The sequence below is a fragment of the Watersipora subatra genome, chromosome 5 (genome assembly GCF_963576615.1).
Source record: "Watersipora subatra chromosome 5, tzWatSuba1.1, whole genome shotgun sequence".
NCBI lineage: Eukaryota > Metazoa > Bryozoa > Gymnolaemata > Cheilostomatida > Watersiporidae > Watersipora > Watersipora subatra.
The window spans coordinates 57,997,729-58,069,817 of record NC_088712.1 but is presented as its reverse complement, the minus strand read 5'-3'; the positions used below and the strand labels follow the sequence as shown (position 1 = coordinate 58,069,817).

At 34.1% G+C, this 72,089-nt stretch overlaps 3 protein-coding genes across 3 annotated transcripts; 1 reads left to right on the top strand and 2 right to left on the bottom strand.

Moving 5' to 3' along the window:
• The first annotated feature begins 7,653 nt into the window (after nt 1-7,653).
• LOC137397516 (general transcription factor II-I repeat domain-containing protein 2-like) lies at nt 7,654-8,319 on the top strand. Its single transcript, XM_068083808.1, has one exon. It carries the CDS (start codon nt 7,654-7,656, stop codon nt 8,317-8,319), a length of 666 nt encoding a protein of 221 aa, XP_067939909.1.
• Nucleotides 8,320-24,640: 16,321 nt separating this feature from the next.
• LOC137396520 (putative ascorbate peroxidase) lies at nt 24,641-29,435 on the bottom strand. Its single transcript, XM_068082823.1, has 11 exons — nt 29,333-29,435; nt 29,153-29,211; nt 28,892-29,016; nt 28,582-28,664; nt 28,104-28,206; nt 27,668-27,790; nt 26,844-26,935; nt 26,574-26,649; nt 25,954-26,092; nt 25,406-25,547; nt 24,641-25,117 (listed from the first exon to the last, which is right to left on the bottom strand). Exons 1-11 carry the CDS (start codon nt 29,342-29,344, stop codon nt 25,031-25,033), a joined length of 1,041 nt encoding a protein of 346 aa, XP_067938924.1. The 5' UTR covers nt 29,345-29,435; the 3' UTR covers nt 24,641-25,030.
• Nucleotides 29,436-58,650: 29,215 nt separating this feature from the next.
• LOC137396695 (putative ascorbate peroxidase) lies at nt 58,651-64,732 on the bottom strand. The gene is made up of 11 exons (XM_068083012.1): nt 64,631-64,732; nt 64,449-64,507; nt 64,187-64,311; nt 63,875-63,957; nt 63,393-63,495; nt 61,600-61,722; nt 61,209-61,300; nt 60,088-60,163; nt 59,582-59,720; nt 59,225-59,366; nt 58,651-59,046 (listed from the first exon to the last, which is right to left on the bottom strand). Exons 1-11 carry the CDS (start codon nt 64,640-64,642, stop codon nt 58,966-58,968), a joined length of 1,035 nt encoding a protein of 344 aa, XP_067939113.1. The 5' UTR covers nt 64,643-64,732; the 3' UTR covers nt 58,651-58,965.
• Between the last annotated feature and the right edge of the window lie 7,357 nt (nt 64,733-72,089).

Below are 72,089 nucleotides of genomic sequence, written 5' to 3'. Positions count from 1 at the left end.
AACGATTTCAGATAATTTCAGTGTTTCTATGATGACTTCATGATCGCTTATTTGAAAGCTTCAGTGAAACGTGAAAAAATTATTAATAACAGACGTTATAAAACAATATAAAACTTAAAACCCTATTCTATTCAAACAGTTTATAACACAAAAATCATCAAAACTGTAAACAATCATCTTAAAACAAGATTTTTATCACCTAAAATCATTATTAAATATTTGAAAAGTGACAATCATAAGTAACTTATATATCTGCGAGTCAAAATTTTTTTCTGATAAGTAACTTTTTGCAAAAGGTAATGGTAACAAGTATGTTTGTGTGAGGCTGCCACGTAAGCACATAGATGCAGCAGTATTTGGCTACCTATACCGCTTCTATAAGTTTGAGACTAGCTCCACAACTTGTATACTATGATATAATGAGGGTAAAAATAAATTTTCTGCCCATGGGTAAACTTCTGAACTTTTTAAATCAGCTTTGACTGCATCACCCAGTCCTCCACGGCAACTTCAGCAAAATGATGGTTTTCTAAATCACGGTAGTTTATTGGAACTGGAGGTGAACACTTTCTAGCCATGATGAAAACTAATTCAACTAATTCTCTCACATGAGTTTGGCCTGCAGATACATCTCTCTTGCTGCCTTCTTAGTCGAGCCTCTTCCTTGGTTTCATATGGAAACCTCCTGCGAATCTTGCACCGTCTTCTTCTATTCCTATAAACAAAATCTTATATTATATTTTATAGGATGCGCCACAGCTTGTCTAAAATTTAGTTTATGGACTTATTCAACTAGACTATTTTTTTTTCACTTTTAAAGCAAAATATTTAATCTATTAACAATATTGGTATGATTTTTGACCCCAGACTTCTCTTAGACTTGAATATCTTCTTATTGAAACTAAACTAGAATAAGCTGAAGCTAAAACAAGTTTAATGCAGTAAGAAGCTGACTATTATAGTCAGACAAATATTCATTATTTCCCTTTTAAAATGCTCAGCCTTGTAATGATTGCTTGAATTTATTTGTTATGTGCATTGTATATATATTTTTTGAGTTATAAGTCAGTCATTTATGGTTCTCCCATGTTTACTTTTTTAAAACCTACATTTTTCAGTTTATATATAAAATGTTCTAGTTTTGCACACCGTTATTTACTAGTTTTGATGTCAGATTGGGTGGAACCATGTTGGCAGCTAGTGCGAAGTTTACTTTCGGCAATAACTTTGGGCAGCAAGTTTAGCTCAAGGACTTTTCTGTGAGATTGATTAAATTGATTAGCATTGATTGCCGATTAAAGATGATTTTTCACAAAATTTTAGTTGATTTTATCAAAAAGTACCGGTATTTTTTCATTAGATGCAATTGTTTTGGATGTTTGAGGTGATTTGACTGCCAGGATATTTTAAGATGAAAACTAACAAAACTTCCTCATGGCTAAAGAGCACAGAAAAAGTATGTGGCAAAATGATGTCACGAGCTGCTATAGTTGATATCGGCTATTGCATTTGAGTTGCAGCGTTACGCGTCTCCATTCTATTTGTCTCTTTGCAAATATAAACGTCATAATCACATTTTCGCTTGGCTTGAGCGTTTTAAGCACAGTCACGTTTTTCGATTTTGATCTTGAAGCATTCTGACAGTCAAATTGTCTCAAATGTAAAAAACAATCGCAAATGATTGTTTGTGATTGTTCTTGATGATAGTAAAATACTGATACTTTCTGATAAAATCTAGCATTGTGGTAGTTTATCTTTAAGGACCAGAATAGATGGCATGTTTGGTGAACAGCCGGTGATAACAGAAGAACTTTACAACATAGCTAATATAGCTAATATAACGTAACTATGCTGTATCACTCAAACTTGCAAGTTTTCCCAAATAGTGTACAGTTTCTCTTAAAATTCTTCAATCCTAAAAATTATTGATGGATTATTATTAATTATAATATAATATTATATAATAATATAATTATAATAATATATTAATTATAATAATATATTATTATAATTATTAATTATTATAATTATTATTATTAATAATAATAATTATTAATTATTATTATTGATTAACAAGTCCGAGTTATAAATTTTTCTCTCAGCAACAAGTCCTTTTGAGACGTAGGCGATTATGGTTCTCCCTCACCTCATGTAACCATGGCTTTTTTGCTATTGCCTTCTGTTGGGTGTTTTTACTGAGACACCATCTCTAGCTATCTGGCCGTTGGCTCGCAGAGTAGCTCCGCCACCCTTAGTCAGGTTTTGTTTTTAGACCTGCAAGGTTGCTAGCCATGCTCCTCATCTGTGCTGGAGCAAAGATGGAGAGCCGGTTTGGTGGCTGATGATCCGGCTGAATTTGGCGCAGGTGCAATTGTGGTTGTATGCTCTCCTAACACCACCAATGAACCTTCTATGACTCGATCCACTAACCTACTGATCATTAGCCAGAGCCCTAACCACTGACCAACACCTGCTCCCAATTATACCTGCTGTCTGGTTACACCTTGTTTATTGAACTTACTGTGCTTCTCCTAACTGGACCAGTGCTGCGACGAGCAGGAATGCCATTAAAGCCGCCTACAAAATACAATAAATTAAATCAATTTGTCATTTGAGAAGTTCAAAGGGAAACAGAACACATTCTAATGGCTCTAGATTTTTGTGTTTCTTTGATTCATGAATATTGTAACCAAGTGACACATTTGTGGGAAAAAACTGGTACTTTGTTATTAGAAATAATTTGGTCGTAGCACATACTGCAAGCATTCCAAGGAAGTTTATGTTCATTCAAGTGGTTGTAACTTCATCTTTTATACTGTTTTATAGCCTCTGTTAATAGTAATCTTTCCATGTTTTTCTAAAGCTTTCAAATAAGTGATCAAGAAGTCGTCGTAGAAACAGTGAAATTATCTAAAATCTTAACAATAATGGCTGTGCAAGCTGCTCAATTTTAAACCTTTTTTACACTTCAGCTATTGTTATTTCGATTTTAGCAGTTCCAAATGTATCACTATGACCTTTGACATAGAATTCCTTATGTTTTTTAACAAAGCTCCCGTGTTAATCCGCAACATGCAATTTTTCATTGACAAACTATTTGCACGGCACCTCAACAACTTCAAATCCACACCACCTGCACAATGGATACTTGGTAACTAAAGTTGTGTTTACGCACTTTAGTTTTTGAGCTTTAAACAGGCCTCAACTGGGGTAGAAATGTGCTTGGCACTGCCTCTGATGTCACTGGCACTTAGTTTAAAATTCTGGTGTCTGGTTAAAATATTTTGCATTGCGCTCGTCTCATTGGCTAGTTTTGCTAGTGGTGAGTACACTTCTTTTATTTTTAAAGTTCTTGTAAAAGGAAGCGAGCCTTGAATTACTACCCTTGTTGCGACTGGCCAGAATAAGAACTCACAGGAATTTTTTTAGCTTCTTTAGTGAATATGTAGTGAGCTCACATACTGTCAACAATAATGGGAAAGTACATAAGATATAAAGAACACAAATAACATCAATCATGCAGTGCGCAACACTACATCTACTGCTGTATAAAGTTTAAAAAAACAAGCATTCGAAGTTTATTGTACGTCTCATGAGCAAGTTTACATTTATGTGCAACACTTACCTATAAGCTTAACCTTTGTTACATCTATACTTATACTGCAAAGCTACTTTTGCATAAAATCCTTATTATAAATGTTTTGGGAAAAGAAACTTAATTTTGGTAAAGATTTAGACATTCGCGAAGTTTTATGATCAATTTTTATAAAAAAGTATATCGTTTCGCAACAAATATAATTAAACGCTTTAAGATGATTTCAACTGATCTCACATGTAGAATCAACTGCAAACATTTGCATATTGTCTTTCATAATTGCCATGGCTTGCACTAGAGCCTGTTCTAAGTGTGAGTAGTTCAACACTCAGCTATTGATAGTTACAGTTTAGCTAAATTATCTTCTTATCTGGTTGCTATGAGCACATGTCTATATATTCTTGACATCACAAGGTTTATTTCCATGTAAAATATTTACCAGCTGAATATTCATTTATCTTTGTTATTCCAACATAGCTGTATTATCTATAATATTTTTTGTCAGCTGGTCTATATTTAATGACTGTAATATAATTGTAACTGACATAAATTTCCTGATAATGATGTGTATTTCATTGCAAAAATGAATAGTTAGATTTAGTAGATAAGGTGTGCAGATGTGACTAAAAGCAATTTTAAAGCCAAGATACTGATCACAAAGCTGAGATCACTGCGATTCTCTGCATTCTTTGAGCCGTCACATGTATATTTGATAAGAATAATGTAGAAATATTGTTTTCACTTGTTGTGAATTGATATGAATTGTTGGTCTATCTATATATAGATTAGCTGCATTATTCGCCTACAGGAACAGATTCACGCGCAGCATAAGGTTTATTTAGAGTTGTCTTTCATACTGTATAACAACTCCAAATATGCAGTCTACTGAAATTGTTGCCCTGATGTATTATTATGTAAATTGTCTACTGAAATTATTGCCCTGAATATGCATACACATATTACATATCAATAATGTTGGGGAGAACAATGGAAATCTGCAATACGTTTTACAGCTAGTCTACAATGCATCAGTCTCAAACCACTCAATTCGGCGTTGCCCTATTTGTGTACAGAGAAGTGATAATGAAATTGACATTGCTAGGCAAACTGAAGTTCTTCAAACTGGCAGTATTGAAAAGTTTTGCATCTTCTAAAAAATTATACAAAATATTTTGCTATCGCCAGCATTTATTGAGTGGAGACTACATTCTTAAAACACTAGTCATAGCTCACCAGTTTTTGTCTATAGCCTGTGTTTTGACATGATATATACATGTACAAACAGTAATGAGGTTGTGTCGATAAAATTTATATGCATAACAGCACAGACAGTATGATGTCAAGGCAGATACAGCATTAGCACCTTACAATAATAAAACACGACACCAACATGATAGCCTTTTTATGAGATACAATAAGGATAACGAATGCATGAAAATATATATATACTGAAAAATATGTTAGCAAATGCTGCATGTGGTATAGCAGAACATGAAGAACATAGCATGACATAACAATAACACAATGTTAGTTCAACACAACACTTGCGGATAGACAAGATTTTTTGTTTTTGTGTCGGGTGTATGAACAAACAGTTTTCGGCTTGTGCCTACTTTTTAGCAGGCGACGTACAGCTGGTCATGGCTAAAGCAGGGTGACAGTAAATCGATACTGGCTGCTCTCTTTCTTTTCACCCCTGCCAATCGCAACTCTTGGAGTACTCGTGCAAGTTCTGTAGTAATAAGTTACAATAGGCCTACTCGTAGCTGGAAAAAAATTAGTAACTCAGCTGCTGAAGGAAATGAACTTGTCCAACTATCACAAACAGTGGCAAATCCAACGTTATTAAGTAGATGAGGTGTGGCAATTCATAGGCAATACAACATTGAATAAAACGTACTAACCTTTTCGATATAGAAATTTAGTAGGTAAAATGCAGTAGCAGTACCTGTGCAAGTTCTGTAGTAGCTGTAGTTCTGTAGTACTTGTTGCTGGAAAAAAAGCAAAAGTAACTCAGAAGGAAATGAACATGTTTACTATCACAAACAGTGGCAAATCCAACGTTTTCAACCTTTTCACCAAAGTAGACTCATTTATGCGTTTTGTATGGTTGACCGCCATAGACACATTTTTGCGACTTTCCCAGCAATTGCTTGTAACTGAATTTGATTATTCGTTGAAAACATAACCAACGATCTTTAGGACTTTTATGGTAGTGACAGTGTTGTCCTAAGATTTCTCTATAAAATTAGCCTAAAGTTTAATATTTTAATCTTTGTTTGGGGATTTCCAACTTAAAAACGAACATTTTGTGTAAGTTCATCAAAGGCGTTCGAATTAAAAAACAAATAACTACTTATGTTGATGACATTATAGCCGATTCAGAAAGTATAGATACAATGAATTTTTTTCATAGCAGCGCTTGTTGACATGTTGGCAAAATGAAATATATAACCAAAAAAATGTTTTAGATGGAGTTTGAAAATGAAAAAATATTGTATACATATGAAGCAATATCGGCAAAATGGCTGGCAGTAGGTCGATAACTGAATTTGTACATGGACGCAAGTGAAAGAGTTATGTATTGGAAGTGTGGCAATTCATAGACAATACAACATTGAGTAAGATGTACTTACCTTTTTGGTGTGGAAATTTAGTAGGTGAAAACTGTGTTTTTTCCAGTGGCAGCAAGAAACCAACGTTCGCGTGACCTTCTCGGTACACATTGGCAGTAAATATTAATCGCGTGTAAATTACTATTCATTAATTTATTTTATTTAATGATTAGTACATTTGTATAGCTGTATAGGCACCTTTGTATAGGCCGCAGAACTCAGGGCGGTGCTTTTTAACACGGCAGCAACTTTGCTGTTTCAAACGCACCAGTGTCGTTGGGCACCGTAAAGAGACGCACTAACCAGAGATGATGTGATTTTTGTGTAAAAACGATGAATCCTTTGTTTTTTCGTGATGTTATTCTATTGTTGTCTGCCATCTTTATGGACAACTTTTATTGTTAAAAACATGAAGCTTCTGCAATTAATTATTGCAAACAATGCTTTTGTTTGCAAATTTTTTATTTTAGTATCAAAACAACACCGAAAAATACTATTAATCAAGAGAATGACGACCGTTTTCTACAAAGATGGCGGCTTTTTCATGGACGAGTGCATGTGCAAACAGGGTGATGGCGTCAAAAAAATGATGGATAGGTTATGTATAGAGGCGTGTACTAACCGGAGATTCCCGTTAATGCGCCCTAGATACCCAGTAACGAGTAATAGTCCGAAAAGTACAGTACTCTATAAGGCGGACACTCAATCACACAAACACGCACACAGACAGACAACGATTTCCGTTTATATAGTACCCGGGTGCCCAAATGGAGGCCCGCGGGCCTGATCAGGCCCTCCAGCTGTTTTTATCAGGCCTCCCAGTTGTTATCATTTTTTTAAATGTTTTGCAAATTTTAAAGAGTTTGTTTGGCAATGCAATATCGTTATTGTATCAGTAGTAATTGTTACCATACTTTTCGGACTATTAACTGCACCGCTATATAGGCCGCATTTGCTTTATTTTCAAAAACGGTAATAAAACAGAACATAGGCTGCGCCTTTTGTATATGCCGCAGAACTCATGACGGTGCTTTTAACACGGCAGCAACTTTGCTAGTTAAAATGGAACAGTGCCGTTAGGCACTGTTTCGTATTAACCGACGCTTTTTAAACCGGTACCTAATGAAACAGTACCGCAGTAGGCATTGTTTCGTTTTTTATTTCACCGCTAAAGCCGCACTAACCGCAGATTCCAGTTAATGCGCCCTAGCGGTAAGAGGAAATACTGCAAAATAGGCGTAGCCTCTAAATCAGCCGCATGGCTCATGAAACATTGGAAAAAGTAGCGGCTAATAGTCCAAAAGGTACGGTAGTTATCTGAAATCGCCTGACCAGCATTATTGACAATACTAGAGATTAGTTTTGAGTTAGTGTGGGGGATTTCTCAGCATAAATTGTTTTATTGTATGCCTAATGACTTGAAAAAATAATTTGTAAGCAATCATGGCTCAGAGATTGGCAGATGGAGAAAACCGACGCTTTAATCCAGACTGGACTACAAAAATTTTTTGTCATGAAGTAAAAGGGAAACCTATATGTTTGATATGCAATAATTCAGTTGCTATAAACAAGGTGGCAAATGTCAAAAGGCATTACACTTTAAACCATCCTGACTATGACAGAAGATTTCCTCCAGGCATAGCTAGGAGGCAGGAACAGCTTGATAGATTAGCAACCCAGGCTAATGGACAAATGTCTATGATGAGGGGAGCTACAAGCTTGCAACAAAGAGCTGCTACTGCTGATTACGAGGTTTGTTTTAAAATTGCCAAGGCAATGGCTCCATACAGCCACAGTGAACTGTTCAAAAAATGCATGGTTTCAGCCGTTCAAGCGCTCTACCCTGAAAAGCTAAATATTCAGCAAACTTTTCAGTCAGTACTGCTATCTAGGAATACGTGTGCACGACAGATAGAAGCTATTGCCAATCATGTGACTGAAGGTGTCGTATATAACTTGAACAGTTTTGAATTGTTTTCAGTTGCAGTAAATGAAAGTACTGACATAAACGATGTTGCCCAGCTGAGTGTGTTTGTTCGGTATTATCTCAACAAGTTTAGTGAAGACCTTGCAGCAGTTATTCTACTGACAGAACGTACAACTGGATAAAATATATATCAGGCATTCAAGGTTTACATGGAGTCCCATAAAGTGTCAATGCAAAAGATAATTTCTTTATCAACAGATGGCTCCCCAGCTATAGTGGGTGTATATTCTAGTTTGTTAATCGTCTGAAAGATAATAATCCTCAGATGATTCCATTTCTTTGTATCATACACAAAAGCGTTCTCTGTGCACAACTGAAAGATGAATATGGAAGTCTTATGCTGGACATAATGAAACTAATAAATTTTCTCAGATCAAAATCATCTCTACGACACCGCCAGCTTAGAAAATTTCTATCAGAGTCTGATTCTCAGTATGATGAATTGTTAGAACACAACAATGTTAAGTTAGTACCATGTTGCTATCTTTGAATTATATTTGACATACTTATTTTCATTATATTATGAGGTAAAAAAGCACAGCAATGTTGTGAATATTGTCAATTATTTTTAACATACTGAGAAGTATGTTTACTTTAATGTACTTTTGCTGGTGGCTGAGTAAAGGTAGAGCTTTGCAAAGAGTATGGACTGTAAGACAGCATATTGAGCAGTTTCTTAGTGAAATTGGAGGAGATGCAGCAGAACGATTTTAGAGATTCTCAGATCGGAGCATTCACTGAGAGACATGGCTTTTCTGGCAGACATTTTGGCTCATCTGAATGACCTAAATTTGAAATTGCAGGGTGAAGGTCGTCATGTGGTAGAACACAGGCAGGCAGTAATATCTTTTAAACACAAACTCCACTGCTTTTAAGAGGACATAAACAGTGATATGAACCACTTTCCAATCATCAGGGAAATTGTGAATGGTTGTGATGATGTCGTGGACCTTACAGCAGCACGTGCTTTTCTCATTGATGTTTCTTCAGAGATGGAGCGTCGCTTTGCTGCCTTCGATGGTATCAATGGCATTATTGAGCTGGTTGCGTGCCCATTTCAGGTACATCAGCTTTGGAAAGCCCAAGTTGGTAACGTTCCTCATGTTTAAACAGGTGAGGCAGAATTAGAGCTGTATGATTTAAAAGCAGATATACTGGCTAAAGCTCAATTTGCTTAGCAAACTATTGTAGGGTTCTGAACACAACCTGCTGTACAGGAGAAGTATCCTATGCTATGCAATATGACAGTGCACTTACTTACTTTCTTTGGAACAACCTACTTGTGTGAATCAATGTTTTCAAAGCTGACATTTATAAAAAGTAGGTATCAGAGTGTACTGACAGAGGAACATACTCAACAGCTCTTAGCCGTAGCAGTAACCAAATATAAACCAGACATTGCAGCAATAACTGCAAAGCAAACTCGCTTCCATGTGTCTCATTAACATTACAGATACTTTTTCTGCACAGTATAGATGTATTTTGTTGAAAATAAACTTACATATGTTGTTATGTTACACCTTGTTACTTTCATGTTTAGGTTCATGTATGTATGTTTATTTCCACATTATTTAAAAATACACATACATTTACATATATACAGCTGTATTCATGCCTGGCCCTCCTGATAAGGCCTGGTTATCTGTTTGGCCCTCCAGCAAAAGTATTTGGGCACCCCTGATATAGTAGATAGGCGCCAATTGTCCCCAAGAATTGGCACCGATCTGTATATAATTTTGACTGGCTCTTGCCATCATTGCAATATTTCTATTTAAAAAAAATTCATTTCAGGTTGCATTACCTTTACTAAACTGTATGAAATTGAATTTCAGTAACACAGACGCGCTACATTTAAGCAACTACAAACCATATTGCTGATGTCTGGCAATTGAATCATATGAGGAGTAGTCATCTTTACCCAAAGAGAAAAGTTTAGAAAAGTTTTTCTCTAACTAATAATCACCAGTACACTGACAGTACGGTGCAACACGAAAGATCACCATGTGTAATAACTATATGCGTAGTTGTTTCATGATGTTGCGAGGTGGTCCTGTGGCTCAGCTACTAGTGCAAAGCTGGATACGTGAGTTCAAATCCTGTGTGACGTTTTGTTTTTTTAATTCTTTTAGCGTGTTTTCGAACAGACAGACGAACAGATGGACAGGCAGACAGACAAACTGATGCAGCTCATACTCTAGTATAGACTTAATCATAGAAATAATGGTTTCAAGTTTTATAACAATAAACAACAGAGAATATACTATCAGTCAACATAATGACAATGAAAAATCTATTCTGCGGATGACCAGGCTTATGAAGTTTTTAGGGGTAAACAGCGTCAAACATTTATTTTCTCAAATTTACTACAAAATTTAACAAAGACTATTTTATACATTTATCTGATTGAGGTGCTAGGCATAACTTGCAGGTCACACTCATCTTATCAACTGTTTTTATCAGGCTTGGGAATGAATCAGCTGAAATGGTATTCGATCTTAAAACAATGTTATTAACTACGGAGAATATGAGAACACTTCCTAAGATAATGCTGATATATGTGAGCGATTAATTGTGAAAATATGTTTATGTATGGGTGTGTCTACCTGGCAGTTGTCAAGTACAATTTTCTTGATGTTTACACTTTACTGTTTGTTAACCTAGAAAAGATCCACGGTTCATATGCCGTCGTGATCTATGACCAACTACGTTTAATTCCCTAAGCTGATATTTACAATACGATAAATTAAAAAAAGCTTTTTTCAAACTTTTGGTTAGTTTATCTAGAGTAAGCTAAAAAAAACCATGGTTTGAATATTTATGCCATATTTGCATCTGAACTAGCAGATTACCAAGTTTTTAGGTCAAGCTCTTTTCACCATAATTAAATTCACAAATAGCAGCTGCAGATGTATGAGATTGTTCCACAGAAATTTATTTTTTGGATTAAAAAGTTGTTATAGAGGAAAATTTTATAAATTATTTTGATGTGAAAATTACTAATAGTTCATTTCATCAAAAGATTTTAGAAGCACTTACATGTAATATATTGTTACCTTAAGCTAAATATGATATAATTAAAATAGACCTTCAGCAATATGTAGAATTTAGCATTGCTTAGAACATTTTAGACTTCTAAAAAGCAATTAAAGAATCCATTCAAATCTCGATTCCTAACTCAACTGGCTGACATTAGACTGTCCTTAGATCTACGTAGACGCACTACAGCATATAGCCCTTCGACACAATTTTACACACATTGTTTTAAAAAAAGGTGCTGCTTAGCTAAACTAGAAAAAAAATTTGCTCAACACCACTAACTGTTTTTTTAAAATTTTTATATATCATTTCATAATTATCAATGAGATTATTTAGCACTTGCATTGGTTGTGCAGCAGGGAAAAATTCCGCCTGTTGTTAAACTATTTGGTTGCCGCTTTCAAGCATAGACAACATTAACCAAAATGTGATTCAGTGGTTTCAATTAATAAGTCCACATAGACAGAAGATTATATCATCCTCCATACGATTAGAAAACAAATGCTGTGAGCTCTTAGATACACATGAACATGTTATTTTTATTTTAGCTCTATTAAAAATGATCCAAAATAAACTCAAATATTTTTAGAAGTTTACATGTAAGCTTTTTATACCATTAGTGTAGTAAGACATTTAATTGCTGATCGTAGTTATAAAACCATTTAAAATAAACATTATTTGTTATTAGTTTATAGTTTGTTACGTATTTATTAGAAGAATTATATCAATTGTGCATCAATGGAAAGCCAAGGATGTTTTACACATGAAATAAATATTAGCAACAATCAACTAATAGTTGCTTTTTGAGTCTCGTTTTGGTGTAACGTAACGGTATCTGCACGTTACGCCAAAAAATTTAGTAAAAAACTAAGTCCATATTCGTCATCCAAATTGTTCCCTTTGAAAATGGTTTTGGAACATATGTATACATGTAACTATATGGTAGTAGACTGGTAGTGGTTGCCTTTAGGATATTAGTAGCAAATTAATATTTGGTGGGCCAAAATTTGCAGTTAATCATCGGAAAGAATAAAATGACTGCCCAATAAATACATTATATTGCTTTAGAATATTTAGGGTGACAGCCAAAGTTCTTACAAAACTTGCTTCTTAAATATGTTATAGTATGTAGGCCCTATGATCTGTGACACTAAAGAAAGTGATTTTACGCCATGAATGACAAAGGACACATAGATTACTAGTTCGTCGTATAATTACGATCACTTATGGTCACTTGGCTGAAGAATTAACAGTAAGTATAGGTGGCTGTTCAACTTCCTAGTTACTTGTTTAAATTCTTCATACATTAATTTTATGGCTATATTGTGTAAATTGATTGAATGTTGCTAAATGTTGTTATAGTTTAGTACCTGCCTGAACAAGAATACATAGCGTCATTATATACTTTTACTAACCAAATGCAATCATAAGCAAAGCTAAAGTTTTCTTTCTTTTAAGGCTGGTTCAAACTATATCGCCGGATGTAGGCGCAGCCATTTTGGCATTCATCATCTACTATGTGCACCATGAACCGATAAGGTTGCTGAAGCAACGCCGATAAGTCGAGAAGATTTTGCAGTTGTCAAACTTTCGCTGTCAAACTATCGGGAAAAGTTTGCAGCTGTCAAACTTTCCCAATAGTTCGCTGAGCATCAATGACAGCCTGTACAATGTGCACCATTTTGGCAAAGGTGATTCGCTGTCACGAATAGCTTGATCTATGTATTTTTGCTTGTGGTCATCGCTGCTGGACTAGTATTTGATTCAAGCACGCGGCAAAAAAGGTGTTCCTTCAGTAAAAATTAAAAAGAAAACTAAAAATGAAAGCAAACCACAGCATGAGTTTACGATAGTGTGAACATTGTTATCACTGATGATCATCGAAGTATTGAGGTATCAATGCCGAGATACAGTGATATAGTGTGAACCTGCCTTTATAAACATGCAAGTCTGATATGAGCTGACACACCAAATAACTTTATTTCTTGCCCTCAAAATGAAAACCACAAACAGGTAAACATTTCTTACCTCAAGTCTCATTATTCAAAGACTCTGTTAGTAACAGTTCTGGCTTTCTGGCTATTCAGAAGTTTGCTTTAAATACTGAAATTTAATCCTTGCAAACAGTAAATCTAACCTCGCTGAAGGTTAAAAGTAAACTGCTTTAAAAGACTGCCCGCTACGTAGTATATACTTAACAAGTTCGATTTGGTCTCTTAACTCATTAAGTTCATTCATGTCATCTTTTACAGTAATGTAATCTTCCATCCCATAAATCAGCTGCTTAAGGTGCTTGAAAAGCTTTTCTTGGGTGTGCAGTAAAAGGGTGATTAATTAGAAATGAAATATTACAACTGGCTGTCAGTACTACTCATTTTGTGCAGTCAGCCAAGCGAGCCCGGTGACAACCGAAAGAAAGATTCTGATGTCTGAATCTTCGGTTTGGAGAAATATAACAAATAGTAGAGTGAACACTTACAACCAAATGACTTTATTAGACTTGCGCTCGATTGGACAACATACAACTAGCGAGTACAATATTTACTTTCTTTACGAGTTATTGATTAAATGATAGTTTAGATTGTAAAATATGGAACCATCTTACTATAATGCAAGGTATAGACATAATATGATGACTTTTTAAGAGCTGCTGTGATCTTCGTAGATTCATTTTTACAAATATGTACTTTATTTGCTGTGCGGTCAACTATTAGCTACTTAAAAAAATTTCAAAACCTTTAGTCCATAAAGCCTTTGTGCAGCAAATAAAAACTTAGTTTTGTTCAAAAGCATTAATAAAGAGTCACTGACCTTTTAGATACATACAGAAAAAGCAACAAGATGTTTAATAAATGCATTAAATTTGCTAAAGGCTTACTAGTAGACTAAACGGTTTTTGCAAAAAGATAAATCATTATCAAATATAAACGCATCATTTACAATGGATGACATTTTTTTCATCAAGCTGTTTGAATCAACTAATAACTATACTAATAAAGAAACTTTTATTCTGATCATTACTAAAAGACCTTGAACGATAAAGTTTCTCTAATTGAGATTTTTGCAAAGGTTCTCATTAAAATAGTGTGAAGAAATATGACTGGTCCCCAGGAAAGTTGGCTGGCTTATACGACAGAGCCGGCTGGAAAAAGACCAGTGGGTTCCTGGAAGTATATAAGTGACAGCCGCACCTTTGCTCAAAAAGACAGACAGTAGAAGAGACGAGAGCAACAGCTCAAATGACAAAGAACCAGAGACAAGATCAATACGCCTATCTTGCAGTATATCACCAATATTTGCTGTAAAATTAGATTTTTGAACTTATAAATAGATGCTTATTTAAGCTAGATTAGTTCTGGTGTTTCTAGAGTAGATAAATAAAAGGTGTGACAGCACACTTTACAATACTGTTCTATAGTTACTGCCTCATTGCCCTAGAAGATTACGTCTGGTTTGCTCGTAACGTATATTACATGAGGCATGTTCTTCAATTATTTCAGCAATGCTAAACTAACAAAAGAAAACTTCTTTATAGTATTACAGATACAGAAACTTTTGCTTGATATAGAGGTCAGCAGCTTATCTCATTAAAATTTTTGACATTTAATGAACAAACAACATTTTGATAACTAAAGAATTTTAATCCTTGTTAGTTTTCAACGCCTGCAACTCTTCAGGCATAAATGAGCTGTGAAACATTAATTCAAATTAGCTACGTTAGATAACCTCTGCTATGTAGCAAAAAATCAGCTTTACGTGCCAAACATTGTTTATAAGTAATAAATTTTATGTCATGAAATTTTACCAACTATTTGTAAAAGAGGCATCAGACCAACAGTTTTGAAGTTTTAATTTTAGACTTTATTGTTTCTAAATATTTGTGAGAATACATATACTGATGATAATGGTATTTGGTAAGAGTCTGATGGCAGACAGCAAATCTGAACCTTGCTCTAAAGATAGCCGTAATGCAGTAATGTTAGTTTGTGGACATAGTTTGGTACAAGTGTCTACTTACAAGTATTATTGATGTAGTTTCTCTTTTGAGTTTCACAGCAGTACGGTTTAGCTGTGAGCTTTGCGTTTTACTAGCCACTTTTTTATCGATGAAGACTAATTTTTGCAAACAGCCATTGATTCAAAAATGTGAAAACTTAGGAATACACGAGAGTAAATGTTACAATCGATAATTGTTTAATAGATTGTAATTTCCGATATCATCTTTTTTCAAAGTCATCTCTCAATCATTATACTTAGTTAATGTTAAGAAAGCATTTTCTGCCCAATTTACTGAAAGTGTTGTAAGTAAAAGTAATTTATTACGTTGTTCAAATGTAATGAAATCTAATTTTGCTAAACTGCTCTTATCAATTCCAACGCCAGTCAGCGTATTAATTCTGTGCTATCCTTTGTGTAATTATGAACAATTAAACTTAATACCAAATAATATTTATTACCCTTACTACTACCTGCCGCTTTAGTTGTCATTAGAACCTTTTTTAACACTAAGTACTCACTTAAGAATATTCTCTTTAAAGACAAGCTTGCAGAAAAAAAAATTTGTTGATTCTATCAGAAACTATCAATATTTTTCTATGATTTGCAATTTTTTTATGTTTGAGATGACTTGACTATCACAATGTTTGAAGGTTAAAGCGACAAAGCCTGGTTGCGATTCAAATGCTCAAAAGAAAAATAAGAGCAAAATGACATCAATAGTTGCTATCATTGCTATAATTGATTTACACTATTGCATTGAAGCTGAAGCGTTACATGTCTTCATTCTGCTGGTCATGTTGCCAAAATGCAACTATAGATGTCATAATGGTACTTTCGCTTGAATCTCAGCATTTTTACCACAATCAATTGACGTCACTAGTTGCTATCATTGCCATAGTTAATATTGGTTATTGCGTTTAAGTTGCAACGCTATGCGTCTCTATTCTGTCAGTCTTTTTGCAACTATAGACATCATCATCACATTCTCACTTGATCTGAGCATTTTAACCGCCCTTAAGCTTTGTCAATCTGAGTCTTGAAACACCCTGACAAAATTGATTGCTTCAGAAATTGCAGCATAAAAATGGTAAATGTTATAGCAGTTTGCACTCATAATCAGTGTTTTTCTTTGTTGATAGCATTGTGTTCATTTTTTTTGATAAAATGGCCGCCTGTTTTCACCTCAGAATGGTATATTCCTTTTTGAGATTACCGAAGGCTTGGTATAAAGTCTTTTCAGCTATGTTGTTGACATTTAAAGGACAGTCCTCTTTCTAACTACTTCTAAAAATTTTAAATATTTGTTGAATTCTTGGGGTGTATTAATGTTTTTATTGTATTACTTGTTCCTCTATTGCTTGATGTTGAGTAATAAGTAATAATGTATCATGAATGGTTATTGGTCTTTGTAGTATACATCCTTTAGAAGTATTTGTAGAAGTTTTTCAGACTATGTACTACAAGGTCATCTGCAACACAACATAGGATGATGGTAAAGGTTTCCTCCTACATTCTTTCTGCCACTTTCTTTCCAACAATCTTTTTACTTCCTCCAACATAGTTTCTACTAAGCACTGTTAATTTCTACACCAATCCTCTGTTAATCCCTTGCATGTATGAGATTAGCTCATCAGTACTTCTATTGATTTAGGAGAAGAGACTAACATATAAGTGAAATGTCTAAAAAGGTTGTTTTGTAATTGTTTAATGAGTTTAAAGCGTCACTCACGCCAAGTTTTAAACGATATTGTTAAAAAGTAAAGATAATTTGGTATTATTTGAAATTTTGTTTTTAAGTTGATCTGAATGCCAAGATGTTTCAAGATTTAAATTAACAAAATTTGATGACAGATAAAACGCTCAGAAGAAAAAGATGTGCCTATGCTGTCTCAAATATGACGTCAATAGTCATGCAAATTGTTACGAGTGACAAATATGCAATCTCATCAGCATCAGATGCTTATACATTTACACAGTATTTGGTAAAAAACAATGACCCAAATTCTAACCAAGCCATCTTTAAATCTTTTGAAACATCTATAGCAATGTAAGTTTTACTCCTACAAGCATGAACAAATACATAATAAAATATATGTCAACAGAAATGCGTAACACTGCAACTTAAAAGCATTAGCCGATATGTTATAACAAGGCGGACAAACAGTAAGTACGACTATTAAGATCTCTGGAGAAGTCTTTTTCTCCTTACCGTTTTACCTGTGATCAAATTTGGAGTTGTAAGCATCTTGGCAGTCAAGTCACCCAAAACAGCAAACAAAATTTCAAATGATAGACAAAAATCTATACTTTCTGATACTTTCAAAATTTAAAAAGAGGGCCTTTCTAGTCATTTCATTTATATGTTACGTTAGTCTTCTCCTAGTAGTCTAATAGAAGTACTGATAAGCTAATTTTATAAGAGATTAACATAGGATTAGGTATTGATTAGCAGTGCTTAGATACTTACAGTAGTATAGGAAGAATGTAAAAGGAATACCTTCACCCTAAGTTGTGTTTCATCTGACCTTGTTGTACAAAGCCTGGGCAATTCGCTGATGGTTACTATGGAGACCAATATTCTTTTGTGATACTTTGTTACCCAAAATCAAGCGAGAGAAGGAAATAACAAAACTGTACTAAAAAGATTACTAGCACCACAGGAATCCGACAAACATCTAAAAATTGTAAAAGAAGTCAGAAAGATGGCTGTCCTTTAAATAAGTCACATACTTTTACTGTAGCTAAAAGCTTGGATTTCAACTTTTTTTCAAATTTTTGTTCAAAGCTAGAAAATAGAAATGTAAGTTAATTCACATTTTATATTAAGCATGAGCTTACAGAAACAATTTGTAGATTTTATCAGAAATTATCGGTATTTTCCTATCATTTGCGATTGTTTCTGATGTTTGAGGTGATCTGATTGACAAGATGTCTCAAGATTAAAATCAATAAAACTTAATCATTTTTAATACACTCAAATCAATTGAAAGTTCCATTATAAGACATTTATAACGACAGAGGAGCCGATCGAATAGAGACGAGTAAAGCTTCAACCTAAACGCAATAGAAAATTTTCAACGATCGCAATGATAACAACTAGTGGTGTCATTTCACACGGTTTTTTCTCAGTGTCTTATTAGATATAGTTTTATCGATTTTAATCTAAACACAACCTAGAAATCAGATCACTTCAGCATCAAAAACAATCGCAAATGATAAAAAATACCAATAGTTTCTGCAAAAATCTACAAAAAAATTGTTTAAGTTCATTTTCAATCACTTCCAATTCTAGTTTCTAAATGAGATGCTACAAAAATGTGTTTTAATACTGAATGATAAATCTGTAAACTTTATAGGTCTTTAATTGTAGCTCCAACAGCATAAGTAAATTAAATACTTTATAGAACTATAATTATTAGTCTTTATGAAATGCTAAAATTATTATTGTTAAATATTATTAAACTACTATTATAAATACAATTATTTTATTGAGCTGTTATTAGACGCTCTCTGTGTATATTTGATGAACACCTTGTATCTGCATGTATCTGTTAGTAGACTTTGAATATTAGTATCCGCCTTTTAGTATTTGACATCAAATTATACTTCAATTTGAAGCGTAACTGTTTATAATATTTAGAAACAAAGTTTTATCATCTGCAACAGATTGATGTATATTTAACACACCTATGAATGTGATTTCTAAATGTCAGACTCATGTCACGTGTGACCTTCATATAGCATAAATATCAAATGTATCAAATGTCATCTAAACTCTTAGCCTTTTTAATATACATGTACAATAGTTTTTACGGTAACTTTAAAATATGCTAGCGATATAGCATTTGAATAATTTTTTTAGAAAGACCCTTTAAATGCAATTGAATGAAAGTATTTTTAATATCAACTTAATCTTTATTTACTCTTTTGTGTTTATCATAAGTGAAAGCTTTCATAGTACTAATATGAAACAGACATCATTGAAGTGACTTGCAGAACTCAAAGTAGTTAAGCATATGAGAACATCAAACTTACTAAACCCACCAAACTCCAAACTATGAGACCATCTAACTCTTAGGGTAAAAATACATATAGATACATACAAAAGTCATATTGATATTCCTGAAAACTATTTTGAACATCAGTTGTGTATAGTGCAGCGTCAGTCTGATTTTTCAGAAGTAGAGCGTGTAAACTTTTCGCAATACACCGACTTCCTGTAGCTGTACTAACACTTCAGGAGTCTACTTTCCTGACAAGCAGTCAAAAACCAGAATAGTTATTTGGTTCAAAGCTTTTGCTCATTTGCCTTTTTCCAATTAGTAGACCATCGCGAACAGCCAAATAACTCTATTATATGAGAAACTTAGATTTGGTGAAAAGCTAGATATTTTTTACTTTTCTATTTTAAATATGTAATATAGACTGAGCATTGGCTCATCAAGCCTTTGGTCTTCTAAAATATAGTTATTGTTCTACTAACTCTCTGAACAACAATAGTGAATTACTTTCACAAAAGTCACAAAATAGCCCGAGTGCGCACGCTGTCCTAAATAGTTCACTGAAGCAATGCTATTCAGAAGTATTGCTTCTGCAGAACTAATAGCATTTTTGTTTTGAACACGCAATCAGCCTACCATCTTTGCAGGCAAGTTAACTATTCACTGCACTAACAACTGTTGTACTACAAGTATGTGACCGTAGGAATATAACCATCTAAGTCTATCTAGTTTTCTATTAAATAGTTTTTTGCTAAATTTTCTCAATTCTTAAATTGCACAAAGCCAAATTACAAGTACATACTTCCGATGTAAAAACTTCCAAGAAAGTATTGCTTTTGCTGAAGAGGAAATTACAGGTATCTTAGTGCTACCAGAACATCCTAGCTAAAGACCTGAACCTACACAGTGCTAAATGCAGATGATGCCTATTTTTATTGGTTGAATTATGTTCACACTATTAGCAAAAGTCTACAATGGTTAGGGCTACACATGACTTTTAAAGTAGGTTTGTTTGGTTGATGAGTTTAACAAAAGCTGCAAAAACTAGGGGTGTATTACACATTTTACACTAAAAATCTGTTGAGAATGGTGCAAGACTGCATAAATTGTAAAAAAGTATAATTTTATCTTGTCTGTGAATTTAAGATCTTTAGATATCACGAAGCACATAAGCAAGTTATATTTAGAAATTTAAAATAAGTTTGTATATTGCTCCAACCAAAAGTGCTTGACATACCATAATAAATGTAATAGGTTTGCAAGGCTCAAACCCCATAAATCCATTTATAATTACATCTCTTGGAATGGCTCTAAAAAGGCTCATCACCGCTGGTCTGTCACTAAACACCAAAACAATTTTTAATTGGTGAAAACACGTGCCACCCTTCTGTTAGCTTCTGAAAAGAATTTCAGGTGTCTCATAGTTAATCATCTTTAGATATTTTTTTACAATGTTTATGGGTAAGCTGTTATTCTTGGTTAGGCGAGTAATTCTACTAGTGATAGCTCTAAAATGCAGCAATACAGATATCATAGCAAAAGAAACAGACGAAGTTTGGACTCACGGTGGAATCTGAATGAGGTGAACTGTGCGCTGTCTATTAGATGTGGGTAGATTAGCAGGAAACAACTTACAGTAACTAATTTATGACTACAGGACACTTCAAGGTTAAACTGTCAGCTTAGCACTTAGCAACAGCTAATGTTCAGAAATATTGGCAGCGAGTGAAAGTGTCAGCGAAACTCTTTGAATGGCAACTAAAAGTTTGAAGAGTATGATCAAAGCCTGATTATTTTACATCCACAAATGTTACAATTTAGACAGAGAATGACGGCCTAGAACAAGACCTAGAATAAAATGGCACGCTCACTTTTTTAGAGTATATTTCCATTATTTATGAGTAATAAACAGAGAATTTGTTATCTTGGAAGTAGGATCATGCATAAATTGTTTGGCAGTTGATGAAGTTCAGAGGTGGTTACACCCAAGCTTATCTGTAACATTAGGGTGATTAAACGATCATTTCTGTTTTTTGTACTTTATTAATGTTGGAACTTGCCAAAGCAAGGCAAGAATTCCATTCCTTTACTTTTTAGGTTTTTTAATTTTCTATAATGCTATATGCATGTCAAATTAATTTAGCCTAAAGAACACATGAGATGTGTTCTAAAACTACTTGACTTGCCTGAAGACAAATTTGGCAACCAAAACAGGTGCTTCATTCAATTTTCTAGATGGCAGATTTCAAACATGTTTGGTCACCTTGGAACCATTTTGAGTCGTGGGAATGAGGAAGCATCTGTCAAGTGGAGCCAACATTTAAATAAAAGTGTCTGATTAATGCATTTACACTCAATTTATTAGACTCATTTCTACCTTTCTTCAAAATAATTTCTCAGTAAATTAATAGTGGCAAAGACTACATGCCCTTATCGTTCACAAATGGGAGACGCCTGCAGCCAATAATCTGAGCCCAGATGATTTGATAGCAGGCGAATCATAATGCATTGTTTCTTTTTAGCTGTAAACATTCATAAAAAGCTGTTTAGTATCGACTCTGGTTCACTTGGCTGGAAGAATTTTGTTTTATCAAGTTCGAAAATTTAGTTAATTTGCAAGGCTGTGATAGTGAAGTTAGGCAACTTGTTTTTGCTATAACTCAGTGGGCATTTCTAGGAGAAGCAATTAAAAATGGATTAAACAGGTTAATTCCATCTCCAGTTTCATATTACGTGCCCTAAATGAATTTCTTTATACAACAAATAATTAACCCTGCTCTAGAATATGTATAAGTGAAGCAAAGTAGTTTTTTGTTTTGACAAATTTAGAATACCTCTGAACAACTTTGAATATATTCTTGAAGGATTAGTTTAAATGTCATCTAATTTTTATAGAGCCTTGGAAATCTTTATTATCAAAGCCATGCTCGTTCATTTGATGCTACGAATGAAAGTTCAAAAAATATTGCTTTCAACATAATTTTAAGTCATGATTTTCAGCTTCAGAGATGGACATTTTACCACCCGCACCAATGGACCAACTTTCAGCTATAATTGTGCAGTTAGTGATTACAGCTAATGATCTCTAGATTGCCACGAGCCTAGTATTATTAACCTCTATTTTTATTGAGGTTACCTTTATTGGTGACATTGTGAGAGTATTGTAATCTATGAATCTATGTAATGCAAACTATGTATTGCTGTCCATGTACTGCTATCATGTATTGTTATATATGTATCGCTATCCATGTATCGCTATCCATGTATTGTTGTCATGTATAGCTATCTAGGTATCGCTATTCATGTACTGCTGTCCATGTATTGCTGCCATGTATAGCCATCCATGTATTGCTATCCATGTATTGCTGTCATGTATAGCTATCCAGGTATTGCTATTCATGTATTGCTATCACGTATCGCTATCCATGCATGTATGGATCCATGTATTTCTGTCATGTATTGCTATTCATTTATCGCTATCCATGTATTGCTGTCATGTATTGCTGCCAGGGTATAGCTATTCATGTATCACTATCCATGTATTGCTATCCATGTATTGCTATTCATGTATCACTATCCATGTATCACTATCCATGTATTGCTATTCATGTATTGCTATCCATGTATAGCTATGCATGTATTGCTATCCATGTATTGCTATTTATGTATTGCTATCCATGTATTGCTATTCATGTATTGCTATTTATGTATTGCTATCCATGTATTGCTATTCATATATTGCTATTCATGTATCGCTATCCATGTATTGCTATTCATGTATTGCTATCCATGTATTGATATTCATGTATTGCTATTTATGTATTGCTATCAATGTATTGCTATTCATGTATTGCTATTGATGTATCGCTATTCATGTATTGCTGTCATGTCTTGCTATCCATGTATTGCTATCCATGTATTGCTGTCATGTATCGCTATCCATGTATCACTTTCAATGTATTGCTGTCATGTGTCGCCATCCATGTATCGCTATCCATGTATTACTATCTATGTATAGCTATTTATGTATCGCTATCCATGTAGTGCTATTCATGTATTGCTATTTATGTATTGCTATTCATGTATCACTATCCATGTATTGCTATCCATGTATTGCTATTCATATATTGCTATTCATGTATCGCTATCCACGTATTGCTATTCATGTATTGCTATCCATGTATTGCTATTCATGTATTGCTATTTATGCATTGCTATCCATGTATTGCTATTCATGTATTGCTATTCATGTATTGCTATCCATGTATTGCTATTCATGTATTGCTATTTATGTATTGCTATCCATGTATTGCTATTCATGTATTGTTATTGATGTATCGCTATTCATGTATTGCTGTCATGTCTTGCTATCCATGTATTGCTATCCATGTACTGCTATTCATGTATTGCTATTGATGTATCGCTATTCATGTATTGCTATTCATGTATCGCTATCGATGTATTGCTATCGATGTATTGCTATCCATGTATTACTATCCATGTATTGCTATCCATGTATCGCCATCCATGTATTGCTATTTATGTATTGCTATTCATGTATTGCTATCCATGTATCGCCATCCATGTATCGCTATTCATGTATTGCTATCATGTATTGCTATCCATGTATTGCTATTCATGTATTGCTATTCATGTATCGCTATCGATGTATTGCTATCCATGTATTGCTATCCATGTATTGCTATCCAGGTTTTGCTATTCATACAAGTTTTAATAAAATTCTAACACTGTTGACGCTGTGTAGCTATGTATAGTCTAATGTATAGTCTAGCTGTGTAGTCTAATATTTTTAGCCCATTTTAAGTCACTATGTCACATTTTCAAGGCTGTCTAATTCTTTCGTTCTTGTGCATTCATCAATCTTTGTTACAATATTTTTTTCTATTTTTTTCCCTTTTTAGCCATGATAATAAAAATAAAAGTATTTCATTGTTTCATCAGATTAGCGGATACATCATAACTACCAGGTTGTAATGTTGTTACCTCATAACACCCTTTTTATATATGGGTGGATTTTTTAGAGAGCTTTTTGTTATAGAAACATAATTTAACAGTCGCTCAAATTCGAACTTCAAGTAGATTCTTTTGCCAGCTAGTCAAGTTATTTTGAAGTTGCTTTCCTGTGTATTTTTACATTTCTCTTCTATAAATACTAGGTGCAGTAATCACTAATCCTGATACTTGCGCATCTGAGCATCAATAGCTATAAATTTAATATTCAACTGGCCATTCCTTGCAGCTACAAGGGCTAATTCTTGTCCCATTTAAAATTGTTTAGCCTTTGAATTCATAGCATGAGCTTCAAGGCATATTAAGATTAGTAACTATATTACACTCAAGTATCAGGTTAATGAAGAATTGAAGTAAAAACTCAGACTATCATCCATTTTTAAAGTAACAAAAGTAATTTTATTCTGAAAAAGTTATATTTTTATTGTGAATAAAAGTAACAAGAATGTAACTATTCATTTGTCAACATTTAGTTTGGTTAAAGCTTTCTACCAGTTGCTAATCTAAAACACATACTGTATAAGCACACTGAAAAACAAAAATAGGTTCCACTTTTCTGCAAATAAGTACAATAAACAATAAATAAATTTATATGTCAATTTTCTGAAATATGAAATCGATAACAACGGAACAAAAATAGCTTTAAATGATTGAATTTTGTAGCTGACTAAATAAAATTCTAAAACATACAAGGATTTAAAAAATAAATAAATGCAATATTTTAAGTTCGACAACATCAAAGAGGTGGAGTTTGCTGGTTGTAGCTTTACAACATGTAGTGCTCAACCATCTTCAAGAATGCTGTCTTGAAATCTTCTGCCCAGTCTTGCTGGCTGCCGGTATATTTAACCACCTACAGAGAGAGGTGGAAGCATTAGTTATCAGAAGAAGCGTTAGTTATTCTTATAGTATAATATTGTATAATTCTTATATAATATTTTATAGTATAATGTTATATTGGTGTATTTTCTGCTATAATATTCTTACAGTAGAAAAACAGTATAATACAATAACGTACTTCTTTTTCCGCAAGACCATGAAAAAGTAAAAAAATAGCGAGTCTAAAACCTTGAGCTGAAGGTTTTTATGAAAGTTATTATTAGACTAGAAGGTTTAAGTCAAACTTAAGCAAGATTCTTACCGAGCTGCTATGAGCTGTGGTAATGGGGCAGCCATTAGAAGTTCCACACCTTGGAACTTGACCGCTAGTAATTTGAAGGTCTCGTATGATGGCCATGTCCGTATGCAACATCATTCTTGTATCCTTGCTCCATTGTGTGAATCTAAAAAAATTACATCAACATTCAGACTTGGATGAAGAAAAAAATAAATAAATTCAGTTTGATCATGTTGCTAAGCTCAGTTGATGTTACTAACAGTTTGGCATTTGATACTCTATCTGAAGGTTTGCCAAAGTTTAAAACTTTACAATACATCAATCCTCAATACGATCTGGTTGTAATATGGTTGAAAAGTGTATCACAGATGACCGATTAATTTTGAACAATGGTGTGAGACTAATCTGCCCATTAATCATCTGACCTTGACCTGTCACTGCAAACAATTCACTTGGCATCAGAAAGAATTTCAGAATTTATTACAGGCTTCTAGATTACAGCACTTTCAATAGTGTTCATTTGTTGTATTTTATCAAATATTCTGACAACCAAAGGAGTATTATATACAAACCCGTTAGAGGCATTCCTCAAGTCCCAGTCCGTGTTGACAAGACTTAGATAGTAACCATTGTCCATGACTGTAGGAGTTCTATCCCATGTTCCTTCAAATCCACTCGTTTCTGCTCTGCATCGTCCGAGAGAGTGAGCGCCTACAAATATATACAATTAATGAATGTCTGTCAGAGGTTCTTGAGTTGTTAATGGTTGTGAAGTCTAAATTATTATCTTCCTATCAAACTTGCACAAACAAGACTTAGATTCCAAGCCAACAGACAACATAAAAAATTCTATAATAATTTGCAAGGCAGCTTGTTTATACATTTTTCAATGATTTTTAAACCTTATCAATGAACTTAATAAAATATCTTGTAGTTGGTCTTTTTTTGGCTTTACTTATTAATGGTCACAACAACAACAAACAGTCTTCCTCATTGTATAAAATTTATTGTGACTTGCTTATAAAATTTGGCACAAGAGCAATTGTTGTTGGATGCCCTTTCCAACACCGTCAATGATGCTTGTGTGACTCAACCACTGAGCTATTGATAATAAATCAGCATCCTAAACACTGAACTACCATTCTTCATTCTTTTAGTTGCAATCTATTTACAGCATTTCTAACACACTTACCCAAAAGAGCAACAGCTAACTTCTTTGTAAGACCAAATTCTTCCATCAAGAACTCTATTCCTTTGGGATCTTGACCCTGCAATTCAGAACTCGTATGATGAAAAGTGAAATGATGGATTTATAAAATCAAGTGCCATTATAATATTAGCCTCTCTTAAATTGAATTTCACCAGCTGAAGATGCTGAAGAAGAATCAAAATAGCTTCAATCGAGCAGTTACTTATTACAACGATTTCTAAAGAGTTTCAATGTCATCACTCTGTTGCTAACCTGAGGAAAGGTGTGGGCGAGGTTGTAGGTAGCCGGGTCACTACAGCTTCTCCGACCAGTTCTGAAAGGAAATTTTATTTCACCGGGTCCACCTGTAATAAATTATCATGTATATTGCATGGTTACATTGCCAAGTATGTGTAACACGTGCTGCTGCGGTTGATAAAAAATTTTCAACCAGAACTGTGAGGATACTATTAACATCACATTAATTGTAATAAGTTATTTAGTAAATAATGGTATATTAAAATTTGGACATTAGGTTAATATCAGGTGAATATCAAAATAACATAGAATGAGCTTAGGTTAATATCAGGATAATATCAGGTCATTAGTAAGTAACCATGAAGTAAATATGAGACGTACAGTAAACTAGAGTCAACTTAATCCTGAGCAAAAATTTTGGTAGAATTTAAAAAATTGAAAGCTTTTGCAGAGCATCTTTGCTGATCATTGTTCTTAACACACAAAATTACTACGACTTTTTCAATAAAGCGGAATTGGCCTTAATTTGAATTTGAAAATAGTATAAAAGAGTGAAGACAACTTCAAAGTAGGTTATCATTTCATGACAAATACGTAACCATGGTGACAGAATAACCATGGTGATGATTATTGATGTCATACCAGCATTTGAATTAATCATAAAAAGTAGTTATCATCTCCACTTTTGGTATAATCGTTTTAATTGATACTTTGTAAATAGCAAATTGAAAAATGTTTAAAAAACTATTTTAAGAAAGATTTAAAAGTAAAATGGTTTTATGACATAATAAAAAAGCAAAGTCGATATTGTTAGCATCTAAGTGAAATTGGTTTCTCACCTGTCTGTGCCATACCAGTTTCTACGGCAACTGTTCCGAGCAGCACAACAAAGTCAGCAAAGGAGATTGGCTTTCCAAGAGATGTCCACAAATTGATCGTATCATAGTATATGGGCATAAGACCTGAAGAAGGAAGAGAGAACTGAAAACTCGTTTTTATTTCGCTCTAGATATATTCTGTTTCTGGTGTTTTCTAATCTACTGCAAGAACCTCTGATGTTAAAAGGAAGACTGCTTAAAAAGGTCTCATGTCATTTTGTGAGATAACAACGCAAGTCTGTTGTTGTTTTGCTGAGGTAAATATTTGAGCAAATTAAATTAAGGCATGTTATCATGCTTAATGTACATGTATACTTAAAGTATGATATAAATTTAACTATCTCTTCATGATGACTGCTTATGTTTAAAAGTACAAAAATAAAACATTGTGTTTTACCTGCATTGTTGGCCTCGTCAGCATTGATACATCCATCACAGCCTGTTGACCCAACACAGCTGTGGAAAACCAGTCGAACTGCAGCTGGTAGTCTTGCGGAAAACTGTAAAAAATGGTTGATGATATTATACAACCATAGATTTGAGCAGTTATATTTTAATTTATAAATCGTTGTTTTTAGTTTTAAAACTTCCCATTATACAAAATGGCTAAAAAAAAATAATATGGCAATAAATTTATATTGATAACGTATTGTTAACGAGAAGCCCAAATTTATTCTTTTGAAGAAGATACATAAATGACAAATTCATTTGGTTTCTAATAAAAAGCCATACCTCATTTATTTACACACTTTGCGGTTAGGAGAAAGGTGCATAAATATCGTTGCCTCAATGAAATCTTTGTTGTTAACTTAAAAAGGAAGGCTAAAGAAAACTGGTAAGAAGAAATAACTCCTCTCTACAAAACAAATACTTACACTTTCTTCTATAAAATTCTTCAGTGATGTTTTTATGCTAGAAATGCTTGTTTCTGGCCTTTGAAATCCTGGTTGGCATTGAGCTAAAAGAAGAATAGATATTTTATAACACAAATTAATAGATGTAATCAAAGATATTTAAAAAAAATTTTTATAGATTGAGAAAATTTAGCACTATTTAAAAAGAATATAATTTTTGAATTTTCAGTCTACATTTAGGATGATCACTAACATGAACGGTGGCAAAACTATACAAAACCAAACAATTGACTGTAGTTAGCTGTGAAAAACCTCTTGAAGCAATACTAACCTAGAGTAGGTCTGCAATAGCATCTCTCTTCTTTTCTTCGCTGTCGACCTTGTTCTGTTGTTTCTCCTGGCAATCTGTAACTCTGCCCTGTTGTTCCTCGGGTATTACAGTCAATTGGATAATTCCTAAAACATAAAAATCTTTAATTTAAACTTTTTAATTAAAAACTACATAAACGAAAGCAAAAGTACACAGAACTGGTAAAATGAGAGTTACATTATCTTGTTATTAGTTATATATAAAATAATAATTTTTACTTACAGTGCAGCAGCATAAAAGTCTAGCAGAGCTGTGAATGCCACGACAGCAGTGATAATCACCTGAAATAAGAATAATAGCTTTCAAAAGTGCGTTGAGAATAAAACAAATAACCGATAAAACAACTAGTCCATAAACTCTATCATTAATATAATCTGAGATAAGATAGAGGTGAGTATTAACCTTTGACTTCATACTGAGACAGATATTTTGTGCTGATTATCGGAGAAATCCTATAAAAAACGGTGCTTGTAGGAGCTGGTTGTTAATTCACTCAGATCTTGAGATGAAATGAATGATAAACCCGGTTATCTTCCTTTTATATAAAATAGAGATTTTGAAATTTTAGGGTAATTGCGCTATTAGTCATCTTTTTCAGTCATAAATTAGACTATAATCTAAATGTGCTGGCTAAGTGTATAGCTGATCAGTTCATGGGTTAATGAACCGAACCCGACTACTAGGACGCGAGGCGGTGGCTTAAGGCTATTCACTTCATCGCTTGCGCCAGAATATTTCAACAACTAATGTTGAATTTGCATCTTATCCGTAATGCAGCTATATTTAGAAACATGAAATAAATGTCTGATATGAACCATTCACCTCAGTTTCTAGCCTTGCAACTTGCTTTAGCATTCTTCAAGGTAGTAACTTTTTCACTTAGTTTTGAAATGTTGCTACATTTAAGTTGCTGAAAAGTATCATATTTTTATACACCAATTGTAATAGAACCTAGCATGGTTGGCCTATAAACACTTTGTAACTTTTAGCCAACTTCACTTGATTTACCTACCAAAGTATAAACTTTGTAAATTTCCGACTCTGATCGGCTAGCATTCTAATACACAAACTGTTTATTGTAATAGCGAGTATTGCTTATACAGGACTTAACTCTCTCAAGTCACGTTTGTTGCAGACGATATGAGAAAACTGCAAGTCTTAGTATGTTCCATTCCTGAGTGTAAAACTAAGTTGTTAAATCTAAGAGCTCTTTTAACACATTTGTATCAAATTGAGAACAATGAGGGATACATCTGCTCAGCAAATCATCAAATCTGTTAGCTAAATATCTTTCTAACTGTTTAATAAAAACTACCATATTGATTGTGCAGTTCAATCAGCCGTGGTCTATATCTTAGAACTCTATTACCAATGAACCACTGGTAGTATAAGGAAAGGCATCACCTACTTTCTCTGCCAATCCAGCAATGCCGATTAGTCTGCACGCTGACAGGTAACAAACTGCAGTTGGCTGCTACATCAATGTAGGCCCTACTTTCGATTTCACATTTCTCAAACTAAGTACTCTTTGACAATTGTAAAACCTTATCAATAAACTTATTGAAAATATTTTAGTTGTAGTCTTTTTTGGACTTTTTCTTTTAGTGGTCGTCACTTCAAATGGTCGTCACTTCAAATAGGATCTATTTTCACCATTTGCTTTTGGCAAGTTAGATGCTCTTCCTAACACCGCCAATGTTTTATGTGTGACTCAAACCAGGGATCTGCTCATATACTTATTTGTTTTATTGTTCTCAAGTTTTCAAGTAAAATAGATTTATAACCAGCTCTAAAACATGTTAAAGGGGTTGAGCACTTTTATGGCAAAAAACCATTGAGCAGAAAAAATTGTTTGTCAATCATGCGTGTAAAATTTGAGAAAAACATTTGTACCATGAAATCGAGAGTAGCTCATCACTCAAAAGTCAGTTATGGTTCATCAAATTCATAAAAATATTTTTATTATTAATGTTACGATTAGCTTGAAACCAAAATATTTTATCAAAAATGTTTGCAGCGTCTGCTAAAGCAAAGACCAGAGCTATGCGACTAATTTTTAGCGATGTTTCTACTAGAAGCATCGCTACTGATCTTGTTCTGATATTGTTCTCAGCTTGTTTAGATTAATGAGTGGCTTGACGGACTTAACGGTGCTAATTGGGGCTAAAATGCAGAAATGTGTAATTTTTTATGGAACTGCTGTTGCAAGTGTATTCAGAAGTAAATCTCGAAAATACCACTGCGAGCTTGAATGCAAACAGAAGGGAATGAGTTGCCTCATTATTATTTGATTTGAACTGAAGAAAAGGTCTGATAAATCATATATTTGGCTGTGACCTTTACGACAAACTCTATTCATGAAATTGTTTTTACTCTTGGTTGCTACTTTTAAATGTTTCTCAATTTGAACTTTTCCTATTCATAGGACTCCATCAAGTGACCAAGGTGAAAATTAGTCATCAACTTTGGTGAACTCTTTATAAATCAAACTAGCTCAGTTCTGTATAAAAGTTTTTATTGACAATTAACCAAATTGTTAAAAAGGATCTATGATTTGATGCTTTGCTTTTTGAGATGAACTTTCCTCTGCTTTTGGTGCCTTGATATTTAAGAAATACCACTATTTTCAAAGATTTAGTTACTAAAAAGAGCCTTTAAAGCTTGCCCACAGTTGGATAAAGATCGCCAAAACTTTTGTGACAGGACAATAAATTTTATAGAACATAGAATTTACGCATATCGACAATCAGCATAAAGTTATGGTTGGTTGTAAACAACAACAAGCACTGAAACTATGTGTGAATGCGCTATTACTTAGAAGGATTTGAGAGCAAAGTTTGCAACTATCCTTTTCCCAGGTAGTGCCAGCCTTTCCCCGAAGGAAGTGATTCAGTTTTACAAAGAAGTGCAATAGCCACTTCCTATTGGACAGCGGTTAACTAGTGACGCGTCTTCACACGTAGTTGGCTACGTAAAATGGTAATTTTAAATTACGGTATTAAGTAAGTCACGCAAACCCTCCGGCATGCCACAACAGATTCCTCGTCACGTGTCACTGCCTTCTGTTACAGTAGTCTAATCATCATTTCCAGCTGGCTGTATTGCCAGGCTATTTGTGAAGTTATGTAAAGTGCTCAGTCTATCTAGCAATCTGAAACTGCAAGTTGTAACTTAATGGACGATTAGTAGGACTACTTGACTGCCTTAGTTGAGCTTCCTTATACACGGAATCATTAATTAAAGACATTCCGTAACTTATCATATCGGTCAAAGACTGTCCTTTCACTCAAAGTTTGTAGGTGAGGATGGGATAATTAAAAAGACTACTAACTTACTTCAATGGTAGATGCATTAAAGAACAACCATGATCTGATGGTCAAGAGATCCTGACCGGTGATTAGCAGGTTGAGGCTTAATTCCAAGAAAGGCATTGAAGCTTAATTCCAAGAAAGGCATTGGTGGCGAAAGTGAGGACATCTGACGTTAATTTAGTTTCTTTATCAAATCATCTAGTCAGATTAGTCTACTGTCTGATAGATAATCACCTAGCTATAGTTTGGTGAGGAAAAGGGGTAGATTTCTTATATTTAAGGTTTTTTTGTCATTTTAGAGTAAAAGGATTTAGCAGGCTGCAACCATGCAAAAGTATAATTGTAATAAAGATCATTGCATCAAGCATGTTCAACAAAATAGTGGAGAGTACAAAAGATGAAACAAGCAAAAACTTATTAACACTAGCTATATATTCAACTGCGAGAACCAAAATCAAAAAATAAAAATCTTCGTTGTCACAGATGTGAAATATCTTTAAGACTATGATCTCATGATTTTAATTCCGCTCAAGTATTATCGTTGCTGACATTAACTTTTGAAAAACTGCAAAGTACCAATTTCTCTAAGCCAGACTGTAGGATTAATTTGTCATGGGAAAATGACATTTTCTACACTCCTCAAATTTTGTTATAGCCACTCATATATGTCATAATCATATCAACTATGGGACATGGATTTGGCCTTTTTAACAAAAGAATTGCAAGTATGAATCTTCCGGCCGTTCAAAGCATAGGCGCTGTCGGGCTTAACGTGTTCTGCTGTGCACCTGGATAAAACTGCGGGTGATCCTATGCAAAGGCGCTGGGTTGCTTAGCACATTTTGCCATGTTCCTGGATAAAGCTATGGGTGGTCCAATGCAAAAGCTGGTGTGCTTAGCATGTTTTTGTGACCCTGAATAACATTGTAAAGCTGTGGTAACAAAAAGGTCTAGACTCTAGAACATCAATCTATAGATGCATGGGTGAGGCTTGAACAAGAAAGTTGAAAGAAAACTGTGTAGTGACATTGACAGCAAATTCCTCAAAACTTCTAGTAAAAACTGTGTCTCAACCTACAATCTTACATACATTGTATGCTTGATACTACTAGGCATGTTTTACGTTTAGTTCCCTCCTTTTATACATATATATACTTTTTATGTATCATTTATTAATTAATAACAAAAATGCTCAAACACATGGTCTGATAGCATTTGTCACCACAAACAAGGAAAACTATGAGTAGATTATTTGACCGTTCTTTAATAGCTAAACTTTGACCAGTTTACATTACCATTAATAACAGATTAGCTGTGGTCAAAAACTGAGCCTCGACTTCATCGGTGCAGTTTATATTTAGTCATAAGTTGTTCTGACATGTCAGAACGATCAACAAATTATCTATTCTGCGACTCATTCTAATTTGACTAACAAAAACAGTTCCTGCTCAGAGGGCCTGTTGACAGTTTCTTTAAGCACATCTGCTTACAGTCACTATTGCTATAAAGTTGAACTACAAGACAACAACTTTCAATGCTCAGATGGATAGATTTATGAAAATAAAATTATATATTCATACTAGAGCTAACCGCTTAGTTAAAGCAATGATTTCAACCAGTGTCCTGCAGTGCCCTAAGGTGGCATGGGAGATCGTCCAGGGTTCCGTGTGAAATTATCAATAAAAAGCTTATATAAGCTGTATTCTTATTGGTAGGTTATACATCTGCCTGTTCCCTTTTTCTTTCAAGAGCACATATAATAAGTATTTGCTAGCATATTCTGCAGCTCGGAATGATGGCTACTTAATGAAATTGATAAAAACTTTATTCTCAAGGTTGAAGGTCGTAAACTTGCGCTCCATACAAAGCAATTTTTCACTCAGATTGGCACTATTATTCTAAGGCTTCGAAAAGTGGCCAAGAGCTTCATGTGTTTTCGGTCATTCCTGGCAAGGATATCTGTGCTGCGTTCATCATTACCGGCCCAGGTTTCTCGATGAGTGAGTATATTAATACATTAAAAACTTATTAATTATATGTACGGCCACAGTAGTTTCATTCTATGCCATTTTGTGTCATTCCGTTTGGTAGTGTGCCTCAGAATTTTGTAAACATACAAAATGGACTGCAGCTCACAATCAAGTTGAAAATCGCTAATTTAGAGCACTAAGAAAGATTAAATGTACTAGCAACAAAAGCCGAAAGCAGCTGAACATCCAACGAGTTAAGTTTCACTTGGTAATATTAAACAAAAGTAGCTGGATATGTCTGTGCATATCTTATTTAGCTTTAGGAATAATTTTAGTCAATAAATTACTATAAGAAGGTTTACTCACTAGTTTATTTCATGACTACACTACTCTATCGAGGTGACCAACAAGTGATTGCAGTCATTCGTGTATTGTTTTCATTTACTAGCATCTCTTCTTTTACTATGACTGATTATCTTCTCTCACTTCATTAACAACTACTGTAGATGGTGCAATCAGTTGAGTATAGAACTACCTGAATAAAGAAAGCTATATCTAGCATAAATGAATTGTGCGATTCAGAATTTATAAGGTAAATGCTATATCAGGTGCCACTTTCTAGTAAAGACAATTTTAACTAAAGCACTTTGAAAATGAGAATTAAAGTATTAGATTTCAAGTTATCATTACTTATGCTATGCTCGCACAATAGTGTGAATTAGCCAAATCAGCTACCTATATGCATATCTCTAGTATTGATTGGCAGTTTTATGTCAAAAAATGCAAACACAAAAGTAAAAATGCATGACTGATTAGGCAAAAGCTATGAGCAGAACTAACCCAAGGAGCTATGTATATGCGACAAAATAAATCCTTTTTGTCTCTGCTGAATGACCATACAGTCAAATTGGATTCCAATCATCTGAATTTTTTATAGAAAGCTGATAACAGTTTCTCTTTGGAATGGTCTACTGAAAACACTTAGATGGGCTATGTTCTTAGCTGTCAAGTCATCAGGTGCAGCTTTGAAGCTGGCTGTTTTTAAGATTATTTATGGTACTAAGGCTACATGTTATACAAGCTGCTGCCAAACCAACCCCTTAAGATAGTCAGGTGGTTTTAAGATGACAGATTTCTTTAAAATTGTCATTAACAGACTAGGCTGACTTTTATAGAAACAGAGTGAGTAAATCTCAAAGTAGGACATCTTTGAACTCATTTTAGCTTGCCCGACTTCTTTATGCATGTTTCGAGGAGACTTAATCTTATTAAACATCATCAAGGAAGCTTTGGGAAAAATCTAAAGTTTTTTGTATGATGTATTTCATCCTACCAGAGGTTGATGTGAATTTAAATTTGAATGACTCATTTTCACAGGAAGGTTGAAGAGCCTAATGATTGTTATACTGCTTCTATAGTACCGGAACATACCTGTGTTCCTACAGATCCACTCTCTTCTCTTTTTTCTCTGAGTCACGTTAAATCTCATAGAGTTTCTAGGCTAATTTAAACCAGATGCAAGGTAACGCTTATGTCGTAGACAATCATTATGGCTTGAAAGTCCAAATAAAATAATTTAACGCCAAATTTAACAAAAAGCATCAACTTAAAGTAATATTTGCTTTTAGAAGCTTTGGGTAACAGCTAGAAGTTAGTTGTTTAATGTTTAACTGAAACTAGTGGTCAGATTGTGTAGAAATCTTTACCTTTCATATTATGTCAAAGCAAGTGTTTCATAAGAGTACAAAAGCAGCAAGCATTGAAACTCTGAATGCTTTAGACATTCGGTGAATATTGCATAAAAACAGTTACATTATCTTCAACTGAGGAATTTTTTGTTTAAATCGTTGATTTCTTTAAAAAGATATAATAGCTTTTAAAATCAGGAACCAAATAGTATGAAATGATTAAGTGGTCATTTTTCTGTGAAGAAGGATAATTTTAACTTTCTTAGCAGCTGTTAACACCTGAATACTATGACTCAACTCTTAGTGTCAACTTGACCAAACTCAATGTTTTTCTAGCTAAGTGAAGTGCATACCTTCTAAATGATCTTTGCAAAAAAAACCCACACTTCTGCGCGATCTCCTGTAGGCACCAGCCGGGTGATAATGCGCAGAATGATTAACCAGTATTTTTAATCCCTGATGTTATTAGACTCTAACACACTTCTGAGTGTGCCACATGGAAAGGAAGTAGTAACTATTGCCCTTGCTTTTTAATATGCAAGCTGAGATCTGTCGGCGCCACTTGAGACAAGGAAACAGCTTTTTTCTCTTTAAAGGTGAACACACACCATTGAACTGATACAAATGTAAATATTATCAATATAAAGCTAAGACATCAGGCTTTAATTTGATGTAATTTATGTCTTTGTAGCCCCACTCAGTTCAAAGATATAATAGTTTGAATAAGATTCTTTCTTGGAATGCTCAGATTCAAGAGAAAGCATGATTATGATGTCTATAGTTGCACTTAGAAAAGAAGCCGACAGAATAAAGGCGCATAATGCTGCAACTTGAATCCAATGCCCGATATCAATAACGAGGGAGACGGCAGCCGCGCAACTTGTGATGTCATTTTGGCACCAGTTTTAACTCCCATCGTTTTAACCACAAACAAATTTTGATGACTTTCTTCTTGAAACATTCTGGCAATCAGATCACGTTAAACATCAAAAACAGTTGCAAATACATGTAATAGGAAATACTGATACTATTTGATAAAGTCTACTAAAATTATGTGTACATTTAACTTCATCTTGAAAGACGGTTTAGCTAATGTTTTCTTTAAATGTAATAATCTCCATTATTGTTTTATGCACAATAAATTTTAATTTAAAACACGCTGATTCCAAATAACAAACTAAGGTATACTGACTGTAATCACCAACTTTTGTAAATATTAACCACAATGCCGTCCGATGCACTTAACATCGCTATGGATTTAAGCTTGGTATTGACTGCTAATCGAAACTGGCTAGCAGTGTCTTCTGGTTAAGAAAAACAGTAACAAATATTTCTGTTATTTTAAATCAGTCATACCGCAAAAATATAGATTCTCTGAAATCGCACTCACAAGTTTGTACCACCAACCACACGTGTTTATCCGTTGTTATTGCACAGACTTATACAACCAAGACTAGCTGTTCCAAGGATTTCTGGTCATAAGAAGTTCCTGGAACTCTATTAAAGTCTTAGAAACAAACGATAAATAATACAGTAATATTTGAAATTTTTTTGGAAAACTGTACAACATAGTACTTAGTAATAGGATTTCCTGTTAGCTGATCAGTTTGGCTATGATAACACAATAGATTTCTTAGTACTGTCAATCCTATTGTGACTCTAATGGTGAGTAAGATGGTGTTTAATAGATTTCGACTGACAAAATTTAATTTGAGCAGCAAGATGGGATGGTATATGAGAGAGAAATTTCTTTTGTTCTTGATTTCAGCAGCAAGATGGGATGGTTCTTTTGTTTATGAATTTGTCATCAGAAACAATGAGTGTATTGCTCATAGCTTTTATGTTGCAGTAGAGGTGTATGACAAATCACACATGGCAAAAATAAAAGTACGGCCACACGTGCTGATCGTTTTGTTGGTTCCGACTGAAATCACGAAATGAATGAAAAACACAAATTTCTTTGGCTGAAATTCACAGAGTTGTAAGAGCGGTGCGTGCATATCGAAATCGTCGACGAAACGCTTCTAATTGGCTAAACAAATTATTAGCAAGAACGATACTAGCAGCTTTTGCAATTTATATAGTCCGAGGCAAATAACGTAACACACAAAAATACTAACGCAATTTGTCATAGTAAATACGATGCAACTGTATTGATTGCGCCAAATGTAGCAACTCTTTTTACAACGGAACTTTTGCAAGCAAAAAAACTGTTATTATTAAAACGGAAACGACTCGTAGCTATGGTGTCCAAACAATAAAGAACTAATAATAGCGCAATCTAGGCAGTTGCATTGTATGTACTATGTTGAATCACACTGGTACTTTTATTGTGTGTCGTAATACGTGTCTTGGACTACACCAATTGCGAAAGCCGCTAAAATCGCGCTCGATAATAATTTTTTTAACCAGTTAAAAGCGTTCCGTTGACAATTTTGATGTGCATACACAGCTCTGACAATTCTGTGAATTTCAGCTGAATAATTCTGTGTTTTTCGTTGATTTCATGATTTCGGTTGAAACCAATGACAAAATCGGCACTGTACCTTAATAACGAAACTTATGTAACCAAAGTTTTTAGTTACATAAGTTTTCAACCTACATGTTTAAAAATTCTCAGGTGGTAAAGTCAGATGATTCGCTACTTGAATTTTTATCTTTTAGCTAACGAGGAAAATGATACATCTAAATTACTATATAAATAATAAAATGTGTTTTATCTGCAAATAATGATTTTTGAAGAGAGATTATCAATCCACCATTAATTTAGTGATTATATTTATAAGTTTATTGCCATTGCTAGACGCCATGTCAAAATTAAGAAAAAGGTAAATGCGCTTAAATCTTGTTATTTATGCATTACAAGTGGTAAACCCGGTGATGCTCCTGATTTCTTTCATCTTGAATCAGATAATCCGCAGGTTGGGGTTTACAAGGAATCAGTTGGTGTTCACAGGAATCAAAAGCAGTTTGGACACCAAATTTTTTTGGCAATCTGACTAACAGCAATCAGCATATAAGTATCAAGTTTGTATAAAATTGGCTAAAATATGTGGAAGTATTATAGCATTGCAGGAACTAAGAAACACACACACACACATACCCACACACACCCACACACACACAATGACCAAATGAGATTTATCATTATAAGTTTTAGAATACTGAACCAAAGATAATTTACTGAGAGCAAAAGCAAATTGTACGCTTGACAAGAGAAGATTTAGCAATAGGATGTATAAAATTATGTTGCACAAATTTCAATAGCATTTCTCGGTTTCGAATAGTTGTGCCATTCTTCTGCTATAATACTGAAATATGCTAATTTATTGTAATCTGTATTATCTTTTCTGTTACATTTTAGGTCAAGTAATTTATCTTTTGTGACAGATGCAATAACCACTCAACAGCTTCGCGTCTTGATAACTTCAACAAATTTAAAACTTACAGTTGACATTTCTAAATTTAAAACTTTAACAAAACAGCTAAATAAAAGATGTGCTGTTTAGGCTAGTAGAGTCAGAGCTACATGTATATTCATTTTATTATATTTTGCTATAATAGCAAAAGAGCTGCTGTAGCCTAGAAGTCTAGGTCATCTGACTTGTAAGCAACAGGTCGGAGTTCAAACTCCAAAAAAACATGACATTCAATCATAATTTCCACTCTGCCGCTCTTGAATAGCCTACAACTGGGTATATCTCCAGTCGTTGAAGTGTCTTTACCACTGGACCCAGAATTATCCAGCTGAGATCATACAGCCAGTGTTTCTGCAACATGGCTCTTTGAAACACGCATGTCTTCTTCAACCTCTTCAGACAACATATTCATTTTTTGAAGGACTGCTGCATAATTTTTCTGGTTAGATAATTTTCATTTATGAGTATAGTAAGGCTGTGAATGCTGAGACAGTAGGGATAATCACATGAGTTAAGAATAATAGCTTTTAGTACCAGTTTGAGTAGTTAGTTCTGATTTTACAATTTATGCTCTACTATATACATTGTAAGACATTGATGAAAGAATCAGCTCTAATTTATTGTATTTTCTAAATCATGGCCGAACTGGCAGCACCATCCAGTTCTTAGGTCTATTGAAGCAAAAGTAATTCATTATAACTATCAATAAACCTTTTTTATTGAATGGTAATAAAAACTATATAAAAATTTTTTTCAGGACTTATGCGAATGAACTAGGAAACTGCAAATAAATAAGCATTAGTCATGGGACTCAAGGCCGATTCACACTGTATCGCAATATGTCAGAGTTCATCAAACAATATATCTGTGATTGTCTGTGATAAAGTTTTTCACTCTATAACCAACCCATCCGCCTTTAAATCGGCAAATAGTCTGAGGAATTGTGTACTCGTTACAAAGCGGAGTTGCTAAAATGATGACATACTAGTCTTGCATCAGCTATTATGATTAGAGATATAGATTATGTAATCTGCGATAGCCAATCACTACTGCTGAAATGGTGCTCATCGCAAAAATTACCATGAGTGCTCGGTGAAATATCGGCAAAATTTGAAAACTGCAAAGTTTCCTTGACATACCCTTGTTTCCTCGGTGATGTCATTGGTTTACGGTACACATAAGTTGATGAATAATCATCGAAAGGACAACGATAAGAGGCAATATAGTGTGAACCATCTTGTCTGAACCAGCGTGAGATTTTATTAGAAAGTTTTGGTATTTTTTCATAATATGTGATTTTTTTAATGTTTGAGGTAATCTGACTGCCAGAATGTTTCAAGATTAAAATCGACAATACCTGATCGCAGTTAAAACGCTCAGACAAAAAGCTAAAAACATTGTTGCCAGCCATTTTATCAACAAAAATTTACCATTGCACTGAACCACTCTACTGCAGGTGAATAATACAGCATTACCGTATACAGGATGTGCCAATTAGTGTTACACATTTCAAACACCTTACTTCATCGAGTATATCATGTAGCTCATTGCATAAAGCATAGCATATTCATGCAATATGCATTCGGTGTTTTGCATTCCGTTCTATTGCTACACTCTGAGAGTTGAGAAACTCAAACCAGTGTGCTGGCAGGTTCAAAAACTGAATCACTTGGCATAAGATCTGAGCTTTCAAAAGAAACGATGGAGGATATCTCTGCTATATTAGCAAATTTATGCAGAGCACTTCATAGAAAACCATGTCACCAAAGTAGTACGATTGTATCCAATATGGCTTCCATACAGTGTCGGTGACATTATTGACTTCATACATTGCTCTGCGAGAGTGGAACAAATTTCAACTGCAAAAAGGGCAACTTTATCCAACTATGAACCAAATATACATAGAGACTTATTTAAAAAGTGTTATTATCCAGGGGAAAAATATATTTTATCTCAGCTCACTCTATTTTCAGAAAGCGAAGGCTATCAGGAAAGTCAGAGTTTCCCTTTTGATTGGTAACTACAAACAGCTTGTATTGAAATGCCTATTTATGGGGTACAGTTTTGTACAATCCAATCAATTGTGACTAAAATCCCACTTTTGTAAAATCTAACAAAGAGTTAGTTGAACCCTCAAATATGGTAAATTGCTATGCATTACTTTATAGCAATGCCAAAAATTAATAAAGTTAAACAAAATGCACAATTTTTTCCATTCATGAAATCAATTTGTAATCTTCTACTTACTTTGTAATCATTTATATAGTTTTATATTTTTGAGTTCCTATTCTTGAAACCTGACTCAAAGCAGTTAGCAAAAAAAGGTTTTTAACTTTTCACTTGCACAACTATGTTGAAGTAGTAGGCTGACCTGCCTCCTCACGTAATTGGTGACTGTTGGATCTGCCTCGCCAGCAACTCGCCTCAAGTGTTTTTAAATGACTGATTTTAGGCTAAATCAATTTTTTTCTCAAGTCAAAAAATTTATTAATCTGTTTATAAATTTATTTTTGAGCTGACAAACTTTAAATTAACAAGTTACTGCAAGTAAAGCATTGGCATAACACAAAAGTCACAATATTTCCGTTCAATGAACAGTAGTCTCTAGCCTAAATAGGGTCGCATATGTTATTTATCATGTTGCTAATAGAGCAAATGCTGTGTAGATCAGACAAAAAGGAACAGAATGTTTTAAGCTAATCCAAACAACTGAGCCTGTAAATGCAGCATTCGAAACTCTTGCTTGTAACGTCACAACAAGTTGCTAAACACTCATTGGTTATCCACAAACGTTGATGAAACTCTTCCTGAAATGTATTAGCAATTTGTGCAAGATTTCCTATCTGTATCTGCCGCTTAACTTGGTTACAAGTGACTGATCGCTGAACTGTGAAGGAAGTCAACCGAAGCCTTTACTGCATCACACCAATTTCCAGAATCCCTCACAGGGGAAGTTAGTGAGAACATGTTATCAAATATACAAAGAGAAAGTGCAAGGAGCTTCTACTTATTATATGTAAACGTTCTTTAGTTGGGTGCTGATTCAATCTTTTGTGGGTCATACGAGAGGGGGAGGGAGAGGGCTGGATGGCTCATCTTGTGGCCAAACCACCTGTCCAAACTGGCCTGGCCACAAGCTGGCTGGCTCTCACCAGAGAACCGCAAGTTGTAGTTCAATTCGCAGCAAATTAATCTGTCAAATAAACAATGCAAAATATTTTGCACTCTTCAAAGAAACCACCCAAGTGTTTGGTGATATCTTCTCAATGCGCTGCAAGAGATGATATGAGCCTGACATGTTGTTGTACAAAAATGCTTATCCTCCCAAAACACGCATGCATCTCAATACCAGTTTGTCATTAAGCCGTGGTAAGCCACAGCATGAAGAACCATTACTACCCAAAACCTCTATACATGTAAATGTGTTAAATATGTGAAAGGCTCTTAGCTAAAGAGAGTTTATGGAGTTATCTAGTACTCTCGTAATCTGACACAGCGTGAGATGGTGTAATAATTAACTAACCAAAAATGACTGATTAGTACGGGTGTTAGAGTTTTGGTTGTGTGAAAGAAAAAGTGAAAGTTGTGAGTTGATATTTTTGTTGAAAGCAATCATCTGTCTCCACCTGTAAGGATGGCTTCAGACAGACATACAGACAGACAGACACAGCTCATATTTTAGGAAAGACGAGGAGTCAGACAGTTCAGAGCGGTGCGGAAAGATCGTCAGACCTATAACTTTCTACACACCTATTATAATGCACCATTAAGTTGAAGGGTAAAGTTAAAATCCTGCCCTATACAATTTTTTTCCCAACATTCAACTATCGCGAAGTACGGATAAACGGATGGACACAACTCTCATTATAGTAAAGATTGTAGTAAAGATTATTTAGGGCACGTAACTTAACGATCTTAAAAAGGGAACTGCGTCAGCTTTTTCATGTGCATCTTGCAAAATGCACTCTGCATTCTGTAGTCTGCATGAAAATGAGTTTATAAGCTGTTTGATAAGTTCTCACAGGTACTTAGAAATGTGAAATTTTTATTATTTTCGATGCCAAAAACACGGCTGATTAATCTCAAATTCTAGCTTCAGAACAAGCTAACAACGGTACAAATTATTAACCTGATGTTAAAGTCCGTCAAATCCCACCAAAGGGGCAGCTCTAATGTTTCCAAAAGACTTTTTTAAATACTTTTTTACTTTCCTGTTCAGAGTTATTAAAAATGCTCACTAAAATAGACTTTTCCTTCCAACTTGTGAGGCCTTTGATACACACAAAATTTCAAAACAGATTTTTGTGTGCCAGCAGACTCTTCTAGTATTTTTTAAGCAGAATATGCTCTGACAGTATGCCCTACCTGCAACACTAATAAACCTTAAAAATGGACTCATACAAAACTTAATAAATTTTATCCAAAACTATCAGTATTTTTCTATCATATGCAACTGCTTTTGATGTCTGAGGTAATCTGAGTGCCCGGATGTTTCTAGATTAAAATCGACAAAACTTGATCACAGCTATAACGCTCAGTAGAAAAATATGTGCATGCGCAGTTATGCGACTAGTTGCTATCGTTGCTATAGTTGTTATCGGATATTGCAGTCAAGTTGTGGGTTATGCATCCCTATTTGATCAGTCTCTTTGCAACTATAGACATAATCGCAATTTCGTTTGCTCTGAGATCAAACGTGCTCTTCACCACAATCAAGTTTTGTCAATTTTAATCTTGAAACATCCTGGCAGTTAGATGACCTTAAAAATAAAAAACAATCGCAAATCATAGAAAATACCGATATTTTCTGATTAAATCTACTAAAGTTCTATGTAAGTTCATCTTTAAGACAGCCTAAAACTAATTCCTTTTAGGTGATAAGTCTGCATCAAATAAACTCAGCACTCATCAGGTATTTGAGTGAAGCCTGAGATCCTATAAGAAACCAACTGGTTTAAACAAGTTATCAATTGATTAGCCTATTCAATGCACTATTGCAGCATTCATGATGTTCTCTAAGGGAGATCTTTAGTTTCCAGATGGTCTGACGTAAGAATTGTACCTAGTTGATCCATCACTATTCATAAGTTATTAATATACCAAAAAAGCATTCTTATAGTGTGAATAAATGCTACAAGCATATGCATCATACCGGATCTTGCAAGTTTATAAGAATTCATCAGTCCATTTGATATATAATTTAATTGTGCAGTAGGCAGGAGTGCCACCTGTGCCTAAAACAGAAGGAGACAGTGACCTAAAACATATATTATAATGCGTTTCAATCATTTCAAGAGATGGCTACAGCTAGACAACAGAATTATGGCCATAGCTTCTGGTTGCTGGTAGGTAATTAGTAAGTTATGTTATATAGCTAATTGGGATAACAAGCTTTCCTGTTACTTGGCCGCAAGTAGGGCCCCTTGCTAAGCAGCTGTAGTCTTTGATTACAGTGATTTGACCGGACAATCTCTGACAAGACAGTCAGTGTATGGTTTCTAAACAAGCTGGTGTTAATAAAGACATTCACCTGGTGTTATTGCTAGGTCTCTTCTTCTTTACAGGGGAACTCTCCCCGGTAGGTTTTACAGTTTAAGGTGACTGATCTTTGTACACCTTTGTACTCTCTGTACTTTTTGTACTCTCTGTACACTTTTTGTACTCTCTGTACACTTTTTGTACTCTCTGTACATTTTATTACTCTCTGTACACTTTTTTTACTCTCTGTACACTTTTTGTACTCTCTGTACACTTTTTGTACTCTCTGTACATTTTTGTACTCTCTGTACACTTTTTGTACTCTCTGTACATTTTATCACTCTCTGTACACTTTTTGTACTCTTTGTAAACTTTTTGTACTCTCTGTATACTTTATTACTATCTGTACACTTTATTACTCTCTGTAAAGCTTTGTACTATCTGTACACTTTTGTACTATCTGTACATTTTATTACTCTCTGTACACTTTATTACTCTCTGTACACTTTTTGTACTCTCTGTACACCTTTTGTACTCTCTGTACATTTTTGTACTCTCTGTACACTTTTTGTACTCTCTGCACACTTTTTGTACTCTCTGTACAATTTTGTACTCTGTACACTTTTGTATTCTCTGTACACTTTTGTGATCATAAAACAGGTTATAAACTAGAAATTCTGTTTAAGTGAGCTCTATATTTATCATTATTATTAAACAATATACACTTATATAATGTAAAATTCTTACAATGTAAATTTCAGTTAACATAAAGAGCTTATGTAAAGCTTTTGCTTTGCATTATACAAAAAATTTCCTTTTAATGTAAAGTTTGAAATTGGTGCAAACTTTCAAATTTGATTTGAATTACAAGAATCTCATAGTTGGCCTTTTAAATATTGTTTTCTCTTTTGCTGTCTTTTGGAGTAAAAACCTCTTTGCAGCGCAGATTTGGCTGCCTAGAAAAATAGTAAAAAGAGGGATTTAATTTGACATTGAAGGTGTGCCTTCCTCCTTTACTTAACCTAAAATTGCAGCAATCACAAACCCTTAACCGAGTGAAAGTGATAATAAAAAAGAGAAAAGCTGTCAATACAAACTGACAATACCACAGTAACTGTTCAGCCATCAAATGGAAAACTTAACTTTAGTTTATTTCTATTTAAAGGGCTGAATGGCTGAGTTTGGGAAAATCTTGGAACAAATTATTCCATGTACATGTATCTCCTGTAATTTAAAATCCCTATGACATAAACACTCTCGGAACGGATTGTTTACATCTTAGTAGTGTCTTCACTTGTTTTTTTAAGATTTTGAGTTTGGGACTATATGGATGTCTCTCCAAGTTTAGTTTTTAGTAATATATTTTTTCTGTACTGTTTTATTCATATAGATTATTTATTTCCTTAATAAAGGTCTTCCTTGCCATCTTTATTATTTATTTGAGGTAAAGCGTGAATTCCTATCTCTAACATCACGTGTATTATAAGTTAGGCCTATATAAGTTTCTCTCAATATTCCTGCTACAGCTCATGGTTGTTTTTCTGTTTTATCACTGAAATTGTATCTTTAGTTATAAAACAGATAAACCATTTAAATTTATTAGTTTTTACTCATTATTTGATTATCTACTAGTACAGTAATTTACCTAATTTTACAATTCACGCTGATGCTGACCTCACTTTCCTCAATCAAAGTTAAAGAAGAACATTGCTGTTAACTTTCGTGATAGGAAAGTAATTATACAGATAAAGTTAACAAACACCATTATTAACTACTATTTTTGTACCTGAGATTACTGAAAATTAAATAGTATTTTTACCAGGACGATTTGTCGAAGTTGCTTCCACGTCAACTAGGTCTGTTTTAGTGCAAACATAAAAATAGTTCTAGAAAAAGCTTCTTCCTAGCCGCCAACACAGGATTGGTAAAATGCTGCATAGCCTACTGCGTTTATCCATTTTTGGCGGTCATCATTGACAGAGTAGAACAAAGAACTGGCCAGTCATATATCACAATGTTAATAGAGCTTAAATACATCAAATGGAGTAGATATTGATGATGTAGTCGTTATAATTGTGTAATCACTATATAACTTATATACGAGATATTTGAAGATTTGAAGATTCTCGTATTTGAAGGTTTATAGCATATTATTTGATAGCATCATTGCGGTAATCTGATCTTACAATTGATCAACGCTCGTAACTCATTTTCTATTGCACATAAAAAGCTAGTTTTGGCTTTCAAATTGTAGCAAACAAAGCAATGCGTGCAATGAGCTTTTATGAAGCATTGATCAATATAAATATAAAATAAAAAGGTTTTCAAATTTAGAATAAAATGAAAGTTAAAAGTACAAACAAATTGCAAAGCAGTAAACAGGCTATAATATCATTGCGGGTTAATTGCAAGCAGCAGATATCGACTGGTAGAGATATTTCTTGGTTTCTCATTTGCATATTTTTTAATAGATCCTTGACAAGTTGGATATAAGTTAGCGGATTTATTGCATCCATAAGGTTTAATATTGCTCCGCCAAAAAATACGATAAAACATAGGCCGTATCCGCTTCACAAAGGCGTCTGTAAGTCACGAAGTTAAAAACTGAGCTTTCTGTAACCTAATATTTATCGTTATCATGGATGTATATAGTAAGCTATTTGAAGACATGTTAAACAAAACAATATATTAGACAGCGGTATTACTGCATTTTAGCCAAAATTTTGTCCGCTATAAGCGTTTTTTACAACGTGTCAACATGAGCAACTATTCAAAATTTCATGTCATATAAAATATATATTATGTTATATAAAGCAAGCTGACAACTCTCATAAAATTAAAAATGTATTAAAAAAAATCACAATTCAAAATTATAATAATAATCTATGATTAATAATTGATAATGAATGATTGAAAACTCACGACTATAAACTGAAAACTAAAAATAGAAAATTGGTCAACATAAGAGCTGTACAAAATTTTAGGTCATATAAAAATGATAATCAATCAATCTCGGTAATTGATAATCAATAACTAAAAATCGAAAGTTGAAATTTGAAAATTGATAAATATCTAATAATTGATAATTTTAGCCAAAATCCATGTTTTGAAACCTTTTTATCCATAATTTGTCAGCATGAGCAACTGTAAAAAAGTTAATGTCATATAAAATATACATTCTATGTTACATAAAGTAATTTGAGAACTCTTATATAACTAAAATCTTTATTTTCATACGTAGCATAAAAAATGACCAGCTGAACTGCCAGTATAATAGTCACAGGTAATGTACAATATCCTTTAACCCTTTGCACAAACAAATACTACGGTTGCGGTTAGGAACTCATTGCTGATGTTCTTAAAAACTAGTCACTACAAGTTTGAGTGGAAGAGCTGACATGCAGGTCTCATTGAATGCTAGTAACTAGGCTAATCCTTGATCTGTAGATATTCTATATATACTCATATTTGCATCAATCTCATGTGTAATTTAATAAGTATTTCAAAATAAAAAAAAACGCTCTATTATTAGTATCAGTCATGTATAAGTCAACTCAACTATTCCAGAACATTCTGAAACAATTTTATTAAATCTGAATCAACTTTTGCTATTCTGCATTAAAACAAACATTACTTTCAGAATTCAAAGTTTGTTTACACAATACATTAACATGAACTTGCATTGCAATTTCCAGTCATTGCGCAAATAATACCATAAGCGTGTCTTACCATACCTCATTTAAAACACGTTGAAGAACACTTTTCTATAAATAACTTTAAAAATTTAAATGTTTCTATTCAAAACAATAAATTAATTTTTTGGCATGTTTTATAATTGGTTTTGGATGACACAGAGTATCAATCATGCAATAGCTGAAAACTAAAAGGAGAGTTAACCACGGCCCGCTGTCAATAACGTGTTTGCTTCTCTGTGGTGGGCAAAACAAGCAAAAAAACAATCGATTGTGTAACAAGTTTTATCTATAGATCCAGGTTAATTTAAATGTACGTGCATTAGACTTTATTCAGAATTGACAGTTGTAAAATTTTGTTTAAAGGTTTACTTGCAACAAACTTCCCATTACAATTATTTGGTATCAAAAAGGTTCACCATGTCTTACTCTGTTGTGTTGTGGGTGCCAAATATGTGGGAATGTGATTACGAGCTCTTAAAAGCTAAAAAACGAACAGTTAATCACAGCCATCACGAAAACGCCGTAGTTTGGAATCTCTTTATTTCGATGACGTACTCAACTCCACGTAGTTAGCGTTTTGACACGTGATGTTATCACGTGAAATTAAAGACTGATAAAAACCTCAATATAGAACGTCTGATAGCACTATTTGTGACAAACACTTCGAGTTCTACCGGAAGCCCTGTATCAAATATAGATGCTCCCTACTTTACAGTTTCGTTTCAGCCTGGTCTAATTTTTTAGTCATAATCTGATAGTGTGACCATAGTTCCTATCAAATGGAGTGAAAATTTTCTGCAGCATTTTTCGACTATCAAAGGTGACCAACAGGCTCTTCATGTTGATCAGATGATGATATGCGCTCTTTTGAGCTAAGGTAAAAAATTAACCAAATTTTTATAGTGAGTTTTGAGATATCAGTGCTCAATGTGGCAGCATCACAATGATGATGAAATTGACGCATGAAATAGGACAATAGACATAGTTTTATTGAATGCGTGAAGTATATTTATGAAAATATTTCGACGAATGAGGTTGCATTGAAAGTGTAAACAAAAGACATCGTGTTCAAGTACGTTCCATTTGAGCCGTTTTGGAAAGGGATTAAAATCTACGGCATTTTCACAATAGCTGTGATTAGCTGTTCGCTTTTAAGCTTTTAAGATGTTGTAATCACTTTTCCACATATTTTGCACCTACAACACAGCAGAGTAAGACATGGTGAATATTTTGATACTAAACAACTGCAATGTGAATTTTGTTGCAGTCAACCTCTAATGTTTTCCTAAATATACTACTTGCAAATATGGCGACTGCTATGTTATGATTGAGCAAGCCATCGTGAGCTTGTTTAGTGGCAATATATAATGTATTTCTGCTGATATTTGATATCGGAAGTTATGTGAAGTAACTTTAACATTTAAATAATTAAACGCCCTTATGAAGAGTATTGTTAAGGTGTCATACCACGATGTGCATTCTGCATGTATAAAAAAAGAGTCATCTTTTTATAATCCTGTTCAATTTGACTCGGCAGCAACATGTCCATAAACATTACTCGTGTATAAGTCGACCACAAAAGTTTTCATTAAAGTAGCCTGCCAGAAAGTAGAACTATACATGAGCATACATGTATATGGATTCTCTTTCTTGGAAGTAAATATAACTGGTAATAATCTCATACTGATGGTACTTTTTCAAATGCATGCATGGTCAACTATGAGATTACAGAAGTACATGTATTTATCATGTACTCATTGCAGACACCAAGCTGGTGAAAACCAACAAGTTTGTTACAGTTTTGGAATATTTTATTTACCCTGTTTATTTTAGGTAAAACTCTAGGACTATACAGCATGCTGTATATTGCTGTCTAGCAATTTTTCTTTTTTAGCCAAGCATGCCATATTTACTGCAAAAAAGTAGAAAAGTTGTGCTTTGAAATGACTCTGATAACAAGAAATGGTGCTAAAACAGTTTGTTAAATATATCAGTGATTTGTTACTTGTCATAGAATTTATAATTAGAAAGCATCACGCGGTCTTGCTGAAATCATATATATTATGTTAATTTAAACCTGCCAGTTTAGGGGTCTTTATAGGCAGTTTATAAAAATAACTGAATGAAGGAAGTTTTAATAAATTTAGTATTATATATGACTAATAATTCTGCTTTGGATGCATTGCTTAAGGCACTGACACCAATTCTTCTCTCATTTGTAACTTAGCAGGATCGGTTCAGCATAAACATGATAACCAGATTGAGTTATGAACCAAGTAGTGTGAATAGAAGTAAAGGCTTGTTTGTCTGTTCTGATCTAAACACAAGTTTTTCTTATCAATGTCACACAGTCATACAATGATGCAATCTGTTATGCTATAGTTAAATTCCAACACTAATGCAAAAACTAATTAGAATTTCAGAGCCATATTTGCTAGTCTAAAGAATACAAGCATAATTTACTTCATTAGAATACTTATCAAGTTTTCTAGTTTAGTGTTAGCAATAAATATTTGTTTATAATTTGAAAAATTAAAGTTATTGAAAGGCTTTGGCAAAAGTTAGTTAGCGTTACGCTATCATGAGTATTTTAGAGTTCTCAAGTCGATAGGCCTAGTGAGAGTTGTCTTTTCTACAATCTCCATCTTTACAAGCTTAATAAAGAACCGTTAAAGGTTGACTTGCAACAAAATTCACATTACAGTTATTTGATATGAAAAGATTCCCCATGTCTTACCCTGCTGTGTTGTAGATGCAAGCTCTTAAAAGCTCAAAAGCGAACAGTTAATCGCAGCTACATAAGACCGCCGTAGTTTGGATTCTCTTTCCAAAACGGCGCAAATGTGACGTAGTTGTGGGAGATGGTTTCGATTACCCTTTCATGCAACCTAATTTTCGAAATATTTTCCCAAATATACTTCACGCATTCAATAAAACCATGTCTATTGTTCTTACGCGTCTGTTTTATCATCATTGTAATGCTGTCACTTTTAGCACTGATATCTTATAACTTACCGTAAAAATTCGTTTAATTTTTTAGCCTTAGCTTGAAGGAGTACATATCATTGTCTGATAACCATGACAAGCCGGTTGGTCACTTGTGATAATCGAAAAGTGCTGCAGAAATTATTTGCGAAGTATTGGGTCACATGATCAGATTACTACTTGCCGATTAGACCAAACCGAAACAAAGCTGTAAAGTAGAGAGCATCTGTATTTGATACTGGTCTTCGGTAAAACCCGAAGTGTTTGTCATAAACTAGTGCTACGATGCTATGCTGAGCTTTTTATTGGCCTTTCAATTCACGTGAGAACATCACGTGACAAAACAATAAATAAATTTCAAGATTACGTCAGAGAAATAAAGAAATTCCAATCTACGGCGGCTTTTCGTTTTTGAGCTTTTAAAAGCTTGCAATCACATTTCCACATATTTGGCACCTACAACACAACAGAGTAAGACATAGTGAATCTTTTAATACCAAATAACTGTAATGTAAATTTTGTTGCAAGTCAACCTTTAAAATAATGCAAGGAATGAAGCTGGAAGTAAGAACACAGGCTAAATTATTCTTTGATGAAGGGATTTCATAGATTATATATAGGATGAAGCACTACGCTTCTGTAAAGTAGATGTGGCAGTCTTAAAGCCTTTCATTTAATAATCGCAGTTAGATGGGTGTTGTAATGAGTTTTTTTGTTTTCATTCGGATAGTTCATGTACATTAAGACATGTATAATCATAAGCCAGAGAGTGTTTGAAACCCCACACACACACTCACACGCGCATGCACACGCACGCACACACACGCACACACGCGCATGCACACACAAACGCGCACGCACGTGCACGCAAGCGCACACACATGTACACACATGCACACACATATACACGCGCACTCACACACACGCACACACAGGCGTGCACATAGGTGCACATGCGTGCACATGCACACACGCATACACACACATGCACGCACACATACACAGTACAATTCAAAAGACCTTTGAAATGTAGTTAGTGCCAATAAAGTAATATATACATATATATATATATATATATATATATATATATATATATATATTTATATATATATATATGCTGAATGCCCTGTGTTGCATGGATATTAAAACAGCTTATAAACAGTAGCAGGTAATGTAGTTGCCATCAGCTAATTTGAGTAAGCTAGTATCTGCCTTGCTATACTTACTAATAAAAGCCGTGAGAGCAAGCCTTATTGATGTTCTGTGTAACGCAAAGTCGCTATACTTATTTTAACTTATATAATGAGTCAGATCACCTAATGAAGCCTTTGCATTTTGTGTAGCTTAATGGCGGAGCTTTTCGTCTTGTGTACGGGAGGTTTGGAGGTCAATTTTTATGCAATGAGATTTTCCATTGCTAGATTTTGATCGCTATAGCTGGACAGACACCGAACGACAACAGACTATTACCGCAAACTTTGAGGTTTATAGAAATATATATATTTTTTTATATACATGTATATACATGTACATGTATATATACATTGCATCTATGTATATGTACATATATCCAATATAAATGTATTATATGTATATATATTATATCTATATATATTATATCGATATACATGTATATAAATTCCAATGTTTATTTGTCTGTCCATCTGTACTTCTGCTTGTTTTTCTGCATTTTTGTCTGTCCGTTTGTACTTCTGTCTGTCCAGCTATATCAATAAAATTTTTAAATTGAGAAGTCCGCTGTCAATTGGATTTGAGTTCACAACCTCCAAACATCCATTTATCACATAAACTACACTGTCTAACTGGTTATACTACAGAATAAACTTCCCACATTTTTGGAATACATACCAAGCTTTCATGGCTTCATGTTACATACTGTAGCTAGCGTTATGTGTAAAGCCCTATCAGAAGAAAAATGCATTCTCGTAAATGAAAAAACGCGTAAACTCATAAAGCCAACAGGACTATTGCAATCAGTTTAGAACTGTTGTGGCACTGCAGCTGGTACGATACGAATTACACAGAAATGAACACAGTAAACAAAAATGGCACAGTACACAGAAATAAACAAACACCTTCATTTAAAAGTTATAATGATAAATTTCGATGTTGAATATGTTGATTAAAGGTAAATTTTCTGTACAAAAACCTTTTATTACCCGTGCAATGCCGGGCATCCAGCTGATACACATATATATGTAGAATATATATACTTGTATATATATAATTTATTTTTTCATGACCTACTTATAGCACCGCCATATATTAGCCGCACTGCTACAAGCATTTAAAGGCTGTTGCAATACACAACTTTTAGCCTGTGTTCCAAATTTTAGTGTATCTGCATCTGGGGTTTTCACATACGTAATGACAAAGTGTTAAGAGTCTTTAAATAGCTAGATGTGTGTAAATATAAATCGTTAGGTAATATTAAGTACAGTAATCGTCACAAGACACAATATACTATAATTAATATATTAGCCAGCTTTGTATGTCATGTGCAGATAACTCTCAAAATAATCAGTCCATAACTCTAACATGACTAAAAAGATGGGCTCTTCAAAGCATGTTCGATCACTGACAAAAGTTGTCTTTTCTGCACTTCTCGTAGCACTCATAATTATATCTTTTCTGGAAAAACTTTTACACAATTTACTTCACTGCTTGAGACTCACAGTTTTACAAACAGTCATACAGTTATACCTTAACATACAAGCTTGCTGCGTTCTGTGATTGAGCTTGTATGTCAATGCACTTGTATGTCAAAGCATTATTTCTTATATAGAGTAATAAAATACAAATTAATTAATCCGTTCCCATACGATGAAAAAGCTACTTAAAAGCATGATATTACAAGAGAAAATGTTTTTAATTGTTGTATTTCAGTATCTATGCTAACAAAGCAAAACAATTGCATATTTAGTTGTTATTATCTACAATAAAATGTAAGATTGTTATGTACAGGACTGTATAGAGTTCTTACCTTCGAGACAAACATAGTGGCTAACAGGAGTGAGAGAGAGAAAGAGAGATTTGACAGCAACGCGCTCGGTACGCTACACCTTTTGTGACACTGCGTAACATCACATAAACTTTGAGTTTAATTTAAATGGCTTTAGCTCATTAAGCACAAAAACTTAAAGCTACATTTTAATATCTTGCTAAACTTGGCTTTAATTTTGCCTTCACCTTAATTTTTTATTATCTGTTTCTGACTTGACACTTTTTGCCCCCCTGTCACTAAACCTTTAGCTGACCTTATTAAAACTTTTTCAAACTATTGCAACAAGAAAGACCAATTGATGGTGTTCTCGAAAGCGGCTTCTTGCATACTTGGCCATTCAATGATCATCGGAAACTAGCTAGTATGCTTGTACATCAGATTTCTCGTACCTCAAAGCAGTGATGTACTCAAAGTTTTGCTCGTATCTCAAATCTCTCATATGTTAGGGCACTCGAATTTTGAGGTATGACTGCATATCACACACTGTAAAAAGTATTCTCAAAGAACATACTTTTGTAAGCATTCAATACATAGCATGCATTTGAAAGCATTTGCATTGTACATGTATATACAAAACACTTTTAGAAACAGCCATACATGACGTTATGCGTTATACACTGGCAAAAGCACTAAAATGTATATGCACTTTCAAAGCAGTTATTTCAAGCATGCTTTTAAAGATAGTTATATCTAATAAACTTTCGTAAGCAGCTATCCAGACCACACCTTTAAACGCAGTCATATGTAACAAACTTTCAGAAGCAGTTATTTAGACCAAACTTTTAAAAGTTCATACAAAATGCACATGTGAATGCAGTAATATATAAGGCATAATTTTATAAATCACTGAACAGCGACTAATGGGTTGTAAAACACAAAACACTCTTAGTAAAATACTGACTATTTCATGTTACTGTGCCAGACAATTATCAAGCTCCTCAGCATGCTTCCAGTTTTATTAGAAAGGCAGCATGCAAAGTTATTGAACTACTCAGAAACATCTCGCCTACAATTTAAAGTTAGCCTAAACAAGTGACTTGACAAGTAAACAAAAGAATAAACAAACAAATAAACTAACCTAATGATGAATCAGCCAGCCGAGGAACGAACCAACAAAAACCAGAAAACAAACAAGTCACTAAAGCAAAATTTAATAGCAAGACATTGAAATGAGATATACATGTACAGCCCTTTGCTGACACCATTGCCACGCTAATAGAAGATTCAAAAATATAAATAAACTTTAAATTCTACCAAGAACAATTGTCGAGGGACAGGCTTTGTGTAAAACAATAAATTTTTGTAGCTCTTTAGTGAACTACCAGAAGAATTGTACTCAGGCTACAATACAGATTTCATAAAGTATGTGATCAGGCTACAGCCATTTTTATATATTTTTGATATATTCTCATTTTTTTTACTGGATTAAAGATTCTGCTGAAGACTTGATTGTCAGCAAATGACCTGTTGATGTATTTTATCTTATATCTAAACAAGTTGAGATATATTGCCTTGAGATATAGTTGAGATGTATTACATTGAGATATAGTTGAGATGTACTACACTGAGATATGGTTGAGATGTACTACACTGAGATATAGTTGAGATGTACTACATTGAGATATACAGTCAAACATGGATAACTCGAACTTCAAGGGACCGAGCAAAAGTGTTCGAATTATCAGAGCGTTCAAGTTATCAGAGCACTGTCACAAGTCCATATATTTACTTATTTATTAGTAGATACATGTGCATATACAAACTATAATATAAATCAAAAGCACAAATGGCTTGTTTCAAATTAAATGCTTCTAATGTAAAGTTTAAAACGTTTTCATGAAAAAGTATAGAGATTTTTCTATCACTTGAGATTGGTTTGTTGTTTGAGGTGATGTTATTGCCAGGACGTTTTTCAGATTGACATTGGCAAAACTTGATCGTTGTTGAAATGCTCAAAAGAAAAGACATTTTTTTCTTTTGGGGTTTTACCCACGATCAATTTTTCCGTTTTTTCTTGAAGTTTATGCAGATTACCTTACTTTACCTGGGATTCGTTAAGAGCAACACTCCGAGGCAGTTCAATTAGAAGTTTTACGAGGTTTTACGGTACATTCTATATCACTCACGCTTTTTTAATAGATACTTATTGAAGGTACACACGTATTCTGTGTTTAGGTCAAACGATGAATAGTTTTTTTGTAGCTCAGACAACGTATACGTTTAATTACAAGAATTTTTAAGACGATTTAAACATTCAACATTCCGACGTTGATTCAACACGGAATCAACGTCGGAAAACTATTCATCCCGGGCTAGCTGGGTTACGCCACGCACTCAAGGATTTTCGCCACGCACATACAAAACAAAAACAACATGCAATTTTTGTTTTGTATGTGCGTGGCGAAAATCCTTGCACGCGTGACCCAGCTAGCCCGTGCTATTCATCGTATCGCAGTATAAATCAAATTTCACCAAACTTTTAGAAAAGTCGTTGACAAAAATATTTTGCCGATGGTGGTAATAACGACGCTTATGAATTACGAAAAGATGAAGTTTACCTATATGGCTTTGAATAAAGTGATTTTCTAAAGCGATAACAACCGTTTCGGTAGCCGTTGGGCAAAAAAACAGTTCGAATTAACAGTGTTGAGTTCGAGTTATCTATAGCAATTTATCATTACGTGGGAACGGACCAAAGGAAATGTTCAAATTAACCATGTGTTCGAGCTATCCGTGGACGAGTTATCCATGTTTGACTGTATTTGACATGTACTACACCGAGATACAGTTGAGATGTACTATATTGAGATATAGTTGAGATGTACTACACTGAGATGTAGTTGAGATGTACTACATTGAGATATATTTGACATGTACTACACTGAGATATAGTTGAGATGTACTACATTGAGATATATTTGACATGTACTACACCGAGATACAGTTGAGATGTACTATATTGAGATATAGTTGAGATGTACTACACTGAGATGTAGTTGAGATGTACTACATTGAGATATATTTTACATGTACTACACTGAGATATAGTTGAGATGTACTACATTGAGATATATTTGACATGTACTACACTGAGGTATGATTGAAATGTATTATATTGAGATATAGTTGAGATGTACTACATTGAGATATAGTTGAGATGTACTACATTGAGATATAGTTGAGATGTACTATATTGAGATCTAGTTGAGATGTACTACATTGAGATATATTTAACATGTACTACACTGAGATATAGTTGAGATCTAATACACTGAGATATATTGGACATGTACTACACCGAGATATAGTTGAGATATACTACACTGAGATATAGTTGAGATCTACTACACTGTGATATAGTTGAGATGTACTATATTGAGATATAGTTGAGATTTAATACATTTTCATGTTTAAAGGACCATCACCTTTTCATTAGTCGACCCTTTGAAGCATGTAGGAGAAACACTGAATAAAATCCTTCCTATTTTAGCCATTATTGTATTATCATTTTTTGTTAAAAATAAAACCAATTTAGATTTGCTTTAACTATGAGGTAATGTCTGAGTCTGGCATCTGACCATTCTGAGTCCAACTATGCTAACCTTGTCTGACACTTTTCATCAAATCAATAAAATGGAATAAACTTATGGAAACTTTTTACTGTGGCTGTAATGCACGATCAAAGTTTTAAAATCGGCATAAATAACAGAATGCTGTTTTTGATTGCTTGTTTTGAAGAGTTTTTTGCCAAATCATTTAATAAAATTGATGAACATTTTACGTGATAACCTTTTTAACGCTGTTCCTTGTTGATAGTTTATTGCAACTTTAGGCCGAATTTTAATTTTACTAAATTAATAAAAGGAAAGGAACTTGCGGAACCTTCTTTCAGAATGTTGGGAAAAGTCTCAGAATCAGCAGAAGGAGATAAAAATCGTCGGTGTTGTTTAGTGCAAGGTGTTTTCAGGTAAATGGTTTAGTTGAGTTGATGAGCATTTTAATGTTGTTCTTCGTTCATGCATTATCTCAACTTTAGCCATAATGGTAACTGTAGGATATCTCTTGAGATACACCGAAGCTAAGCGATGGAGCAAGCACTAATAACATATTCTATACTGTACCGGGTGGAATATGATTTTTAAATGACAATTCAGAGGAAAAAAGAACTATATTTAATTCAAACAACAACAAAAACAATTTTATTGAATGATTGGTGCACACTGCCGGAGGCAACAACAAACAATATATCAAAAAGAGGTAGCTGTACAGAGTATGTGCAAAGAAGCTTGAACAATCAAAAAGTGTGGCCAGCCAACACTAGATTACTTGTCCCTTTATGTTTTTTCTTCAAAGTATTCATTGAACAAGATACTTTGGCGTGAAAAGATACCATACCAAAAGAAACCATACCATCAGCATCAGGATAACTTTTTACAGATTACTGAATAAATAAGTATATTCTAGCTATCTGTGTTCTACCATCTTTAAAAATGCCTTTTCAAAGTCGTTAGCCCATTCAGTCTGATTTTGAGTATATCGTTGTACCTACAAGAAGAGTAATATATGTTACAGTATAAATCATGATTACTATATAAAACGACAAAAGTTTGTTTATGTCTTGTGGTGCTGCCATTTTTCAACAATGTTTGCAAAAGATTTTAGCATTTTGCAAAAGTTGAACAATTAATTACCCAGCATGCAGTTGAGGGTTGTTCATGCTTACCTCGTTGTTATCTGCTCCATTTAAAGGACAATTACTTGCAGATGTGCAAGTTGGCCTTTCGCCGCTAGCTATGTTCAAATCTCTGATGAGTGTCATGTCAGCGTGAAGCATCATTGCACCACCAGCATTCCATTGAGTAAATCTGTTAATGTAATATAAATAATATTTTCAATTTTTCCTTGCAGCAGACTTATGCTGAATAACTTTTTCTACAAATTTTTTGTAGCAAAAAATAGAAACTATAATTTCAAATTCGTTGAGTAGTTGTTGACAGTGGCATTGAAAGGAAACTTTTGTAAAGCGCTGAGGATTTGCTCACAAAAACTGGCTAATGATAATGATTAACAAGTTGCTCACCCATTTGGAGAATCCCCAAGCTGCCAGTCAGCATTCACAAGGCTCAAGTAGTAATTATTGTCAAGAACTTCAGGGGTTCTGTCCCATGGACCAACAAATCCACTATTCTCTGATCTGCACCGTCCCAGAGAGTGTGCACCTAAAACATTGTAAAGTGCCAATGAGCTTAGTTCAGATTCATTCTGAGAATGTTTCTAATACTGCTTATAATGACTTTTGCCAAAAAACCTATCTCTTCGAACATTAATTTACGATTACGAATGAATATTTGGTGAACTTTGGACTTTTCCATCATTTGCGCGCAATCAATTTCAAAGATCAGGTTTTGCAATGTTTTGTGAGCACAGATAGATACTTCAGAATATATATTTTATTGTTATAGCAATTATTTTATGGGAATCAAAATCTATAATTCCAGATCTAGTTCTAAACTTTTAATAGCTAATAATGTTACTTATTCCACAGTTTTATGTTATTGTATTTGGAGAAAGCATATATCTACTTACCCATGAGAGCAATAGCAAGCCTCCTTGTTAGACCGAACTCTGTCATTAAAAATTCAAGAGATCTCGTGTCTTGGCCCTGAAAAAATATATGATGCTTTAGTACACGTATATTATGAAACCTTTTTTGCATAGATAAAATGTTTTGCCGAAGCTTTATTGCCAAAGTCCTGAGTCACAGCAGCTTATTTCCTAGTTAGGTGATAAATGGCTACAGGCTAAAACCTTAATCAATTGTTGCAGTTGCAAATCAACGTGTTTGATAGAATGTTCAAGTCATGCTAGGCCAAGCTCAGTCAGGACCGAGCCGAGCCGAGCCGAGCCAAGCCGAGCCGAGTCTAGCCGAGCCAAGTCAAGTGGAACAGGAAAGCGGAGCCTCCTACTATATAAGAGACCACATCACGATTGGAGAGCAGAGCTGCTCTGCGCCTTTTTTATTGCTTGTTGCATGCTTTTGACTGTAACTACTTATGAACAAAGCAGAAATATATGTATATACTTTTTGTACTGAATCTTGCATTGGTGGAGTAGTAAAGAGCAGCGCACAAAACCTTTACACATACACATGCACATACAAAGACTGACCTTTCAACATACAGTAGTTTGCAAAAAATATGGCGAGCTCCTAAACAATAAAATATATGCTATGTACCATTTAATTTGTTGTACAACGACAGATTTTGTGGGGATGTCGATGATTGACAAGCTTACTCTGAGTTTTGGGATTACAGCGTAGTTTAGCTTTTTACTCTTGATAGTCAAAGAAAAAAATATTTTTATTTAATCAGATGGAAAAGAAATATGTAAACTTTAAATGATGTATAGATTTACACATTTAGAGCTAAGCTGGGATAAGAAGATCTTTCAATCAACAGCCGACCTAGAGGTTACTGCAATTTTGCATACTTCTGTACTATTTAGCCACTGCTACGCTTGAATAAAATATTATTAAGCAAACGTTTTAGATTTCTGTTTCCTATAAACTTGCATAAATGACAGTGTCAAAAAGCTAGTGCTATTTTGTATAAAAAATTAAAAGATAATAGAGTTACAGCTATTATGAACATATACATGTGGTATACTGTCACGCAAAAGCCCAGTGAACAATGCCCCCAACAACCAACCTGAGGGAATGAATGCATAAAATTGTAGTTCTGTGGGTTTCGACAGCTTTTTCGACCAGTTCTAAAGGGAAGGGTTCTTTTACCAGGTCCGCCTATTAGAGAAAACAAAATGGTCAAGTAAGAAAACTAGATTACCAGAAACATGGCGAGATCGAAAAGATGTCCTGCTTAAAATATGCTCATTTTACAAAGATGGAGTATTGCAACCCAGATTTTATCTATTGCGACATAGCTTCTAGCTGTGTGTGAACTATACATTCTAAAAATTTCTTCAGGTCAACCACCAATCAGCGAGAGCTTACTTCTAGTTGTACTAAACCTTATATAGTCTTTAGGTCTATATTTGGTGCGATAGTAGCTCATGACTATATAGTTTTTTATACTACTTTACCTTCTTGAGCCATCCCTGTTTCAACTGCGACTGTTCCCAGAAGAACGATGAAGTCGGCAAATCCTATTGGCTGGCCAAGGCTCATCCATAAATCGATTGCATCATCATACACAGCCATTAAACCTAGAGATAGATTCCAGAAACTTCTGTAAGGCAGTAAAAGATTATCCATCTCAAGATTAACTAAAAGTGCGTCAATTCCAAAAGTAGGAGGTCCTTAATCTTTTTAAATTGAAAAGTCTTTGAGCTGTGAAGTGGCCACAGGTTGAGAAAAAGAAAAACAGCATTACACCATAACTGTCGCGTACAACTTTTATCGTATTTTCTATGTAAATCAGACACGATGATTCCGATTTTATACTCAAAATAAAGATTGGTCCACTAACCTTAAAAGTCATGAAGGCTTTTTTAAAGCGTTTCAATATCTGTCTCGAAAACGACACAATCGGCATAACAAGCTTCGTCTATAAATATGTGACGTAGCCTAGCTTTTTTAGGAACGGAAGGTAGGGATGTTTAGTCCGATTTAGAATAATAGAGATGGGTGTCTTAAAACCCATTATTATCTAAATTCAGCCTGTAAAATAATCTGTCTTTTATGAAAGGTAGATAAACTATTTAAAATTGCTCGCAGCTTGTTACATGATGTTTAATGGGCTGAACGACGAGGAAAATGAGCTAAGAAAGGCGCGATTTTATTTACAAGCTAGCGTTGTTATTGGACTTTTTCGAGCTCCTTTTTAAATATGCAATGTTAAATAGCTTATCTACCTTTCAGAAAAGACTGAGATTATTTTGAAGGCTGAATTTAGATAATAATGGGTTTTAAGACACCCATCTCTATCATTCTAAATCGGACTAAACATCCCTAACTTCCGTTCCTAAAAAGCAAGGTTACATCACGTGTTTATGGGCGGAGCTTGTTATTCCAATCGTGTTGTTTTCGAGACTGATATTAAAATGCTGTAGAAAGGCCTTCATTATTCTGAAAGCTAGTGGACCAATGTTTATTTTGAGTAAAAATTGGAACCAGCGAGTTTGATTTACCTAGTAAATACAATAAAAGCTGTACGTGACAGTTACAGTTTAAAGAAAAGTTAATAAACAGGCCCTATAACAAATTACTCCCCTCTACCCATAAAATTACCACTGTATTACTAAAAAACTCAAGAGCTAATTTTCATGCATCCATTAGTCATTTTTCAAGAGGCGTCCTTAGGTAAGTTTATCAAGACCCTTGGATTTCAGCCAAAGCTATTTGGTTAATCTACATAGAAGGTTCTACTGACACTTGTCATATTTAGCGAGTGGGTACCAGCTTGTGGCTTCTATCGCCATTTCATTGTTTATGTTAATTTTAGCGGGTTATAAATCATACAAACCTGATTAATTTGTTGGCAAAATTTTAATAAGCTATATTTGTTCCTAAAAATTGCATTTTTATCAGACTCACTTGTTTGGAGTCATCTTCTCAATACTTAGGGAATATTAATTATTTTACAACAATTGTTACAAATTGACATTTAGCTTTTAGCAAACTCTTTTTTACTGCTAAATTGTTAGATAATGCCACTAGCAATGTGTAGTGTAGCCAAACGCATTTTATTAGAGGTTTTAACTGTAAAGAAACATTTAATTATTTTCAGTTTGAATCTTTTAAATTTGGTGAACTTTAAAAATTCTTTTACTAAAACTTTAGCTAATTAAGCAGCCATTTAATTATTTTAATAAAAACTTTAAAATCCTTCAAATAGGAGGGTGGAAGATCCCTGTTCCTCACCGCTCTAACTCACCAATGTTATTATTCACATTGCCATTGATGCAGCCATCACAGCCCGTAGACCCTACACAGCTGTGGAATACAAGTCTCAGTGAGGCAGGAAGTCTTGTTGGTAACTGTAAAAAATGGTTGATGATATTATAAAGCCAGAGATTTGAGCAGTTGTCTTTTAATTGGCAAGTCATTGTTTTTAGTTTTAAAACTTTTCATTATATAAAATAGCTAAAACAAAAATGATATGACAATAAATTTATATTAATAGCATATTGTTAGGATGAAGCTCAAACTTATTTCTCGAGGAAGATACATAAATGACAAATTCAATTGGTTTCTAATAACAAGTCGTACCTCATTTATTCACACACTCTGCGATTAGGAGAAAGGTGCATAAATATTGTTGCCTCTATGAAATCTTTGTTGTTGACTACTTAGAAAGTAAAGCTAAAGAAAATTAGTAAAGAGAAATAACTTCTCTCTGCAGAAAAAAATACTTACACTCTCTTCTATAAAATTCTTCAGTGATGTTTTTATGCTAGAAATGCTTGTTTCTGGCCTTTGAAATCCTGTTTGGCATTGGACTAAAAGAATAATAGATATTTTATAACACAAATTGATAGATGTAATCAAAAAAATGTTTGATTTTTATTAGAAAAATGAGAAAATTTAGTAATATATGAAGATAATATAAGTTTTTTTAATTTTCAATCTGCATGTGGGATGATCACCAACTTCAACGGTAGCAAAACCATACTAAACCAAACAATTGACTGTAGTTAGCTGTGAAAAGTCTCTTGAAGCAATACTAACCTAGAGTAGGTCTGCAATAGCATCTCTCTTCTAATCTTCGCTGTCGACCTTGTTCTGTCGTTTCTCCTGGTAATCTGTAACTCTGCCCTGTTGTTCCTCGGGTATTACAGTTAATTGGAAAAGTCCTAAAATATAAAAAAATTTAATTTGAACTTTTTAATTAAAAACTATAGAAACGAAAGTAAAAGTACACAGAACTGGTAAAATGAAGTTTACATTAGTCCTGTTATTAGTGATATATGTAATAATTTTTTTCACTTACAATGCAGCATCATAAGAGTCTAGCAGTGTTGTGAATGCCAAAACAGCAGCGATAATCACCTAAAATAAGAATAATAGCTTTCAAAAGTGTGTTGAGAATAAAACAAATCACAGATAAAACAACTATAGTTTATAAACTCTATCATTGATATAATCTGAGAAAAGATAGAGGTAAGTATTAACCTTTGACTTCATACTGAGACAGATATTCTGTGGTAAGCTGATTATCTGAGAGATCCTATAAAAACCGGTGCTTTTAAGAGCTGGTTGTTAATTCACTCAGATCTTGAGATGATATGAATGATAAACCCGGTTATCTTCCTTTTATATGAAACAGAGATTTTGAAGCTTTAGGGTAATTGCGCTATTAATCATCTTCTTCAGTCATAAATTAGACTATAATCTACATGTGCTGGCTAAGTGTATAGCTGATCAGTCATGGGTTAATGAACCAAACCAGACTGCTATGAGGCGAGGCAGTGGCTTGAGGCTATTCACTTTATTGCTTGCGCCAGAATACTTCAACAACTGAAGTTGAGTTTGCATCTTATCTGCTACAATGTAATTATATTTAGAAGCATGAAATAAATGTCTGATATGAACTATTCACCTCAGTTTCTAGCCTTGTAACTCGCTTGAGTATTCTTCAAGGTAATGCCTTTTTCACTTTTTTGAAACGTTTGCATATCTACATTTAAGTTGCTGAAAAAGATCACATTTTTATTTACCGGTTGTAATAGAACCTAACATGGTTGTTCTATAAGTACTTTGTAACCTTTAGCCAATCTTACTTGAGTTATCTACTAGAGTATAAACCTTTTCAATTGCCAAGCCTAAATTTGATAACTTTGAAGCATACATCTGCTGAGCAAAGTACCAACTCTGTTAGCTAAATATTTTTCTAATTGTTTAATCAAAACTACCATATTTATTGAGCAGTTCAATCAGCCGTGGTCTATATCTTAGAATTCTATTACCAATGAACCACTGGTAGTATAAGGAAAGACATCACCTACTTTCTCTGCCAATCCAGCAACGCCGATTAGTCTGTACGCTGACAGGTAACTAACTGGAGTTGACTGGGACTTTACTGCAGTTGGCTACTACCTCAATGTACTTTCGATTTCACACTTCTCAAACTAAGTACTCTTGGACAATTGTAAAATCTTATCAATAAAATTATTGAAAATATTTTAGTTGTAGTCAATTTTGGACTTTTCCTTTTGGTGGTCGCCACTTCAAATGGCCTTCCTGCTAGTATCGGATCTATTGTCACCAATTGCTTTTGGCAAGTTAGATGCTTTTCCTAACACCCCCAATGTTTTATGTGTGACTCAAACCAGGGATCTACTCATATACTTATTTGTTTTGTTGTTTTCAAGTTTTCAAGTAAAATAGACTAAAACCAGCTCCAAAACATGTTAAAGTGGTTGAGCACTCCTATGGCAAAAAACCACCAAACAGAAGTAAGCATTTATCAACCATGCGTGTAAAATTTGAGGAAAATATTTGTACCATGAAATCGAAAATAGCTCATCACTCAAAAGTCAGTTATGGTTCATCAAATTCATGAAAATATTTTTGTTATTTATGTTACGATTAGCTTGAAACCAGAATATTTTATCAAAAATGTTGCAGCATCTACTAGACAGTCGACTGCACAGTACCAATTTCTCCAAGCCAGACTGTAGGATTCATTTTCCATGGGAAAATACTTTTTTACACTCTTTCTCAAATCTTGTTATAGCCACTCATACATGTCATAATCATATCAACCACCGACAGGACATGGTTTTGGCCTCTGTAATAAAAGCATTGCAAGTATGAAACTTATGGCGGTTCAAAGCAAAGGTCCTGGTGGGCTCGGGGCGTTCTCCTGTGCACTTGGATAAAACTGTGGGTAGTCCTCTGCAAAGACGCTGGGGTGCTCAACACACTTTGCCATGTTCCTCGATAAAACTGCGGGTGGTCCAATGCAAAGACGCTGGGGTGCTTAGCACATTTTGCCATGCTTCTGGATAAAGCTATGAGTGGTCCTATGCGAAGACGCTGGGGTGCTCAGCACACTTTGCCATGTTTCTGGATAAAGCTATGAGTGGTCCTATGCGAAGGCTGGTGAGCTAAGCATGTTTTGTGCCCCTTGGATAACATTGTAATGCTGTGGTAGCAAAATGGTCTAGAGCAGCAAACTACAGGTCCATATGTAAGGCTTGCACATGTTTGAAAAGACACTGTTTAAAATGCTGATTACTTTTATTTCACCTTTGAACTTGCTTTTTCACATTCTGACTATTTTTAGCAAGCAGTTTTGAACCACTTTTTAGATTACTGTAATGAAAGACATCGATGAAACATGTTACAAATGTTGTAGACAAAAGCTGAACAAAAAAGCTGAAAGAAACTTGCATGGTGGCATATCCAGATTATTTCTCAGCCCTTCTAGCCAAAACTGCGTTCCTACCTACAAACCTGCATTGTATGCTTGATACTACTAGGCATGTTTTATGTTTAGCTCACATCTTTTATACATTTATACTTTTAGTGTATCACTTGTTAATTGATAACAGAATTTTTCAAACACATGGTCTGATAACATTTGTAACCACAAACAAGGAAACCATGAGTAAGTTATTAGACGATTCTTTAATAGCTAAACTTTGACCAGTTTAAATTACCATTAATAACAGATTAGCTGCGGTCAAAACCTGAGCCTCGACTTCATCGTTACGGTTTATATTTAGTCATAAATTGCTCTGACATGACAGACAGTTGCTCTGACGCGACTCATTCTAATTTGACTAACAAAAACAGTTCCTGCTCAGAGGGCTGGTTGACAGTTTATTTTAAGCACATCTGCTTACAGTCACTATTGCTATAAAGTTGAACTACAAGACAACAACTTTCAATGCTCAGATGGATCGATTTATGAAAAAAAATTATATATTCATACTAGAGCTAACCGCTTAGTTAAAGCAATGATTTTAATCAGTGTACCACGGCGCCCTAAGGTGGCATGAGAGATCGTCCAGTGGTTCGTATGAATTTATCAATAAAAGCCTATATCAACTGTATTATTATTGATAAGTTATCCATCCATCTGTTCACTTGTTCTTTCATGGAGCACAGCTAATAAGTATTTACAAAAGTACTCTGCAGCTCGGAATGGTGGCTACTTAATGAAATTGATAAGAACTTCATTCTGCAAGGTTGAAGGTCGTGAACTTGCGCTCCATACTAAGCAATTTTTTTCTCAGATTTGCACTATTATTCTAAGGCTTTCAAAAGTGGCCAAGAGCTTAGGGTTTTCTGTCATTCCTGGAAAAGATATTTTTGCAGTGTTCATCAGAACAGGCCCAGGTTTCACAATGAGTTAGTGTATTAATACTTTAAAAAACTTATTAATTATATGTACAGCCGCGGTAGAGTGTCATTTTGTGCCACTCTGAGTCATTCTGTGTCATCTCGTTTGGTAGTGTGCCTCAGAATTTTTTACTGCACAAAATAGACCAAAGCTCAAAAAAAGTTGGAAATTGCTAAGTTAGAGTAATAAGAAAGATGAAACATACTAGCAACAAAAGCCAAAGGCGGCTGAATATCCAAACGCATGGCAGAACAAAAAACTAAAGTTGCATTTGGTAATATTAAAAAAGAGCAGCAGGAGATCATGCATATCTAATTCAACTGCAAGGATAATTTGAGTACAAATATTACTACAAGGAAACTTTACTCACCAGTTTAATTTACGACTGCCCCACGTTACTGCGGTAACCAACAAGCTAGTCATTCATGTATTGTTTTCATTAACTAGCATCTTTCCTTTTATTCTGACTGCAAAATCTTCTCTCACTTCATTTGCAACTACTGCAGATGGTGCAATCACTTGAATATAGAACCACCTGAATAAAAAAAACTATACCTAGCATAAATGAATTGTGCGATCCAGCATTTATATGTATAAGGTGAAGGCTATATGAGCTGCCATTTTTGAGTCAAACCATTTTTAAGTAAAGCACTTTAAAAATGAGGATTCAAGTATTAGATTTCAAGTTATCATTGCTTATGCTATGCTTGCACAATACTCTGAAGTAGCCGAAAAAACTACCATGCATATCTCTAATTTTGATTGGCAGTTTTATGTCAAAAAATGCAAGCACAAAAGTAAAAATGCATGACTAATTAGGCATAAGCTATCAGCGGACCTAACCCAAGGAGCTATGCATATGTAAATTAATGCAAGCAACAATATAAATCCCGTTTGTCTCTGCTGAAAGACATACGGTCAAGTTGTATTCCAATGATCCCAATTTCTTACAGAAAGTCGTTTATAATCTCTCTTTGGAACAGTCTACTGAAAACACTTAAACGAGTTATATTCTTAGCTGTCATCAGGTGCAGCTTTGAAGTTGGCTATTTTTAAGATTATTTATGGTACTAGGGCTACACGTTATACAAGCTGGTACCAAAACACCCCCTTAAGATAGTCAGGTGGTTTTAAGATGACAGACATCTTTAAAATTGTCATTAACAGACTAGGCTGACTTTTATAGAGACAGAATGAGTAAAGCCCAAAACAGGACATCACTGAACTCAGTTTAGCTTGCCCAACTTCCTTATGTATATTTTGAGGAGACTTAACCTTATTAAGTATCTTTAAGGAATATTTGGGAAAAATCTAAAGCTTGTTGTGCGATATATTTCATCTTACCAGAGGTTGACGTGATTTTGAATTTGAAGGACTTCCTTTCACAAAAAGGTTGAAGAGCCTAATAGTTTTTATACTGCTTCTAGGAACAGAATATCTGTGTTTTTAGAGCTTCTTTTGTGATGTAACGCTTAGATTGGAGACAATAATTATGATTTGGCAGTCCTAGTAAAGTAATTTAAAGCCAAGCTTAAAAAACATCAACTTAGATAAATATTTACTAAAAAGAGCTTTGGTTAATAGCTAAAAGTTGGTTGGCCAAGTCAATAAAAGTTAGAAGCTTTTCAATTAATAATGTATATATTTTATTTCAACTAAGAAGGTTTGATGTTTAACTGAAACTGAAGTCATCAGATTGTGTAGAAATCTTTACCTTTCATATTATGTAAAAGAAAGTGTTTCATAATGTGAGTACGAATGTGGCAAGATTGAAACTCTGAATGCCTTAGACATTCGGTGAATATTGCATAAAAGCAGTTACATAAACTTCAACTGAGGAATTTCTCCCTCAAATTTTTGATTTCTTCAAAAAGATATAATAGCTTTTAAAATCAGGAACCAAATAGTATGAAGTGATTAAGTGGTCATTTTTTTCCATAAACAGGAATAATTTTAATTTTCTTAGCAGCTGTTTAACACCTGAATATTATGACTCAACCCTTAGTGCCAACTTGACCCAACTCAATGTTTTTTTTAGCTAAGGGAAATGCATACCTTCTAAATGATCTTTGCAAAACATCCCGCACTTCTGCGAGATCTCCGGTAGGCACCAGCCGGGTGATAATGCACAGAATGATTAACCAGTATTTTTAATCCCTGATGCGATTAGACTCTAACACACTTCTGAGTGTGCCACATGGAAAGGAAGTAGTAACTATTGTCCTTGCTTTTTAATATGCAAGCTGAGAACTACCGGCGCCACTTGAGACAAGGAAACAGCTTTTTTCTCTTTAAAGGTGAACACACACCATTGAACTGATACAAATGTAAATATTATCAATATAAAGCTAAGACATTAAGCTTCAATTTGATGTAATTTTTGTCTTTTTGGCCCTCCCAGTCTAGAGATATAATAGTTTGAATAAGATTCTTTCTTGGAACACTCATATTCAAGTGAAAGTGTAATTGTGATGTCTATAGTTGCACTTTAGTAAAGAGGCCGACAGAATAAAGGCACATAATGCTGCAAATTGAACGAAATGCTCAATATCAATAATGAGGGAGACGGCAGCCATGCAACTCGTGACGTAATTTTGGCACACATTTTTTTCTCCAAGCGTTTTAACCACAAACAATTTTTGATGACTTTAACCTTAAAACATCCTGGCAGTCAGATCCCTTCAAACATCACAAACAATTGCAAATAATAGGAAATACTGATACTTTTTGATAAAATCTACTAAGATTATGTGTATGTGTAACTTCATCTTGAAAGATGATTTAGCTGTTTTCTTTAGATTTTTTACTCTCAATTACTGCTCAATGCACAATAAATTTTAAATTAAAAGCAACGCGGACTCCTTATAACAAACTAAGGTATGCTGACTGCAATCCCCAACTTTTGTTAACACTTAACATTGCTAAAGATTCAATCTTGTTTTAGACTTCTAATTAGAGCTGGCTATCAATGATTTCTGGTTAAGACAAAAGTAAAAAACATTTTTGTTATTTTAAAGTTGAGTCATACCGCAATATATAGATTCTCTAACATCTGCGTTTGTCAGTTTGTACCAGCAACCGCATGTGTTTATCTGTTGTTATGCCAGGAATTCTTGGTCATAATAAGTTCCTTAAACTCTATTAAAGTTTTTGGAAACAAGAAATAAATCATATAGTAATATTTGAAAACTTTTCAGAAAAGTGTACAAGATATTACTTTGTAAAATGATTTCCTGTTAGCTGATCCGTTTAGCCAACATGACAACACATTAAATTTCTTAGTACTGTCACTCCTATTATGACTCTAATAGTAAGTAGGATGATGGTGTTTGATAGATTTTGACTAACAAAGTTCAGTTTGAGCAGCAAGATGGGATGGTATATGAGAGAGAAATTTCTTTTGTTCATGATTTCAGAAGCAAGATGGGATAGTTCTTTTGTTTATGAATTGGTCATCAAAAACAATGAGTGCATTGCTGATAGTTTTTATGTTGCAGTAGAGGTGTATGACAAATCACACATGGCAAGAATTAAGGAACGGCTACACGTGCCGATCTTTTCATTGGTTTCAACCCAAATCATGAAGTGAATAAAAGAACACAGAATTATTCATTCGAAATTTACAGAATTGTCAAAGCTGCGCATGCACACCGAAATCGTCGACGAAATGCCTTTAATTGGCTAAACAAATTATTAGCGAACATGATTCGAGCAGTTTTTGTGATTTATATAGTCTGAGGTAAATAACGCTACACGCAAAAAATACTAACGTAATTCGTCATAGTAAATACGATGCAACTGTATTAATTGCACTAAATATAGCAACTCTTTTGACAACGGAACTTTTGCAAGCAAAAAAACTGTTATTATTAAAACAGAAACGATTCGTAGCGAAGGTGTACAAACAATAAAGAACTAACAATAGCGCAATTCAGACAGTTGCATTGTATGTACTACGTTGAACTGCACTGGTGCTTTTATTGTGTGTCGTAATACATGTCGTGGATTACACCAATTGCGAAAGCTGCTAGAATCGCACTCGATAATACATATAACTTGTTTAACCAATTAAAAGCGTTCCGTTGACAATTTTGGTGTGCATGCACAGCTTTGACAATTCTGTGAATTTCAGCTAAATAATTCTGTGTTTTTCGTTCATTTCATCCTTTCAGTCAAAACCAACAAAAGAATTGGCATGTGAGGCGTTACCTTAGGAAGGAAACTTATGCAACCAAGGTTTTAGTTACATAAGTTTTTCAACTCACTCGTTTAAAAATTTTC

Excerpts from the sequence above, each read along its gene's own strand:
- LOC137396520 (XM_068082823.1), bottom strand. Across the intron at positions 28,207-28,581 it reads AGAATTTTATAGAAGAAAGT|TTTTCCGCAAGACTACCAGC; the intron begins GTAAGTATTTGT and ends CATTTTTTACAG. Across the intron at positions 26,936-27,667 it reads AACTGGTATGGCACAGACAG|GTGGACCCGGTGAAATAAAA; the intron begins GTGAGAAACCAA and ends AATTTATTACAG.
- LOC137396695 (XM_068083012.1), bottom strand. Across the intron at positions 60,164-61,208 it reads TTATGCATTCATTCCCTCAG|GGCCAAGACACGAGATCTCT; the intron begins GTTGGTTGTTGG and ends ATATTTTTTCAG. Across the intron at positions 59,721-60,087 it reads GCTTGCTATTGCTCTCATGG|GTGCACACTCTCTGGGACGG; the intron begins GTAAGTAGATAT and ends ACAATGTTTTAG.
- LOC137397516 (XM_068083808.1), top strand. The coding sequence starts at position 7,654 with ATGGCTCAGAGATTGGCAGATGGAGAAAACCGACGCTTTAATCCAGAC.